This window comes from Bidens hawaiensis, unplaced genomic scaffold (assembly GCF_021521415.1).
Source record: "Bidens hawaiensis isolate Kalapana, Puna unplaced genomic scaffold, B.hawaiensis_p1.1 tig00044207_1, whole genome shotgun sequence".
Classification (NCBI taxonomy): Eukaryota; Viridiplantae; Streptophyta; class Magnoliopsida; order Asterales; family Asteraceae; genus Bidens; species Bidens hawaiensis.
The window spans coordinates 10,863-82,951 of NW_027505884.1; the positions used below are offsets into that span (position 1 = coordinate 10,863).

The window sequence follows — 72,089 nt, forward strand, 5'->3', positions numbered from 1 at the left end:
TCAAAAATCTATTAACTTTGAAACAAGATGCACTTGTTCCACGCCATACTGGATCATTACTTCCGAGTCTATAAATAACCACATTTCCACAGCATTAAGTCCTTCCACCACTCTATCTAACTTACGCACCTAGCTTACTTTAGCAGCCATGCTACCCTACGCAGGTGCCCATTTTCTTGAAGCTTGTAGTTTGTGTTCAAAACCACTTGGTCACAACACTGATATATACATGTACAGGTATTATTAATGTCCTGCATTAATGGGTTGTACCTTATGCTGTCTTAACTATACCTTGTCAAATTTTAGTTTCACATGTGAAAACCAATAAAAAAAAGATTCAAAACCCTTGTGCACATATTGTTGTACAATCATAATTTTGAGATTGATGCATAAAAGACTTGTACCATGTGCATGTTTTGTTGTACCTAACTATTTGTTTTGTTTGCTTGTTTCAGAGGTAACAATCCATTTTGTAGCCAAGAGTGCAGGCAAGAACAGATAGAGATTGATGAGGCAAAAGAGAGGAGATGGAAAGTTGCTAAGAAATCAAATAATAAAACTAATGTACGGACAGGAGCTGTTGTTGTAACATAGTAACGAATTATTAAGAAAAAAGAATATATTATTTATATGTAATTAATTGGAAATACCTTTCTGAAATCAAGAAATATGATGGAGGGGTTTTTATGAAATTTGGGTGGTGGAACTTGAAATGATGAAATCCATTATGAGAGTACAACTTTTAATAAATAACATACAAGTTATAATATTATTTGGAGTTTGGACGTGTCCTTGTCATGTTGGCCGGCATTATATGATCAAGTTCAAATACATCATCATTTATTAACTTTGTATAAGGCATTTTTGAGCCCCATCTCATCTTTTTGCACATTGAAAATATTATATAAGTCTTTCTAGATTTGTTATATATTAATACATGCAATTATCCAAATCGAATTTCAAGATAAAAGTTAAAAACACTAGAGGGCTTGTTCACAAATCTCTATCATACTTGATCATTTCTAATAGAGTGAGAAGTTAGTTGTAAGTTATAACACCTTTCGTGCTAAAGGAGAAATTTTATGATCTATGTTTTAAAAGTTATAATTTATGTCATGTTTTCAATGTTGTAGCATGTTTAAGAACAACTTTTATGTTAACATTTTTAAAGGATAGCTTTTCACTCAGTCACTTCTCCGGTGATCATCACCGGTCATTACTAAGTTAAATACATATTATGGGTACCCAAGACTCTTGATTGATCTTTTAAGCATAAATTAGGTTTACTTTTGTAACAATAGTTGTCAGATGAGAAAAAGCAGATGGGAAGAGCACCATGCTACCATAGTGGTTAAGTTGTTCATAGATGACAGGTGCTTTCACGATATTAGATCCAAGGGCTAATGAGGTTGTGGATAAGAAACCACCACTCCAGCATTGCAAATCGGTTTGACATCTAAATCGTCTAAGATGGCACCTGAATCGCCACTCGATTTGAGGAAGCTGGAAGCCATTGGTTCTCGTAACTATTTACCAAAATGCATTGATGTTGTATAATATGTTGTTTTATCCTTTTTCCTATTTCTTAGGTACTAATATACAATCAACTAAACTGACGCAATTAATGGATATGAGAACTATGATCAAGCAAATTAACAAAAAAATAAAAATAAATAAATGTGCTAAATTTAAATGAATTAAATATGGGTCAATAACTAGTTTGATCATTTTATTTAAATGGGCTTATTTCAGGGCCCAATAAATAACAAGAGGCCCACATGTAGAAAAGTGGGAGTTGCTATGATAGTATGATTTAATAGTATGATAGTGTGGATGGCACCGCGCGGGGGGGGGGGGGGGGGGGCCCTCCTTTAATCACGAATGTTGATACAAACAAGAATAATAATTGTCATAAAAACACTATTAACGTTATTCTTTTGAATAACCATTTAGATCACTGACGGCACTACTAATATTGTCAATAAAACATAAATACAATACATTGTGGAGAAAATGTTAGTTTCAAATATATTATAGTTGTCTAGTTTTTTTAATCATAGTCGTTTTTATGGTTTAAGTTTCTTTTGTATTCAATCTGACTTCTAGGTCTACAATAAACATTAGCTTGCTTAAGTTATAAGAATACTTATAGCGTGTAACTTATGTACATTTATATGTTTAATATATTTGCGTGTTGAAAGACAAAGTATATTGATCATGCCAATACACCGCTTATATTTTCTAATCAGTATTATTAGAGAACAAGGTGTATTGATTGCCAGCGTCGGATAGCAAGTTGATAATTAATAATGACTACATGATAAATCGTTAATTAATCAATTAAATATCGTTAACGGAACCATTGTATGATTGAAGTGTCTGTTAATTGTTGATCATTCATGTTTGTTAATCAAGCTATATCTATGTAGCTTATTAAGTCATATTATAAGTAGAGCTATTAAACTTGAACCTGAACGATATTGCTTCTTATCTCGTATTCTAGTGCGTCACTTGTTCATCTTTTTTTTAATTAATTGCAAGTTAGTTTAACATCACGTGAATTCACATCACTAAAATCTTCGGTTTCAGTTTCACAATTAATCCAATAAATGTAATCTACATGCTAATGCTACTCATGGATACGATCTATATGTTGATTTTAATCAAGTTTAAGACTATTTTTTTTATTACTATTCTACCTTAAATGTATTTATTGTCTCAAAACCCATTATTTAGTGCAACATAGGTTTTGGTGGAACAAAATCTTCTTTGGATTGTCTTTTATGTTTTTGTAGGTGCGGAGTTGTGGCTAGAGGTGCACAAATCGGGTTCACCTTGAAAACCCGAACCGGTTCGGAACCGGTTTTTTTCACACCGGGTAGAAAATGAAACCGGTTCCAGTCAGGAACCGGTTCGGTTCCCGACCCGAACCGATGCCCAGAAATGCAAACTTTTAGGAACCGGGTAGGTTGGAACCGGAACCGGATTTTACGTAAAAACCGGTTCCACCGGTTTTTTTTGAAATTTAAACATTATAGCGGTTATGGTTGACTACCGTAACAACCCTTGGGTCCTCCGTAACAGGAACGGGGGCAACAAAAACACTCTTCTTAGCCTTGTTGTTAGTTTTTTTGATGGTTGCCATAATAATATTTAGTTGGATGGTCGGGTAAAGGAACGGGTTTGCTAAAGGAGTAGTATTGTAGTTTGTTTTTGAGTTTGGTGGTGAAACAAGTAATGGAAACAACTTATATATAGGTTTGGCCCAAAAACCGGTTCCAACGGCTATATTACCGTTGGAACCGGTTCCAACGGATCTATTGTCTTAAAAACCGGTTCCAACGGCTATCTTACCGTTGGAACCGGTTCCAACGGCTAATTGGTGTCTAAAAAAACCGGTTCCAACGGCTATATTACCGTTGGAACCGGTTCCAATACCGTTGGAACCGGTTCCAACGGCTAGTTTGACTTTTGTTTGACCCTTTAAAAAAACCCATCGGAACCGGTTATTCCGGGTACGAACCAAACCGGTTCCAATTAAGAACCGGGTAGGAACCGGTTTGGAACTGGTACTGACATATAAATATGAGAACCGGGTACGATTTTCGGGTACAAAAATACCCAAACCGGGTATTGTTCCAACCGGGTTGGAACTGGAACCGGTTCCGGTTCGGTTCCACCAGTTAGGTTCCGGAACCGGTTTTTTTGTGCACGTCTAGTTGTGGCGAACATTGATGAGCATGGGATAGATTGATTGATTATGAAGGAAACGAGCTTGAACGATTTATCGGTTTTAGACAAGCGTCAAGCTAAACCAATATGGAAGATGGAAAAGCAACTCTTAGTCATTACGAAGTTGGAGTCTTCAATTTAATTCTGGTTGGAGCTAGAAAAATAATTGTTGTATGTAGTAACTTAGCATGGGCCTCACATCTAAAGCCCATATGATTACATATTTATATCAAATCCAAAAGACTAAGAGATGGTTAAAAAACCGGCCCTACAAGTCTTTCGGGGGTGGATTCATATGACAGTTATCGACGGCTGCAACAATAAAGAATTCAAGAAGAAAGCATTGGTGATTTTTGTTTTGAAGTCATTATTGATTGCTTATAAGTTCGTAAGTTTTTGAATTTCAGATTGTTTTTGTTATTGAATCGGTACCGAAAATCTCCAAATATAGGAACAGGTTCCGGAAATACTCCATAAGGTACCAGTACCAAAGGCGAAAATTTTCGGAAAATACTAGTACTGAACCGTAGTGGTACCGGTGTCGTACCGATCCCTAAACATCAAAAAGTCGGTATCGAATTGGCACCGAGGATACCTGATTCAGTACTGGTGCAATGTATAATTTGCTCATCCCTAAGTCTAACTAATTTAGTCATTATTAATTACAACTTTAGTGTTTGTTTCTTTAATTCTAATTTCACACTTATGTGAAACGATTATTTGATCCAATTATTTGAATAATTTTCTTGCATGATTCTTGATCTTTAGCTAGGCCTATTACGGTATATACAAGGCCAGTCCCGAGGATTTGAATGCCTTGGACGAGCCGAAAGAAAAAGGCACTGAGGTCCTAACGAGTAACGAATTACATATCCTAATTTTTCTAAATAACGATCAACATTATAACAATAAACATAACAAATATATAATATTTAAATCAAATACCGCAATAGCCAAGTGATGATTCGTGAAACTCTCGTAACATTCTTGACCGCAAACTGTTTGATCACCTCTTGGTAGCTTATATTTATAATTTTGTTTTCGATAGCCATTATCGCTAATCCACTAAATCTTTCTTGAAACAATGTAGATCGTAAGTAATATGCCAAATACTTTATTTTTTAAAAACTTTTTTTTACAGATGTCACCATGACTAGAATAATCAAGAATATTCTTTATGGAGAATATTCTTGGGTCTCATTCAAATACTTCAAAAAGTCTATAGGGTTACTAAATTCGCTAGCATATAATGTGTCAATAAGCTCAACTTCATATAATTTACTCTAAAGTTCTTTTCACTGGGTAAATGAAACTTCCTGACCACTTAAACTCTCACCGTTTTTTTTCCTTTGAATCAAACGTTTTTTTTTTTTTTTTTTTGAAAATATCGGATCTATACTCATTTCAATAGCAATCTACTAAGCTTCATCAATCGCTTTTGAAAAACCAGTTTCTCTAAAATCCTTAAAGTACTTAATCAATCTCTTTGTTTCTTTAATAGCAGTCTCGAGATGCATAGCTTTTGATTGTAACTCTCACTATATTCACCTCGTTTAATACTTTATGCTAGATGACAATTGATATCAAAAGGTCAAATTCACCTATTTATCTTTCTTCTATTTAATTTGTTTCACTTGGAATTGTAGCATCATTATCTTTTTCTCCAACTGTAAGTAAAGGCTCTTATACACCGAAAAGTTGCATTTTAATAGCCTTAACCCACTCAACACGACTTTCCTAACCCACTCAACACGACTTTCCTAATGAGCTTGAGACAATGACTAGAATAGAAGCTTTAAAATTATCTTTCAAAATTTGTCACCAATTAATAGAATTTCCAAAGATAGTATAAAACGCGTTGGATTTGTCCAAAAATGCTCTCACCTTCCGTACAACTGTTAACCATATAACATAGTGTAAGATTAATAGAATGACAACAATAAGGAGATTAAAAATCTCTAAAATTCTACTCTAAAAATCTCGTTTACACTCCTTGGTGTTTTTCTTTCGTGTTTGCTCCATTGTCATAACCTTAACCACACATATCACCAAGTTCAAGACCAAGAGACTTTAATTCCTCAACTGTAATATCAAATAGTCCTTTTCAGGTATTATCATTAGCATTCGAAAACCCTAAAAAAGACTCATCGTTAGTATCGAATTAGATGAGAACTTTAAATACCTCACAATTACAGTCATATGTTCTTGGTGACTTGAATCGGAAATACAATCAAGTATGATTGAGTAATACTTTGCTTCTTTATATCCTTTATGATTTTTTTTTTAATTTCTTGAGCTAGCATTAAAATTATCTCGTTTTGGATCTTGTGACCAAGATAATGCACATGAAGCTCATTATTTGGGATCCGCCGCACAAATGAAATGTGAATTTTATTAAAATCATATAGCCCTTTGATTTGTTATATACACACACGTATAATTATTTAATATATTAAGTATGTGCACCAGATCACAAATGAAGAGCTTCATGTGCATTATCTTGGACACAAGATCCAAAACGAAATCATTTTAATGTTATCTCAATAAATAAAAAAAGAAATCATAAAGGAGAAAAAGGACTTGAAGTACTATTCAATCATATTTGAGTGTAATTATGATTCAAGTACCAAGAAAAAGCTACTATAATGGAAAGGTATTGAAAGTTATCATCAAATTATGTTACTATCAGGAGGTCCTTTTTAGGCTTTTAAATGTTGAGTATTAAACAAGGTGTATAGTCCGGTGTTATCGTTAACATGAAATGGACTGCTACAAAATTATATGATAACTTTAAATAACTCACAATTGTTGTCGTATGTTTTTGGTCACTTGAATTGAGCGTACAATCAAGTATGATTGAGTAGTACTTTGCTTCCTTTATCTCCTTTATGATGTTTTTTAATATCTGATATCTTGAGCTAGCATTAAAATTATCCCATTTTGAATATTGTGACCAAGATAATGCACATGAAACTCATTATTTGTGACCAATACAATAAAAATGAAGCTCGATAAATTAAAAAAGAAAATCATAAAGGTGAAAAAGGAAGCAAGGTACTACTCAATCATATTTGATTGTACTCTCGGTTCAAGTCACCAAGAATAGATGCCTATAATTATGAGGTAATTAAAGTTCTCATCTAATTTGTTACCGTCGAGGAGTCTTTTTTAGGGTTTTTGAATGCTATATATACAATTGGGAAAGGACTATTCGGTATTACAGTCGAAGAGTTAAAGTCTCTCGGTCTTAAACTTGATATGTATGGTCAAAGTTATGCCTATGGAACAAACATGAAAGGAAAACACCAAGGAGTGCGCACGAGATTTTTAAAGGAGAATCCTAGAGCGTTTTGCACTACTTGTGGTGGTCATTCTCTTAGTATTACGTTAATTCAAAATTAAATTAAATAATTATTTTTATAAATAACATGTATTCTTATAATTTCTTGTTAATAAAATAATTTAAAATTAAATTCAACTTCTAGAATTTCTTCTTAATATAATAAATCAAAATTAAATTAAAATAATCACTCTCATTGGTTCGATCGATTTCACATATGCCTCACACCAATTTCAGACCACCTAATTTTCACAAAAAACACCATCTCAGCCTTCTTTAATCTTCTGTTCCCTCTATCAACAATCATAGTCGGTTCTTTCTTTGCAACATGTATTGTCAATTGTCATAAATTCGTCCTCTAATTCGATTAGTAGAACCTTCAATTGATAAGGTAACTTTCCAATTCGATGATTTTGGATTAAAAGTTAATCTAAAATTGATTAATTGTTACAATCACTATTGCTTATAGGGAATCAAACATTTGGAATATCTAGGGTTAGAGGGCGAAAAGTGTTCTACGTTCTACGTGATCGATGTAAGTTTAAAATTTTAATTCAATTCAATGAAATTTTGATTACATCCATGGTTTATCTTTCTGAATCTCAAATTTGCTAATATTGATGTCAAGATTTAAATATAGACTTAATCGTTCTTTTTATTGTATTTTTTTAACCACCCGTGTATCACACAGGTTCTAAGCTAATACTATATAAAATTGAAAGTTTTACAAGTATGTTGCAATGTTAGTTAATTTAAATAATAAATGAATGTATGGTTTCCAAAAATAAAAATTAAATTAAATCTAAAAGAAATTAGAAGAATTTGGAGTAGTATTTAGTTTATAGAAATGACAAAATCAACATTTGTTGCTATAAGGTAAGCGAAGTCCATTTATGAGGCTCAAGAGAGCATTCACGTCAGATGGCGGTGAACCTATAACCTACTAACAATGGAAAATCGTGAGCCTCGGATATTTTTAGGTTGAAGGGTCGTTTGGTCTGCCTTCCCTTTGGGGTGGTCTGTTCGCCTTGGACACGAGTTAACTGTAACATTCGTTTTTTTTTTTCGTTGTACCCGACCCATGCTATAATTCAGGTCTTGATTTATTAATAAAAGTGTTCTTTTTAGTTTGTGTATTGATAAATAATTGTCGCAGCAGCTGCGCATCAGCTCGTTTAACTCGATTTTAATATTTTATGTTTATAATTAAGTTTTGGACGTGTTGGATCCGAATTCGACCTCATAACGACATTCGGACCGACTACGAACCAAACACTCGTTTAAAGTTCGTTTTTTTTTTATTTTAAGTTTAAACTCAGATTTTATTATTAATTTTGGTTCGTTTTGGTTTTATTTTAACTTTGGAATATTTACCTAATTGTTAGGAAATCATCAAGTTCGGTTTGGTCAGCTCGCTTAAGTCAGTTTCTTCCATATTCTTATCTTCCACTTTTTAAGGTGAATAAATCACTTACCCTATTTTAATTTTTATGTTTTTGAGACAATATGTATCTTATAAACCGCAAGTTATTATTTTCACATCCTCAATTTATTACAATTCTAATGTATGTGTTTACGTGTATTGCTCAATTATTTGTTAACATCTAAAGTGCTTAATTGTTTAAATGCTTATTTGTTGGTGGCCTCATCCTCATGAGTAAGATTTTACGCCATCTCAGTAGCTTGACCTAGTGTGATGATGAACAGATTTTTATATGTTATTGTTACGAATTAATTGTTGTGATTACGCATCCGCATGAGAATTGGTTTTTATTATTATATATTAAATAGAGTTTTTGCTCACCAATCTTGTGTTGATAAAATTATTTTAATACATGTTGCAGGTTATCATCTTGGATAGTGGAAGATAAGCAAGTATATCTTTAGGCTATCAAGAAAATGAACATTTATTTGAATTTGTTTTATTTTGGATGATGTTTTGTTTTGAATTTTTGTGATGTACTTTGATTATTTAAATTTAAATAAATAGATATTGTCACATTAATGTTGATAGTGTCTTACGAGCTACTGTGCAATCAGTTGCGCCCTGGCATTTCCGCCGTAGGTTGAAGTGCGACATTAACTCCTCAAAAGTGGTGTTACTATCTATGTTGGTGAAACAATTCGACTTTCCCCTCTGGATTCCTACAACTTTCCTAATGCTACTGCTTGTCTTATAACATGTTTGCTTCGGTAACTGAGTTCCTTGTTTGTATGTCGCGTATAATCTATCCTCAAATGAGGAGAGATTCGTTTATGTTATTTGATCGTATCCTTTCCTTTAGTGAGGCTCCATATGCTCAAATATGGCTCCTTCAGGTTAGATATGTTTGTTCTAGATGGAAAGGCTATATTGGCCCTCACTGGCCACTAGTGCGTATTTGGAACTACCAGCGTCAATATTATATTTTCAGTAGAGCTGGCGAATTCTCCCTCATTTATATAAGTTGTCTTGGGCTTAAATTCTACTAGACAAAAAGACCTTTTAGAAAAGATATAAAGTCAGTCAAATCCCATTAACCAAATTGACAGCAGGTTTGAGTCGGCCATTCATGCGGCAGCTTCGGTTTGGCAATTCGCTTAAAATAAGGGAAACTCGTATGCAATCAACGAGTAGTGATTTATGGGCTGTTTGTTCATTATAAAACTATATTACCATTTTTTTTTCTACTTAAATGTTAATAGTATAAAAAAGAGAATCCAGATTAAAAGATCGTCAAGAAGGAACCGAGATGAAAAAATCACCAGGAAATCCAAGAATAAAAATTTAACAATGTATTCAATCACCAGACATCATGACGTTGTAAAAGTTTCACATGAAATGTAAGGAAGTTACTATGAGAGAAAGATCATCATCATCTTCAAATCCATCGTTATGTCATGTTGTCTCCTATGGTTTCTACCACTTTATCGATCTTTTGTATTCTCATACGTCATGAAACTCAAAATAAAAATTGGTTAAGCTCTGTCACTATTTTACGTATTATTTATATTATTTGGTTATGTGATGACTATTATATACATATGTTGTATGTGATGCAAGATAAAACATAGATTTCATTAACAGGTTTCCAATAAACCGATAAGTATATTAGGATTTTAGAATTGATATAGAATAAATTTCATAATAAAATCAAACAAATAAGTCTACATTTGAATCCGTCACAACCACTAAATTTGAGTATGTTATGTCATTAAGATATAAACAAACACAAACCACCGCAGAATCCACCAAATTTGAATCCTAAAAGCTACATATAATTTTAAAAACTCCAAATCCAAACAAAAGAAAAAACATAGAAAAAGAATCCATACCTATATCTCTTAACAATTAAAGTTGAAAATTAAAATCACCAAGATTGAAATACTAAGTAGTAATTATCTTAACCTTAAAAGAACCAAAGAGAGAACGTTTGTATAATGAATATCTAGGGAAATAAAAACCGACGTAGAAAAACATAAAATCGAAAAAAACAATGAAGAGAATGAATGGGTAATTGAGGTAGGGATTTTAAGGGACGGTTCATATACAAAGTATTTTAACATGAGAATGTAGGAAACAAGACCAATATATCAAACATGAGAACGTATAAAACAATATAAAACAATATGAATCTACAATACTGTAACACCCCGACCGATGGCGGATTATACATCGGGGCGCCACGTATTGTTTCATTACTCGCGACACTATTTGGGTGTCAATATTTAATAAATACATTTCATTGCGCACGCGCAGAACATGACATAAAGTAACATAAATCATATCATAACTTAAAATATTCAAATAACATAATATATCTTGTTACATTTTAATCTAGGTCCAAACAAAAGAAAACATCCTACGCGTCCAAGTGATTCCCAAAAGCAGCTACAGCAAACCTGAACATGTGTTAAAATAAAACGTCAACACTTGCGTGTCGGTGAGAAATCAAGTTTAATAGATATAAATAGATAATAATAAACACTGCGCGCAACATGTGCATAACTGGGGTTTAACATAGGGTGTATCAGATTGTGATCAAGCCTTAGATCATAGCTCATAGTTCAATCCGTGCTCCCAATTGAGCACAAAAACAAGAAAACATTTGTGCATGTGTAATAAAACAAGAAAACCGTAAACGATAGGTCTCCCGTGTTCATCTAATGGATCCATGAAAACTTCGGAATAGGCCGAACAAAGCGGTTAATGATTCACACATACAAATAAACAGCCAAGTAAACGTCCATAACACATGGGGTTTTGCGCACATAAAGTTCACAAACAAGTTTAAGACTCAAGTTGTACGAACACATGAACATCCCAAAACGTTAAAAATAAAAGGGGATTAAGTACGAGATTACTCACCTGAACAATGTGTGTTGAAAGATAATGCAAGAAACAAGCACAAGTTAACCTATAAATAAAAGTTTATTGGTTTAATGATTTGTTTTATGCCTTGAATATATGTTAGCATAGTAATATGTATCTTTAACAAATTATTATATATTATATATTACCGGAAATCTGGGCAGGACAAGGGAAAAGACGAAGGCAGAGAAAGGAGGCGGCTGAGGAACAACGGCAGAGGGCAAGGAGAAGAGAGCAGAGGAGAGTTTAAGTGTTTGTGTGTGTAGTGTTAAATAACAAGAAAATAGTATTATATATAGGGAAACCCTAGGGAACACAATCCCTTAAAAAGAAGAAAAAGATCTTCTCAAATCAGACAAAAGATATTAAAAAGTACAAGAAGCCAAAAGCAAAAGATATCACAAGATATGCCGGCAGCTGCAGGGGATGGGGAAAAGCTGACAGATTACAGGTCAAAGCATGGGAGATGTCAGATAAAACACTGTTCAAGGCATGCAAAAGAAGATTTCAAAAGATAATGTCAGTCACTTTTTCTGTCAACCAATAGGATTGGTGCGCATGCTGCGCCGAAAGTGGCTTTTCGGACAGATGTCGGAGCTGACATACAGAGCTCAAACAAAAGATAAGATAAGATCTCAAAAGAATACAGGCTGACCTAAACAGAAGAAAAGACTTAAGGTCTAGCGCGAGAAGATACGAGCGCACGCGCGAGGGCGAAGGCAGACAGAGAACAATCCACAGCGCGCCGCGGGAAGAACTAAGATCCTTAGCGCGCCGCGGGAAGAACTACCATTCTTGGCGCGCCGCGGGAAGAACTACAAATCCTTAGCGCGTCGCGGGAAGAACTACCATTCTTGGCGCGCTGCGAGAAGAACTACAACTCTTAGAGCGTCGCGGGAAGAACTACCGTTCTTAGCGCGCTGCGAGAAGAACTACAATTCTTAGCGCGCTGCGAGAACAGTTCGCCTCGCGTATCGCAGGAACAACTGGTCTTCACGCAGGCTTCCTTGTAAGGAGTCTGGCGCGTGGAGCTGCGCAGACATCCTTAGGCGGGAAGAACCAAAGGACAAGCAAAGAGTCAAGAGAAAAGGGTTCAAGGCTTAAGGGTTAAGCAGAGGGGCGGGACGGCGACAAGAAAGAGAAAGAGGCGGGACGGCGACAAGAGAGAGAAAAGAGGCGGGACGGCGACAAGAGAGAGAAAAGAGGCGAGACGGCGACAAGAGAGAGAAAGAGGCGAGATGGCGGAAAGGAAAATTATTATTATTAGTAAGTAATATAAGAATATATATATATATAATTTATTTAATGTTAAATTTTACAAGATTAAATAATCAAATTTTAAATCATAAAAAGAAAGAATCGGATTCGAAAACGGGTACCTGGGTCGGGTCGGATTGGGCAGTTGTCACAGTCTCCCCTACTTTAAGAAATTTCGTCCCGAAATTTATCTCGAAGTAGGTTGCGCAGAGAAAAGGTGCGGGTACTTGATCTTCATTTGATCTTCCCTTTCCCAAGTGAACTCGGCTCCGCGCTTGGACTGCCAACGAACTTTAACAATAGGGATGCGACTGCGCTTGGTTTGCTTTACCTCGCGATCCATAATCTCAACAGGCTTCTCAACGAAATGCATAGACTCATCAACTTGAACTTCATCAAGTGGTATGTGGAGGTTCTCGTCAGCTAAACATTTCTTGAGATTGGATACATGGAAAGTTGGATGCACATTGCTGAGCGCGGGCGGCAGGTCCAGTTTGTAGGCAACTTTTCCCACCCTCGCAAGAATCTTGAATGGACCAACATAACGAGGTGCAAGCTTACATTTCTTCCCAAAGCGGACAACACCCTTCCAGGGCGACACTTTGAGGAGAACAAGATCACCAACTAGAAATTCGAGAGGCTTCCGCCTGCGATCTGCGTAACTCTTCTGTCGGCTTCTGGCAGTCAGCAGATGATCACGGATCTTAGCGATTTTATCGGTTGTCTCTTGAACTAGTTCGGGTCCTGTGATTTGAACTTCACCCACTTCGCTCCAACAAATCGGTGAGCGGCACTTTCGACCGTAAAGTGCTTCAAATGGGGCCATACCGATGCTGGAATGATAGCTGTTATTATAAGAGAACTCGACCAGAGGTAGGTGTGAATCCCAATTACCTCCAAAATCAAGAACACAAGATCGAAGCATATCCTCAAGGGTTTGGATGGTTCGCTCAGACTGTCCGTCAGTCTGAGGATGATATGCAGTACTCATGTCCAAACGAGTTCCTAACGCAGATTGGAGAGATTTCCAAAAGCGAGATATAAAACGGCCATCGCGATCGGATATGATGCTCAAAGGAGTACCATGACGGCAGACAATTTCCTTGACATAAAGATGCGCAAGTTGTTCAACACGGTAGGTTTCACGAATGGGCAGAAAGTGAGCAGACTTGGTCAATCGATCCACTATTACCCAAATGCTATCATGTTTGCTTGCGGTCAAGGGTAACTTGGTGATAAAGTCCATTGCTATACTTTCCCACTTCCACGTAGGAATTTCAGGTTGTTCGAGCAAACCAGATGGGCGTTGATGTTCAGCTTTTATCTTAGAACAAGTTAGGCATTTAGCTACGAACACAGCAATATCCTTTTTCATACCAGGCCACCAATAAGAAAGGCGCAAATCTTTGTACATTTTGTCAGCACCAGGATGAACGGAATACCGGGTTTTGTGCGCTTCACTCAGTATGACAGAGCGAAGATTCTTATCATTGGGGATCCAGATGCGATTGAGATAACAGAGAATTCCACTCAGGTTAGGGACTAGATGTACTTCTGCACCACACGCTAACTCGGCGCGTAGGTTACCTTTGCTGATCGATGCGCGCTGCGCGTCGCGAATGCGCGATTCAAGATTGCTTTGGATCGGCGCAAAGCGAAGCTGCGTGCGCGGCAAGATACAGTTAAGTTGGCTGGGTTTACGGCTGAGCGCATCGGCTACCACATTAGCCTTTCCAGGGTGATAACGGATCTCACAATCGTAATCGCTGATGAGTTCGTTCCATCGGCGTTGTCTCATGTTAAGTTCATTTTGATCAAAAATGTGCTGAAGGCTTTTATGGTCGGTGTAGATGATGCACTTAGTCCCATAGAGGTAGTGTCTCCAGATCTTCAAGGCAAATACAACTGCACCAAGTTCGAGGTCGTGAGTCGTATAATTCTTTTCATGAATTTTAAGTTGCCTTGACGCGTAAGCGATAACCTTGCCTCGTTGCATAAGTACACAACCGAGACCTTGGTTGGAGGCATCACAATAAACGACAAAATCGTCAGTACCCTCAGGTAATGCTAGAACAGGAGCTTCACACAACAATTGCTTGAGCGTTTGAAAAGCTTCTTCTTGCTTAGAGCCCCAAAGATACGGTTTGCCTTTGTGCGTTAAAGTTGTTAAAGGCAAGGCGATCTTTGAGAAGTTCGAAATAAATCGCCGGTAGTAACCAGCTAAGCCCAAAAAGGAACGGATTTCGGTAGGAGTGGACGGCGTAATCCAGTTCTTGATTGCTTCAATTTTGGATGGGTGGACATGAATACCCATCTTGTTTACAACATGACCAAGAAACTGTACTTCATCCGACCAGAATTCACACTTGGAAAGTTTGGCATAGAGTTGTTCGGTTCGAAGCTTTTGCAACACCAACTGAAGATGTTGTTCATGCTCGGCCTTGGTTTTGGAATACACCAGAACGTCATCGATAAACACGATCACGAATCGGTCCAAGAAAGGCCTACACACCCGGTTCATTAGATCCATGAAGACAGCGGGTGCGTTAGTTAAACCGAAGGGCATGACCAAGAATTCAAAATGACCATAGCGGGTAAGAAAAGCAGTCTTGGGAATATCCTCTTCGCGGATACGCAACTGGTGATAGCCCGAACGGAGATCGATCTTGGAAAAACAAGAGGCACCTTGGAGTTGGTCAAAGAGGTCGTCAATACGCGGTAAGGGATACCGGTTCTTAATGGTGAGCTTGTTCAGCTCGCGGTAATCAATACACATGCGAAACGTACCATCTTTCTTTTTAACGAACAACACCGGAGCACCCCAGGGCGAAGAGCTAGGGCGAATGAATCCTTTAGCGGTCAACTCTTGAAGTTGACTTGCTAATTCTTGCATTTCAGCGGGTGCAAGTCGATAAGGAGATTTGGCTACGGGGGAAGCACCAGGGACAAGATCAATACGAAACTCGACTTCCCGAGCAGGAGGTAAACCAGAAAGATCATCGGGAAAGACATCAGGAAAGTCACGCACGATGGGGATTTCAGAAAGTTTCTTCTTTCCTTCATCGGGTTTGACCACATGGGCTAAGAATGCAACACACTTCTTCCGCAAAAGTCTTCGGGCTTCAGAGCATGACATAAGTTTAAGACCGTTAGATGGTTTCTCGCCGTAGATATGAAGATTTTCACCATTTTCCCGAGGAATGCGAATCAACTTCTTGGCGCAGATTACTTCGGCGCGATTTTGCGAGAGCCAGTCCATACCAATAATCACATCAAAACTTCCAAGCGGCATAGGAATGAGGTCGACTAGAAAATCATGTTCATTAAGGTTAAGCGTGCAATCTTTGATCACGGAGTTTATTAAAATAGTTTCACCATTAGCCAATTCAACTGAAAAGTTTTCGTTTAAGTTTACTCGCGGTCGCGCGAGTTTTTGCTCAAATGCGCGAGAAATAAAACTTCTATCGGCGCCAGTATCAAAAAGTATAGATGCATATTGTCCGTTAAGTAAAAATGTACCATTAACCACGTCATTATTCGCTTGCGCTTGGTGCGCGGTTATATTAAAAGCTCGGCCGCGCGCCACTTGGTTCGAAATTTGGTTAACCGGATTAGCTTGCGTAATTTGTACTTGCAGTCTCGGGCACGCGTTCCGGAAATGACTGGGGTCACCGCAGTTATAGCACGACCTGGGTCGTGGATTAGGGTATGCTGGTTGAGGGTTTTGCGGGTAAGTTGGTGGTGTTTGCGCGATTGGGTTGGCGGGAAGGACTCTACAGTACTCAGTAGTGTGACCATTACGGCCACATCGGTTGCATTGTCGACACGGGGTTTGAGTTGGGTGATGAAGTCTACAGGTTGGGCAAAAAGGTTGGTTTCCCGTGTAAGGTTTCTTAGTTGACGGGGTAGGGAGTGCGGGATTGGTTAGGGCATAGTTATGGACTACAGGGGGTGTTGGGTAAGTTGACAGTGGGTTAGGAGCGTGTACTGGAGGTTGGTAGGCGGGTTGCTGGACAATGGGCGGGTTGGTAAGCGCATAGGCTTTGCGCCTGCGCTTGAGGTTGTTATGGTTTGAGAGTTCTGGCTTGGTTTCTGTTGGTTCTGGGACAGTCTTGGTGGGTTTGGTCTTCTCTGCTCCCCGCAGGAACAGGGTTCCTGCCCTGACATGGTTGTCGCTGAGCACAGCGGCCAACTCGATGGCGTCAGAGAGGGTTGCTGGGTTCCTGGCCCATACTGAATCTTGAATTTCCATGGGGAGACCCCCAAGAAACTTCTCGATGGCTCGGCGGGAAGGGGTAACAAGGTGTGGGACAAGCAAGCTTAGTTCGTGGAAGCGCATAGCGTACTCGCGCGCTTCGCCACTGTACTGCTTCAAGTTCCAAAATTCCTCCTCAAGGCGCTTTATTTCGTTGGGAGGGCAGAATTCTCTAGTCAAAAGTTCTTTGAATTCCTCCCAGAGCATGCTAGAAGCAGCCTCTGCGCCACGCGCATGAGCTACTCCATTCCACCATGTAAGCGCCCTTGATTCTAGGACACTTGAGGCGTATAAGGTTCGTCGGTCTGGAGGGCATTGGGTATGGAGGAAGGTGTTCTCAATTTTCTCGAGCCATTGGAGCATTACGGTGGCTCCTTCAAGTCCTGTGAATTTCGGAGGGTTACCCGCATTAAAGGATTTAATATTGTATCCGGAGGGGTTGGGATTATTTTGGTTTAAGGCTTGGGCTATCGCGGCGGCCATTTCCTGGGAACGTTGCTGCCTACGTCTGCGCGCTGCTTCTCTCCTCTGAAATCGGCGAGATAGCGGAGGCATTCTATAAAAGTTTTAATTTTTGTTAATATCTTGGTATGAGAAATCGTTTTAGCGCAAGTTATATCATCGTAAAGCTTGTTTCGCGGAGTTAAATGCTATCAAATTTTGAAGTAAAATATGAATTTAAATGCAAACTTAACACAGGTAAAGAATTCGAATTGAAAATCGACAATTCATGTATCACCATGACTTTTCGAATTCTCAATTTAAAATATCGAGTAACTGAGCATTGAAGGTTGACAATTCATGTATCACCATGACTTTTCAAATCTTCAATTTAAAATATCGAGCGAATGAATATTGGAGATTGACAATTCATGTATCACCATGACTTTTCAATCTTCAATTTAAAACATAAAGTTAATGGTATTTGAAAATCAACTATTCATGTACCACCATGACTTCTCGGATTTTCAATCCCCACAACAAACGAATATGTAAGTAAAGAAATAAATTGAAATTTATCAATAAAAATCGAAAGATCGCGAAATAAACATGAAATCATGTGCTGCGTAAGCGCAAGCATACTTTATAAATATCGAGTAAATAACAATTAGCGCGCAAACATGAGATATTTCTCATGCGCGAGAAGGGACTCTTAGGTATTCTAGGTCGTTACGTCTAACCACCTATCCTAAAGTCACGGAGCTCTGATACCAATCTCTAACACCCCGACCGATGGCGGATTATACATCGGGGCGCCACGTATTGTTTCATTACTCGCGACACTATTTGGGTGTCAATATTTAATAAATACATTTCATTGCGCACGCGCAGAACATGACATAAAGTAACATAAATCATATCATAACTTAAAATATTCAAATAACATAATATATCTTGTTACATTTTAATCTAGGTCCAAACAAAAGAAAACATCCTACGCGTCCAAGTGATTCCCAAAAGCAGCTACAGCAAACCTGAACATGTGTTAAAATAAAACGTCAACACTTGCGTGTCGGTGAGAAATCAAGTTTAATAGATATAAATAGATAATAATAAACACTGCGCGCAACATGTGCATAACTGGGGTTTAACATAGGGTGTAATCAGATTGTGATCAAGCCTTAGATCATAGCTCATAGTTCAATCCGTGCTCCCAATTGAGCACAAAAACAAGAAAACATTCGTGCATGTGTAATAAAACAAGAAAACCGTAAACGATAGGTCTCCCGTGTTTATCTAATGGATCCATGAAAACTTCGGAATAGGCCGAACAAAGCGGTTAATGATTCACACATACAAATAAACAGCCAAGTAAACGTCCATAACACATGGGGTTTTGCGCACATAAAGTTCACAAACAAGTTTAAGACTCAAGTTGTACGAACACATGAACATCCCAAAACGTTAAAAATAAAAGGGGATTAAGTACGAGATTACTCACCTGAACAAGGTGTGTTGAAAGATAATGCAAGAAACAAGCACAAGTTAACCTATAAATAAAAGTTTATTGGTTTAATGATTTGTTTTATGCCTTGAATATATGTTAGCATAGTAATATGTATCTTTAACAAATTATTATATATTATATATTACCGGAAATCTGGGCAGGACAAGGGAAAAGACGAAGGCAGAGAGAGGAGGCGGCTGAGGAACAACGGCAGAGGGCAAGGAGAAGAGAGCAGAGGAGAGTTTAAGTGTTTGTGTGTGTAGTGTTAAATAACAAGAAAATAGTATTATATATAGGGAAACCCTAGGGAACACAATCCCTTAAAAAGAAGAAAAAGATCTTCTCAAATCAGACAAAAGATATTAAAAAGTACAAGAAGCCAAAAGCAAAAGATATCACAAGATATGCCGGCAGCTGCAGGGGATGGGGAAAAGCTGACATATTACAGGTCAAAGCATGGGAGATGTCAGATAAAACACTGTTCAAGGCATGCAAAAGAAGATTTCAAAAGATAATGTCAGTCACTTTTTCTGTCAACCAATAGGATTGGTGCGCATGCTGCGCCGAAAGTGGCTTTTCGGACAGATGTCGGAGCTGACATACAGAGCTCAAACAAAAGATAAGATAAGATCTCAAAAGAATACAGGCTGACCTAAACAGAAGAAAAGACTTAAGGTCTAGCGCGAGAAGATACGAGCGCACGCGCGAGGGCGAAGGCAGACAGAGAACAATCCACAGCGCGCCGCGGGAAGAACTAAGATCCTTAGCGCGCCGCGGGAAGAACTACCATTCTTGGCGCGCCGCGGGAAGAACTACAAATCCTTAGCGCGTCGCGGGAAGAACTACCATTCTTGGCGCGCTGCGAGAAGAACTACAACTCTTAGCGCGTCGCGGGAAGAACTACCGTTCTTAGCGCGCTGCGAGAAGAACTACAATTCTTAGCGCGCTGCGAGAACAGTTCGCCTCGCGTATCGCAGGAACAACTGGTCTTCACGCAGGCTTCCTTGTAAGGAGTCTGGCGCGTGGAGCTGCGCAGACATCCTTAGGCGGGAAGAACCAAAGGACAAGCAAAGAGTCAAGAGAAAAGGGTTCAAGGCTTAAGGGTTAAGCAGAGGGGCGGGACGGCGACAAGAAAGAGAAAGAGGCGGGACGGCGACAAGAGAGAGAAAAGAGGCGGGACGGCGACAAGAGAGAGAAAAGAGGCGAGACGGCGACAAGAGAGAGAAAGAGGCGAGATGGCGGAAAGGAAAATTATTATTATTAGTAAGTAATATAAGAATATATATATATAATTTATTTAATGTTAAATTTTACAAGATTAAATAATCAAATTTTAAATCATAAAAAGAAAGAATCGGATTCGAAAACGGGTACCTGGGTCGGGTCGGATTGGGCAGTTGTCACAAATACTAACCTATATAAGCAATGTTTTATAATAACAAATAATAACAAGAAAAGAATTAGAATCAACAACAAAATAATAACAACAAAAGAAAGAAAAACCCAACAATAACAAAATACAAAGCAGCAAATACTTATAACGTCTCATAATCGAAAATCAACAAATACGAACAAAAAATAACAACAAATAGTTATAACAATAAACCTAATAATAATAGCAAATTAGTTCTCACCGTTTCTTGTTACAAAGTATTTGAAGCTAAAACGAGTTTTCAATACCATTAAATTTCCTTCGAATGTTTAAGAAAGAAATAGACATGCAGGCAAATGTGTATTTGAATTAAGGATTACCCGAACCCAAAACACATGGGACGTGTATAGGGGTCCTATAATCGGGTATAGAATTGGACATATGATTACTCTTATTTTTCTTTTTTGCAGGTATAAGTCGGGTATGGAACTTGGTGATACCTGACAGGTAATTACTTGATAGATACACATCGGATTATGAGTAGGGCATTAAATACACTTTTATAATCATGTATGAGGTTGAGAATACTTTAACCCATCTCAAATTCAACCTATTGTCATCTCTAATTTACAAAAACAACCAACCAACAACCATATGCAGTAATAATTAATTTCACCAATAGTAGAGCTATTGATAGGGTCTGGAAGGGCGGGATATATACAAACCATGCCTCTATCCAAAAGGATAAGTATTGTTTTTGTTTTAAAATATTACTCAAAATAGTTTTATGTTTAGTGCAACATTTATTCTCCCGATTACCTATTTGCATATGTATTCTATCATTTTTATTGGTTTAACTGAAAAGTGAAAAACGTCACCGTGTCACTGTCAGTTAGGCATAAATAGAAATTGTAAAAAATGGGTATGATGTATTAGACATGAGCATGGCCCCGCACTTCCTGCCCTCACGCCCACCAAGCCAATAGGGCCCCTACAGTTTGATGCTCTCAATTTTGAGAACGTAATTGTGCGTAAAACCCCTTTGAATGAGGTGGCGTTATGAAGTGCCACCCCACTACACAGCAAATCCCCCCCCCCCCCTCTCCCAATTTCATTTCTTTTCCATCAATAAATTAACTCGGAAACACAGTGTTAGGGAAAGAAAGGAAAGGAAAATGTAGGAAAGAAAAGATTGGTTGTATTCTCGAGTTTCATTTAAGGATGGAAAGGGAAGGAAATAGAAAAATGTGTTTTCTCGAGTTTCATTAAAGAAAAGGAAGGGTAAGAATTGAAAGAAAAGGAAAATGAAATGAAAAGAAAATTGTAACATCTCAGATTTTTCGAAACTGTATTCGTTGCGTATAACCCGACCCGGAAATATTTTGGATCACTATTATTAATCAAAAACCAAATAATTATAAATATTTAAGTTTCTAATAATTCACTTGAAGCCCTTGTACTTTAAATAATGTTTAAATCTTATCTATATTATCAAAAGTTCATAAAAATGCTCAAAGACAAAAATACAGAGACTAAATGTGACAACGTGAAACTTATCCCCCATACCCTCCGGAGTGCCGCGCGACAGCTAGCGTACCTGCTGGCTGCGCAGCGTGGTGGCCCCACTGCACCCAATATTGGTTCGTCTTCGTTCGTTAACTCATTTAAGGTATAAAATTGTTTATTTTAGGCATATTAGAGAGAATTTAGGACCAAGTAATCATAATATAACTAAAATACAACTCTTAATTCGTTTTCCCTTGTCCAATATCCGATCTTTATGAATATTTTGGTGATTTTTTCCTTAAAACGTATTTACTTGCTTAAACGGGCCAAAAAACCCATAATTAGTTTGTTTTATGTTTTTCTATATAAACAACCATTAAATATCTGCTGTAAACATTAATCAAACCCTAAAGAACGTCCTCTAGCCATCCCTTACCTCTGTTCATCCTCCAACCCTTCAGTTTTTGCATATTCGTTAATGATTCAAGACTTGTTCGTTGACTTTGCAAACTCAAGGACCTTTGACTTCCGTTTCTCATCAATCCTTTCACTTTCCAGGTAGGTTGTAAACATAGGAAACATTCATATATATATTCCCTAGTCAATAACTTTCAATCAATTTCAGTGGTTGAAGGGTATTGACTGGTCAATTCGTTTAAAACTCGTTAAAAGGTAAAATAGTCAACAAGTTTGACTATCTGTTTTCTCATACTTCTGGTCTGATTCAACGTTGGGTCCAAAAGACTTTTATTCCCTTAATGTAATTTTAAGGCTACTTCCCAAAACCCGACTTCCGAATCGTTGTTCGGATTCTGGTCAGTACTAGCTCGCTTAAACGTTTAATTCAACATAATTAGAGTTCTACTAATCCGTTTGGATTGATTCCAGTGGCATTAAGTTCGTTTTTAATTAAAGTTTCATAACACAAAGTTTCAGGTTCTGATCAGATATCTCGTTTGACGCGTATTGGATGATTAGCTTATCCGTTGACTCGTTTATTCTTAATTATATTCACTTGCCTTTAATCTAATGTGTGTTTTATCATTCCCCTATTTTACTCGATTTTCATAAACGTTTTGGGGACATATGCGTATATAATACTATACATACATATCTATATATGCATATATATCAAAAATAGCGAACGTGTAATTGTGTGTGATTAATCAAATCTACTTGTTATGTGCTTATGTGTTATTATATTGATTCGCTTGACATATACCCTTGGAGAGGATTCTCATTCTATTGACCACCACCCGATTCGCTTGGCAATGGTCTTATTCTATTTATTTGCTCATGGTTGATTTACCGGCGCCCGATTCGCTTGGCAATTGTTTAATCGACAACTTACTTGATTATGGTTTGATTTCATCATCACATTTATTACGTTTTGTTTATTTATTATATTAACATTATTTTTGGTGTCAAAACTTGGTGATATACTCACTCAACATGTTTGTTGACAAAACTCCATTTTCTACGCATATGCAGGTTGCTTGAAGTTGAAGTATGGATACTTAGAAAGACCTTAGGGTTATATTGAAGACAAACTTGAATTTAAATGATTGTATATATTTATCTGAATTGTATTGTTGTATTTGAATACTGTGTGTACATTTGAAATAAAATAATTAAATAGATATTGCCACATTTATATTATGATAGTATCTTCGAGCCGTGAGCAATCAGATCACACCCCGACATTTTCGCCTTAGGTTGGGATGTGACAAAAATGAATGAAGAAAAGGAAATGAAATGAAAAGAAAGAGAAAGGAAAGAGTTCTTTCCGTTTCCTTTTTTTCGTTTAATGATCTCGGGTCGGGAACATAACGTAAGTCTTAAAAACAATTAAAAGTTAAAACGATTAAATTCACATGACAACACAATTCTGAATTCTGACACACGTTTTCTACACACGCAAATAAGTTCAAGGGCATAAAGCGCAACACATTACAACCACAAGGGCCTCACTAAATAATAATAATAATAATAATAATAATAATAATAATCGTCACTCCGCGTTCATCTCTCTCTCTATCATCAATCAACCCATCCCTTGATCATCGTCTCCCAAATTATTAACAACAATCAGCAAAACCCTAACCAACCATGATGATGCTGGTCAACTGCTCCAATTGCCACACGCCATTACAGCTACCACCTGGAGCCACGTCCATCCGATGCGCCATATGCCAAGCCATTACTCACCTCGCCGATCCGCGTCACGCGCCACCGCCTCCGCACACCGCCGGACAATCCTCCTACGGTCCTCCGCAACCGTCGCCGTACAACCATGCGCCGCCGGGACCTGCGCACGGGCGGAAGAAGGCGGTGATCGTTGGCATATCGTATAAGCTCTCGAGGCATGAGCTGAAAGGATGCATTAATGATGCCAAGTGCATGAAGTATCTTTTGATTAATAAGTTTAAGTTTCCGGAAGCTTCGATTATTATGCTCACAGGTTGATTGATTTAATTATTATGACGTGGCAATCTGGTTTATGCTTATTATAAATCTGCTGATGATTGCTTTATGAATTTCATGATTAATTCTCCCTGTACCTATAGAAACCCTAATTTGTTAAAACTGATGCTGAATTATGCTTATAATTTCATTAATTCAACTGTTTATTTGAAGAATCATGTTTAATCGTCCCTTATAAATGGTTTTAACAGATTGCTTGCTGTTTTCTTAAATTTGTTACAAATGGTGTTGGATTATGCTTTTAATTTCATTTATTCTGCTTATTGTTTTAAGAATCTCATGATTAATTTTCACTGTAAATTGTTTTCTCCTGTAGAAAGCCTAATTTGTTAAAATTGCTTGATGTTTTCTTAAATTTGTTAAATTGCTGTTTGGACTATGTTTATAAATCCATTGATTCAGCTGATTATTTGAAGAATCTCATGTTTTCTTAATTTTGTTAATATTGCTGTTGATTGTTAGTTCATTTATGTTGATTTACGCTTGTTTAAGATTGTCGGTTAATGCTCATTAAAATATTAATTTAAATTTTTGTAGGCCCGTTACATATTAGTTCAGTTTTAATAACTTTTTATGTCTGACATATTATTGTTTTTATGTAATTTCAATTGGTTTTAGCCAGCTATATTCGTTCATCTATGTTCAGATATATTTGTTCATTTACGTTCGTGAACTGTTGGTTTATGCTGTTAACAAACACGCGTAAACGAAATACACACACATTCATTTTCTTAACAAGATAACATGAACAAGAAAGCCCCGTTTGTTTAATTGCTCTTTCTTGATTGTTTGCTTGGTTAAAGTTAAATGAACACGAAAATGCTCCGGCCGTGTCTGTTCAGTTTGTTTACAGGCCTTACTGATTGTTAAATTTGATTGCTATTTTTCTAAATTTGTCTAAATATCCGTAGGATTATGCTTATTAGTTCATTAATTCTGCTGATTATATCAACATTTTCATGATCAATCATTCAATCTTTCTTGTGGTTGAATTTTGATTCTGAATATGATTCTTGTAATTGCAGAGGAAGAAAGAGATCCTTACAAGATTCCAACCAAACATAACATGAGAATGGCACTCTTTTGGTTGGTCCAAGGTTGTCAACCTGGAGATTCACTTGTTTTTCACTATTCTGGACATGGTTCACGACAGAGAAACTATAATGGCGACGAGGTTGACGGATATGATGAAACATTATGTCCCTTGGACTTTGAGACACAGGGTATGATTGTTGATGATGAAATCAATGCCACCATTGTTAAACCTCTTCCTCATGGTGTCAAACTTCATGCCATTATTGATGCTTGCCATAGTGGCACTGTACTCGATCTTCCGTTTCTTTGCAGAATGAACCGGTATTGTTTTTAATTTATGCTAATCTTTCATCCAAAGTTTCTTGAAAATTTAGTTTTTCGTATTTTCAAAGTGGGTTTGGTTTTTTATGTTTTGTCGTATGGGTTTGAACTTTTTGGGCCAGAAAACATGGCCCAAAACAATGAGTTTGGGACTATTTTATTTATTTATTTATTTATTTCTTTTTTTGGGGAGGGGGATAATGATTAATTGATTTATTACACATTTGGGCTTACAATTTTTGCGTTACATCATTTAATATGTTGTTATAAATTGCTTAACGTTCAAAAATTAAAATAATAATCCATAATTTTAATAACAAAAGTTGGGTTTTTTATTTTGGTTTTTGATTTTCGGTTTTCACTATGAGTTTGGTTTTTGTTTTAGTTATTTTGGTTTTGCCATACGGGCTTGGACTTTTTAGGCCAAAAAAACTAGCTCTTGGACCTGAAACTCTTTGACTGGCTTTTTTTTGTTAATTTATGATTTATTGATTCTTACACATTTGAGCCTAAAATTTTTGGGCTACATTATTTATTATTTTTTTTGTATAAATTACTTAGCATTCAAAATAAGAAGTTATGATCCATAACTCAATAACAAAAGTCAGTTTTTCGGATTCTGTTTGATTATAAGTAGTCTGTGTTCGTTTTTTCGTTTAAAAGAAAAAAATAAAGCCAAACATCGGTTTTGGGTTGGGTTCGGTTACACGTCGGATATTTCAGTTCGGTGAAAACTGTGCGCTTTACTTGGTCCCATTGGTTACATGTTGGTTATTAATGTGTCCTTGTAAGTTTTTCGGTAATAGGTTCTCACAGCTATTTTTATGCTTTGGTTTGTTATAGGAGTGGGCAATATGTATGGGAGGATCATCGTCCTCGGTCGGGCATATGGAAAGGTAGTAATGGTGGTGAAGTTATTTCCATCAGTGGTTGTGATGATGATCAAACATCGGCTGATACATCTGTAAGTTACATCTTTGGACACCCTTTATAATTATCGTTAACTTATAATTTAAACATAGATGAATGTCGAAGTGACAAATTATTTGTGGGAGTAGGCTCTATCAAAGATCACATCTACAGGGGCCATGACCTTTTGTTTTATTCAAGCTATTGAACATGGAAATGCGTCTACTTATGGTAGCTTATTAGGCTCCATGCGTAATGCCATCCGTAACGCAAGAACTGGTGGCGGCGGTAGTGGCGGCGGTGCAGTGGTTAATTCTCTCCTCACTATGTTACTGACTGGCGGCAGTCTTGCTGGTGGATTAACAGGAGGTGGACTTAGCCAGGTATGAGTGTATGACTTTGTGGATTGACTTTTGACTTGTTGGTCAATGTTGTCATATATAGATTAGAAGACTTATGTTATATGTTTAATTTGTGACAGGAGCCTCAATTGACTGCATGCCAGCCTTTTGATGTGTATGCAAAACCGTTTTCTTTGTGACATGCACACCGTTTGCTCGACTAGTGTACAGTTCACCGGCTTACGAGAAAGTTGGTTAATGACTTTAAAATATATGATTCTTGGGACCCTTTGGATTACATATGTTTTGATGCAATGTTTGTTTTTAGAATGATTTGGTGCAACTTATTTAAATCTGTTGTTTTATGGATGTGATATATGATGAAATAATAATTACAGCCTTAACCGATGTGAACAATTTCTTCCTGAATATCTTAAAGTTGTTGATGGTAAGATTTACTAAATTAAGTATGGTGGTTAATAATATACATTTTCATGATTTTCTAATCAAAATGTCTGTAAGTTTATACTTTTTAAATATGAAAGCCTGTCTTTGTCAACTATTTAAGGTTCGTGGATTCATCATCTGAATTCTCAGAATCAGAATTTGAATCGGATTCGGTTGAATGCTTTTGAGAAGTCAAGGTGAAGAAAATAGTATAGGTATCTTACACTTCTTGTTCATCCCCTTGATTCTGCTTCTCTCATCAATCCCTTGATCGTCTTTCGAATACCCCTTGGATTATTAATGACAATGATGCTGCTGGTGAACTGCTCGAATTGCCACACGCCATTGCAGCTGCCTCCGGGAGCTACATCGATAAGATGCGCCATATGCCAAGCCATCACCTACCTCACTACTCAACCGTCTCTGTATAACCACGTGCAGCCAGCGTCTGCACATGGCCAGAAGAGGGCGGTGATCATAGGCATATCGTATAAATACTCCAAAAATGAACTTAAAGGATGCATCAATGATGCTAAGAATATGAAATACCTTCTCACAAATAAGTTTAAGTTTCCAGAATCTTCTATTCTCATGCTCACCGGTAAAACCTTAATTTGTTAATACTTACTTATATTTCCTTATTATGAATTTGGATTGTTGCAACTGCAGAGGAAGAAACAGATCCTTATAAGATTCCAACCAAATATAACATGAGGCTGGCACTTTATTGGTTAGTCCTGGGTTGTCAACCTGGAGACTCACTTGTCTTTCACTATTCGGGGCATGGTTCACGACAAATAAACTACAGTGGTGACGAGGTTGATGGGTACGATGAAACTTTGTGTCCATTGGACTATAAGACACAAGGAATGATTGTCGATGATGAAATCAATGCAACCATCGTTAGACCTCTTCCTCGTGGCGTTAAACTTCATGCCATTCTTGATTCTTGCTATAGTGGCACTATACTCGATCTGCCGTTTCTTTGCCGAATGAGCCAGTGAGTTGATGTTTCCTTACTCGGCATATCTTTTGTAATTTACTTCAATCTTGTAATTTCATAATTTGGATTTTAAAAATCATTCAGTTTCGGTTTTGCCATGAGGCTTGAAAGTTTGAGTCCGGGAAAATGGCTCAAAATAATGAAATTGTGTATAAAACTTTGCAACTAAATTGATTAATTAACATTCAAAGATAACTAATTGTTGGTTTATTACATATGAGTCTCAAATTCTTTAGGCATACTATTATATATTTTTTTTATAAATTACTAAACATACAAAAAAAGTTATAATCCATAAATTAAATGACAAAAGTTAGTTTTTTTTTCCGGTTTTTACAACTTCAACAGGTTTACAAAAATCTGGTTTGGTTTGGTTTTTTAGTTTTTGCTGCATACAAATTTGAAACCGAACAGCGAGTTCGATTTTTGAAAAAACATATAACAAAAACATCATTTCTGGGTCGAGTTCAGTTATTTACTATGTTTTGGTTTGTGTTAGGAGTGGGCATTATTCATGGGAGGATCATCGACCTAAGTCGGGTGTATGGAAAGGTAGCAATGGTGGTGAAGTTTTTTGCATAAGTGCTTGTGATGATCATCAAAAATCTGATGATACAACTGTAAGTCACAGACCCGTGATCAGTATTAACATTTTCGTTTAATTAAAACGTAGATAAACGTTTAAAGTGAGGCATTATTTGTGGGAACAGGTTCTATCAAAGATTGCATCAACAGGGGTTATGACCTTCTGTTTTATTCAAGCTATAGAGCATGGACACGCGTCTAGTTATGGGAGCTTAATAAGATACATGCGTAACGTCATCCCTACCGTAAGAGGTAGCACTCTTGCTGGTGGCCTGATCCAGGTATAGACGTTGTGGTTGACTTTCGACTTGTTTAACTTAAGCTATTTAGGGGATAAAAGTAAAACTTAAACTAAAATCGACATATTCATAAGTGAAGGGGTCAAAATTCTTATCTATATATTAGAAGACTTATGCTATATGTTCAATATGTGACAGGAGCCTCAACTGACCGCATGCGATCCTTTTGACGTGTATGCAAAACCCTTTTCCTTGTGAAACACGATGCCTTTTGTTCGACTAGTGTACCTTACTTATGAGAAAGTCGGTTAATAGAATTTAGGATTGTGGGGAACCTTTGAATAAGATATGTTTTGACTGCAACTTTCCTTATTTATTTTTCTGGTTTTATGGATGTGATCTATGATGAAATGACAATTGTAGCCTTAACCGATGTGGTTAAGAATGGTTTCGTCCTGAATATCTTAAAGTTGTTGATGATTGACGGGAAATTCATTTATTTTCATATTTATTACCGTCTTCATTTTGTTCATGTGTATTTGTTTTTGTCCGCCAACATCGTTGAGAATATTAATTAATGAGCAAACATAAACCAACACAAACAATAATATCCGTTTGTGGTTCGTTCGTTTGTTATGTTAAAGTTAAACTATGTCTTGTTTGATTCTTATACTTTAATTTTTTGTATAATATATTGGTTTGATGTGGCTTTATATATTAGTATGTGTGCTTCAATGAAAACAAGCTAAAATGGTTAACTTTTTTATATTTTTTCAATGGATTCTTAATAAAAACAAATAAGCAAGGTAGTGATCACATCGAAGCAGAAGGCAAGCGGGCAACAAGCTGCACCTAGAGGTGGCAATATGAGTGGGTTGGGTTGGATCTGGGTAAAGGGTTAGGATGGGTTTGGGTCAGGATAGGTATGGGTCAGGATGGATTTTTAAAATAGAGGATTAGGATGGGTATGGGTCAAGATGGGTAAAGTTAATCCATCTTGACCCAAATAAAGGTTAAAATGCAAAGGGTTTCAAAAACCTCTCAAAAAAATATTCAAAAAATTTAATAAAAAATTAATAACTAAAAATATAAATCAAAAACACAAAATGTAAAATAACTAAAATGTCATCGCCGTTGTCCTTGATTCATAAAAAAAAACAAAAAAAAACTCTGTTTTGTCTCGGTTCAGGCTCGGTTTTATTTCGGTTCATTTTTGCTTTTTTTCGTTTTGGTATCTATTCGGTTTCAATGTTTTCCGTTTTTGTTCGGTTTCGATTTCTCGGTTTCATTTGGTTTAGGATGGATATGGGTCAAGATGGGTAAAACCTATATCTTGAACTAAGTAAAGGTTAAAATACAAAGGGTTCAAAAGCCCCTCAAAAAAAATATTCAAAAAAAATTAATAAAAAAATAATAACTCAAAATATAAATCGAAAAAAAAAACTCGGTTTTGTCTCGGTTCAGGTTCGGTTTTTCAGGTTTTTTTTCGCTTCGGTTTTGCTTTTTTTCATTTCGGTCGGTTTGGTATATGTTCGGTTTCAACGATTTCGGTTTTGATTTCTCGGTTTCTATTCGGTTCCGTGGGTTTTGTTTGAAATAAAATTGGATAAAACTTATTTTAGTCTATTCTAAGTTTCTAACCCATAAACAAACTCATTCTAACCTATAACCAAAAGTCACTAGCATTTTTCCAACCCATCTTGACCTTTTGTAAAATTCTTTTGACCCATCTCAAATTAAAAAGTTATCCAAAACCCAAATAGGATTGTTTTACCACCCTTAGCTGCACGTTACTTTTTGTGAATTGCAAAATCCAATCCTTTTAAAATTCGAAGACCTGTCTTTGTCAACTATTTAAGGTTAGTGGATTCTAGGAATCAGAATTTGAATCGGATTCAGTGGAATGACACTTGGCGTTCATATACTTGATGCTGCTTCTCTTTCATCAACCCCTTGATCGTCTCCCAAATTCACTATGATGTTGATGCTGGTGAACTGCTCGAATTGCCAAACGCAGTTGCAGCTGCCCCCGGGAGCTACATCTGCCATATGCCATGCCATCACCCACCTTGCCCCTCTTCAACCATCTCCATACTACCATCTGCACATGTAGAAACTCGAATTCAGTTTACCTTTACTTATTACCTTTATTGATTAAATTCGTTTATGTTTGTTTAAGTTCGTTAATATATTAATTTTAATTTTTTAGGCATGCTACAATTTAGTCTAGTTTTAATAACATTTTAGGTCCAACACATTATTGTCCACATTTACTTTTAATATGTTTGTTTGACTATGTTCAGTAGCATTCATTCATTTATGTTTGTGAACCATTCATTTATCCTCTTAATGAACGTAAACGAACACAAACACGCTCATTTTCTATACGAACAAACACAAACACGAAAAAGAAAACACCGTTAATTCGTTTAACTGTTCATGCTCAAAAAGCTTGTTCGGTAAACGGGCACAAACATGCTTCGCGCGTCCCATTCTGTTGGTTTACAGGCTTTGCTGATTGTTAATCTTAATCCTAATTTGTTAAACTTGCTTCATGATTAATTCAGTTGCATATAATTTTGGATTCTGAATATAATTGTTGCATTTGCAGAGGAAGAAAGAGATCCTTATAAGATTCCAACCAAACATAACATGAGAATGGCACTTTTTTGGTTAGTCCTAGGTTGTCAACCTGGAGACTCACTTGTCTTTCACTATTCGGGACATGGTTCGCGACAAAGAAACTATAATGGTGACGAGGTGGATGGGTACGATTCAACTTTATGTCCGTTAGATGTTGAGACAGCAGGCATGATTGTTGATGATGAAATTAATGCAATCATTGTTAGACCTCTTCCTCGTGGCGTTAAACTTCATGCCATCGTTGATGCTTGCTATAGTGGAACTATACTCGATCTTCCATATCTTTGCCGCATGAATCGGTAGCTTTAATTTGTTAATTATTTCACATTCTAAAATAGAAATTAAATCCATAAATTCAATAACAAAGGTTGTTTTCTCCGGTTTGGATTTGTTTTCGACACATGCAGAACCAAAACTGAACAGGGATTATGGTTTTTGCAAAAAAAATAAAGTCAAAACGTCGGTTTTGGGTTGAATTTCGTTATTTTGGTTACATGTCGGTTATTTTGATTTCATGCACGTCCCTAAGTTGGATGTGAGTTTTCCAATGACAGGTTCTGACGGTTAAATTTTTATGTTTTGGTTTGTGATAGGAGTGGGCCATATGTATGGGAGGATCATCGTCCTAGGTCGGGTGTATGGAAAGGAAGCAATGGTGGTGAAGTGTTTTGCGTAAGTGGTTGTGATGATCATCAAACATCTGATGACACATCTGTAAGTTACGACTTTATAAATTACAATGTAAACGCAGATAAATGTTTAACTAGCGTGACGAGTTATTTATGTGAGCAGGTTCTATCAAAGGTTGCATCAACAGGGGTCATGACATTCTGTTTTATTCAAGCGATAGAGCGTGGGCACGCGTCAACTTATGGGAGCTTATTAAGCTCCATGCGTAATGTCATCCGTAACCCTACTGGAAGAGGTTATAAGAAGGGCGGTGATGGGGTTGCCACTTCTCTTCTCGCATTACTGACAGGTGGTAGTCTTGATAGTGAACTAAGCCAGGTACGTACACACAATGTGATTTGACTTTTGACTTGTTTGACCTAACCTTGAAGGGATCAAAAGTGTTATTTATAGATTACAAGACTTATGTTATATGCTCAATTTGTGACAGGAACCTCAACTGACTGTATGCGAGCCTTTTGACGTTTATGCAAAACCGTTTTTCTTGTGACACATGACGCCGTTTGATCGACGACTAGTGTGCACTTCACCGACTTATGAGAAAGTTGGTTAATAATTTCATAATTTATGATTGTGGGAAACCTTTGAATTACATATGCTTTGATGCAATATCTTTCTGTTTGTTTTTAGACTAATTTGGTGCAACATAATCATAACAAGCCTTAACATATTGTTACAAATTCCAATTCCTATGTGAATTTCAATTCCAATTGCAAAACATTCCGCAAACTAAACGCACCCTTAACGTCTCGGTGTTTCTCTCTTGTTTTTATCTCTAAAATAATATTGTTTCTAAAAATGTTATTACCAATCTGATGCATATGATTTACAAAGATCTGGAGCTGACGTCTGGATGACCAAAATAGAGGAGTACATATCAAAGTAAAGTGTGAAGTTGTTTATGGTTTGTGGTAGAAATAGAAAACATATCAACTTGTAAAAGCAATCCATTTCATACCCTTGGGACCAAGCTTCATCCAATCTTTAATAGAGGCATTAAAAAACAGTGTCAGAGTGAAGTAATGCTCAGTATCATATCTCAATCCCATTCAATATCAGATTCTGTCTATTCAATATCATACAGAATACAGAACCTGCTTATCTCCAAAATCTAAAAAAAATAAATAAATAATAAGCTATTTTCTGAGTGTTTGTCAAGGCAGACAAAAGTCCAAAATTACTGTCTATAACAATGAGTTACATGACACCTATTAGCTTATACGACTGTCCAAAAAGCTCATGGCTCAGAGTAGAGGTGCACAAACCGGTTTTTTTAAAAAAACCGGTTCGGTTATTAACCGGACCGGTTTTTTTTGGCCCGGAAAAAAACCGGTTCGGTTAATAACTGGACCGGTTAATAACCGGTTTTTTGCTGTCAAAACCCTAACCGGTCTAACCGGTTAGGACCGGTTTAGAAACCGGTTAGAACCGGTTAATAAACCGGTTTTTTTTATTAACCGGTTTTTTTTTTTTTTTTTTTTTTTTAAATTTCGCGGTTTCAAATACGAATATTTGTTTTTTATATTTTGTACTTAATGAAGACCATTATTTTTTCACAGTATAAACAAACCGGTAACTACAAGGCAAAACGGACTGACCGAAGCCATTCTTTGCTTTCGTTGTTAGGGTTCTTTGCTTGGAAGATGAGTATGAGTGTGTGTTGGTGAATGTGTTTTCAACAAACCAAAGATTAAAAACACATAACTTTCATTTATAGTTTTTACATTAAAAATACAAACATTAAATCGTTATCGCATATTCGTAACTCAAAAATACAAACATTAAATCATTAACACTGAAGAAATCTCTGCCAAGAACTGTTGTTCATGATTTAACTCAAAAATACAAACATTAAATCGTGAACTAGCAGATGCTCCTGTTGTTCCCAATCGCAGTTTGTTCATGATTTGCCTCCATGTTTGCTGTTTCTTTAACTAAATTAGAAAAATCCAAATCAACAAGTAAATAAGAGCACATATTAGGAAAAAAGAATGCTTAGACACGATTACATGAACAACTTGCTGTTTCTTACTCATGATTTGCCTCCATGTTTGCTGTTTCTTTAACTAATTTTCTTCGCTACCCGATCCCGAGCTATTTCTTAGGTAATCGTCGTACGCGGCTTCTTCATCGGTCATTGGTTGAGTGTGTCCTTCATTGACCTCGTCTTCATACAAGCCCGCTTCATACTCCATTTCCCCCTCGAGTGAGCGTTGATGTTGTGCCCTATCTAAAGAGTCCAAGTAATCCTTGTAGCAAATCGACATCTCTATAGCTGGTGCAGTGAGTCGAGTCCTCCTAATCGATATAACCCTGCCAGAAACAGAAAAAACAGACTCCGAAGCTACCGTGGAAGCTTGGACAGTTAGTAAATCTTTGGCCATGGCGGCGAGGATCGGAAACTCATCCTCCTTACCTTTCCACCAAGCCAGCAGATCAAGACTTCTAAATTCATCCGGAGTCATGTGTTTCACAAAGTTGGTACCACCATACCTTCCAAGTTCACTGTTTGGGGTGTTTACCTTTTGACGTTTACCGGCGTCTTCCCAAATCATGTAGTACATCCCCATTTCAAGGTCGGTTTGGGATTGGGATTGGGCAACAGCTCTTAACGAGTCATGAATTTGGGAAGACGACCCGTATTTTGTAAGGTAGACATCATACATGTTTGACAAGGTGGTGTTGAAAGCATTCTTTAAAGTTTGGCTATAATAGGGGTTTTGATCGTCGTTTAACCCTAGCTCATCACAAATTTTTTCTATTAAAGCTTCAACACCACCAACATTGATGCAAGGGTTTAACGCAGCAGCACATGTCAAAACAGCGGGTAGTTCTTGAAAATATTTTCTAAATTTTTCTTTCATTTTTACACCCATATCAAAATAAGGTGCACCCCTACAATGAAGTTCACTCAACTTTGTGCACATGACAGCAATTTTTGGTAAAGCAATGGGGCTTGTTGGATAGTAAACCCCGGATAAACTAGTTGTGCAAGATTTAAAAATTTGAAGGACCTCCGTAACGATCTCAATCAATAACCAGTTTCTAGGATCGTACGGTGCACATTTACCCCTACTTGACAAAATTTGATGAAACGCAATTAATGATTCTTTTTGTTGGATGGCTTTCTCAAACATATTACAAGTCGAGTTCCATCTTGTTGGACAATCCCAATTTGGCCCCAACCATTGACAATTAGCTTCTACACAAAATTTTTTGTATCTTGAAAATGTTTTATTGTTGCTAAAAACATCTCGTAACATTCTTTTAAAATTGTTTCTTTGCGTTTCGATCACGTTTAACCCATCTTGCACGGCCAAGTTGATAATATGTGCAATGCATCGGCTATGAAAAAACGCTCCATCACAAATAGGTTTATACTTTAATTTTAAATGGCCAACCGCGGCCGTATTGTTGGACGCGTTATCAAACGAAATTGAAAAGATTTTATGTTCAATCTTGTATTGTCGAATGACTTTATCCAAGATTTGAAAAATATTTCTACCCGCACACGGGTAATCAAACAATTGAAACGCAACGGTTCGTTTCATCATTTGCCACGACTCGGGGTCAACCCAATGAGCCGTCACACAAATGTATGAGTCGGGCGAACCATGAGGTACCGACCACACATCCGTTGTTAAGTTTACACCAGTTTGTAAGTTTGAAAAGTATGAAATTAGTTCGGATTTAGCGTTTTTCCATGCTTTAAGACAATCTCTTCTAGGGGTCGAACGACTTACGTGTTGGTAGCGTGGTTGAACATAGTTTCGCATCATCTCCGTGAATTGAGGGTTGTCGAAGTGGTTGAAAGGAAGTGTTTGTTGAATCACAAAGTTTGAAAACTGTTAACGTACCGCTTCAACGTCGTACGTAAACACTGCTCCTTGATTCGTCATCTCCGGCTGCGAACTACTTCCCGATTCGTCATTCAAGGCCTTGCAAAAGGGCCTTTGTACATGCGCTTTTAAAGTGGAGTTTGCATCTTTGCCATAAAACTTCAAACAATGTTTGCATCGAGCTTTTTGGCTACCGTTAGACATTTCGCATAGGTCGAAATGTTGCCAAACATCATGGTTTCGTTTCGTGGGGATGACTCGAACGACCGTTTCTCCCGTGTTCGAGGCACCCATGTTGACGGATGAAGCAGCACTTTGGGAGGCCATGATAATCGACTACGAAATAAGAGTGGTATACTCGAGTATGAAATAAACGACTACGAAACAAGAGCGTATGGAGTGGTAATGTGGTATAATTGAGCGTGAGATAACAAAATAATCGCGTATGAAATAAACGTTTAGAGCGTTTGGAGTTGTATAATCGAGTGTGATCTAACCAATACCCAACCTAAACTATATATAGATGTTTGTGGGGGTAAAATGGTAAAAAAAAAAAACGGTCCAAAAACAAAAAAAACGGTCATATAGCCGTTATAAACCGGTTTTTTTATAAACCGGTTAACCGGTTTTTCCATAACCGGTTAACCGGTTTTTCCATAACCGGTTAATAAAAAAAACCGGTTTTTCTATTAACCGGTTCGTTAACCGGTTTTGGATCTAGAACTTGTAACCGAAAGACGAACCGGCGGTTTCTAAACCGGTCAAACCGGTTTTTAAAAAACCGGTTTTCGTAAAAACCGGTTTCCGGTTTAAACCGGTAAACCGGTTCCCCAACCGGTTTTTTTGGCCATCTCTAGCTCAGAGCATGCTAAAATATGTTCGGTTTGAAACCGAGCCGAGCTGAGTTGCTCAGTTTGTAAACGAGACGAGCCCGAGCTAAGGGTGGTTTGCTTGTTATCTCAGCTCCGTTTACTCTCGTTAGCTAGCTCAGTCAAACTTTGATTTGGATTTGTTGAGTATTTGGTTGAGCTTTATTTTGATTGTGTTTTGAGCTGTTAAATGGTAACTTTCTATTGAACTTGAAATGTGTTAATTAAAGTACCTTCTTTTAGCCAAGCTCGAGCTCATATTTTAAGCTCTGCTTCAAATCCAAGTTGAGCCGAACCCAAATCGAGTATCAACCTTTTGCTAGCTTTTAAACTTTATGTCCATTAATTCACACACAAACTTTCTGTAAGCCTAAGAACCTTGCTTATATGAACACCAGATTTGGACTATCTTATAACTTCAGTGGTAATTGTTATTAGTTTGTTAATACACATAAAATACCATAATGAGTTTTTTTAACTTCCCATTGGCTCCACAACTCGAATCTAACACTAAACTTTACAAGTAGAAACACAACCAACAAAACCACCTTTCTCTAAAAACCAACACTACTCCCTGTGGAATGAAGTCATACCGGCAACTGACTCGATAGATGATGAAAATTTTGAACCATCGGGGTCGGAAGCCCGTCACTGTTAGATCTATGGTGCATCTGCTTCTGCACCGCCTTTATAGCCGCGACTCTAGCTGCATTAGCCGCCCTATTAGCTGCTGCCACTGCCCGGTTAACCCGTTCATCGACTTTCGCCACATCATACGCTTTCTCTGCAGCTCTTCGCGCTTCCTGATCACCGAACAGCAATCTCAAACGATAAATCACAAATAATAATATACAACGAAAGTGAATAATACAATACATATATAATAACATACCTGAACTGCATTAAGAACTTTTGAATGATAAACAGCAACAGGTGAAACAGGGTACATTGTGGTTTGAGAACTAGGAACATCAAGAACACCATTTTGCCAATGTCCAGATTGAGCCTCTCCACTTTTGAAAGTGTACATACTGAGCCCCTGTCGTTTTCCTTCGTGCCATGACCCTTCGTATCTATGACCATTTGCAAAACTATACACTCCAAAACCATGCATTTTATCGGCAAAATACTCTCCAGCATACGTATCACCATTCCTTAAAAAACATGACAATTTATTAATCTACCGTTCTATACCTGACAAATAAGTAACTGACTCTGACTGCGCCACGTGACACAATTCTATAAATCCAAGATTATTATCGCAATTCTCTTATTTCACCTCTTAAATATAGTAGCTTGTACGTAACTTTAATCATATATCTTATATCAAAATATTGTTTTATAACTCCTAAATCTTCATTTCAAGCAATTTAATTTTTTTTCTTTATTGAACCAGTGTATTACACGAATTTCTAACCTAGTTAATATCATAAAAGCCGATAATATTTAACATTAACGAAGTGAAAAATTACCTAAAATGATAATGACCAAGGCCATGTTTAACACCCCATTTAAACTCGCCAACAAAACGGCTACCATCTTCGCAAGTATGCACTCCACACCCGTGACTTTGACCGTTTGACCACTCACCCGCGTAAACATCACCCGTGTAAAACACATAAACCCCAAACCCATGCCTCAAACCATTCCGATACTGCCCGCGGTACCGACTACCCCGGGCCCACGTCTCGATCCCGTATCCGTCATACTTCCCGTCGACCCAATCACCCTCATACCTCCCACTCATGTAATAATAATAAACCCCGCAGCCTGAACACTTCCCCTTATGAAACTCGCCCTCGTAAACATCCCCGTTGTTGTATGCCTGCACCCAGCACCCCGACCCTGTTCGTTTATCGGATTTAATTCGATTCCAGATCGACCAAAACACGGGAAAGTGTCTTAAATTCAATGAATTGGAAGACGGGTACAGCTTAATTGGGAATGATCTTGAGAAAAACAATCTGATTGATGGTAATTTAGGTAAAGCAAGATTTAGTGACAATAATAAAGCGGTGGAGAAGGCGAAAGCCGATAAGAAATCGAGGAGCAACGAGCGGCTCGGGTTCGAAACCAGGAAGTAAAAGAAGGGTAGTGAGAGTAAGAGGATCAGCCGGAGGTGGGTCCGGCAGCGGTTAAAGAGGGCGGATTTGGCGGCAAAAAGGCGTTTGGAGTAATGGGGGTTAGAGAAAATTGGGGGTTTTGTGATATGAGAGATGAATTGGCGTTTGTGAGGTGTGGGCTTTGGAAATGGGTTGAATTGGGTGTCATTGATTAGGATTTGATGGTGGTGAAGAGTGGAATTGGGGTTAGGGTTTGGTGATGGTGGAAGAAGATGGTTATGATTAGTTGGGTTAGGGTTGAAATCGGAAGAGATGCCGGTGCTATCAGTTCCGATCTGGAGGTTTGATTTCTTCTGATGCATTACATAATAATGATAAGTGGAATCATCAGCATCTGTATCAACTGATATGAGTTATGAAGAAGAAGAAGAAAAATATTATTATTATTATTATTATTATTATTATTATTATTATTATTATTATTATTATTATTATTATTATTATTATTATTATTATATAATAATATTATAGTTTAATATTATAATAATAATATTAAACTATAATAATAATAATAATAATAATATTATAATAATAATAATAATAATAGCTGGAACGGCTATAACTTCTCCTGTTTCAAAAACTTTTTTATTTTTTATTAAAGAGGTTATTTCCTCAATTTTTTCTTGGATAGAACCTAATTGTTCTCCTAATATAATTAAACATAAATTTGTATAATTTATATGTTTAAATAATTTATTTAGGTGGAAAATTGTTACTGGTAAAGTATATCCAGACCGGGTATCTTTCGATCTCTTATTAATAATTCATTTTAAATTAAAAAAAAAAATTTATTTGTCTTGATTTTCTAAAATATATATGAATAGGCCATATGGATGTTTTACCCATACTTAACTGTCATCATTGAATAGTATATGGTCAGTACAGGCCACGCCCTAAAAACGCCTTCAATCAAAACGGCTAAAACGGGCTACCATAATTCGACCACTACACATATTCACATGCCTGTTTAGTATGGAACCAGCCCAGTCTCTCATACATATTTCAAAAATTTCAGACTTTTTTTTTTTTTTTTTTTTTTTTTTTTTGAGACATGGATTACAACTAGGTCATGGTATGAATCAACACTTTAGGAGTTTAGCCTTTCATTAGGCTAAAATTATAAAAATAAAATAGTAAAGAAATTATGAATTGTACCTGGAGTATGAAGGACTTAAAAACTTCAAAGATTTTTATTATCGAATATTTTACAAGTGAAAGAAAGGGTTTTTGATCAGTGGTTTTCTGATCTCTGCCTCTAAACAAAACCCTACTACTCCTTTTATAATGGGAGTTCTAAAAAACAAACAAAAGAACAACAGTAAAAGTAATAATTATACATCAATTATCTGGACAATTGTGTCCAAAAGAGATTCCATTTGTCTGGGCAGCTGGCTTTAATTATTGTACCTCTACCCAACTTTTTGAATTATTGATTCTCCTTTAATCAGACGCATGTGATCTGGGACCCATAATTTCGTCCTCATCGTCAATTGATTCAATTATTTTCTTCTTTAACATTTCCAATTTTGTTTTGGCCTTTATTGTGACCTCATCCATGACATCATCTTCTGGATTTTGAGAATAACCTGCTAACATTGTATCTTCTTCTTCTTCTTGATTAGAAGATGGATTTGAAGAGTATTGCGATGAAGATTGCCCTGGTTGGAAGTTTTTTATTAAATCTTCTTCCATGGCTGCAAAGTATTTTTCCAGTAAATCTTTTCTGGAAAGATCCTTTCCTTCTTTAATTGATATCTTCCTAGCAATTTGTTGAAATGGGCTAGGAGATTCTCTTTGAGATTGAACCTGAATATGTTTTTGATACAGGTCCAGAGTTGATTCGATTTGATCAATGGTCTCTTGACCTTCTATGACTCCTTCTTTATTTTTTGAAGTCAATTTTTTCCAAAATTTTGTATAGAAAATTCTTCTTAAACATGGAATATTTTGAGTGGTATGACCAACTTCTGAAGACCATCTCCATATCCATGGAATTCCAAATTCCATAAAGAAAAATAGAGAAGGCATTCCTTCAATTAACTCATTATTATGAGTAGCTTCGATTATTCTGGGAGATAATTCAACCCATTTATTATAGTATCCTTTAAAGGATTCTGGTAAAATTTTTACAGATGTTCCATAGGAAATCCACCATTTTAAAAACCAATTAGGTATATCCTGGTTATAAACCTGAGGACATATCTTGAAGAACCAAGAATGTTTCTTCATTGGATTTTGATATAGAAAAGCTTTATTGAAAGCTTCAATATAATCCCAATAATTGAATTTGATAAGAGCACCAGATTCTGGATGACTCATCTCTTTTTCTTTTAATTGAGAATTTCCCCAATCTTCTAAGGATATTATCCTTTTAATAATTATTTTGCTATAAGTAAAAACCTTAGCATTTCCAGAATTATGATGGAAAATTTGAGCAGATTCGGTTGCTCTTAAAATTGATTCATAAACGAATCTTGATTTATAAATTCCAGCTGGATATGAACCAGTATCGAAAAACCTTTTCATTAAGGTCCATGGATTATCTTTCCATTTAAGCTGTTTATTATCAAGGAGTAAAATTATCTCCTTATAAGGATTTTGATCATAAGAACTTTCATCAGATTCTTCTGATTGAGTAACAATTGAATAGGAAGTATTGCTTCCTTTTTCCTTAGCTGCTTTGAAAGCTAGGAATTCTTGGTATTCAGGATCATTAAATCGATTTTTTCCAGTATTACTGGATGAATTTGCTATATTAGCAATATTGGAAGCTATTAGCCTCTTTTGGCCAAATTGACCAATAATTATTTCAGAATTATTATGAGAATTTCTGCCTCTTCCTCTATTGGAGGATTGGCTCTTCTTTCCTCCTCGCCATGGAGGATCCATTCCTGCAAATAAAATTAAGCACAAGAGATTATTATCTCTTTTTCTTGAAGAATCTTTATTCGATTCTTAAAAATATAGTATTGATTCCATTCATTTGCTATAAGAAAATTTTTTTCTTGAGGATGTAAAGAATAGTCCATATTATATTCTGCTATTCTTAAAGCATGTCTCATCCTCATCCTATATTCAAAATCAATTTGTCTTCGAATATTTCCCATTGCAATTTTCAATGGTCCTTTAATTCCCATTAATTCTGCAAAATAGAATCGAGAAATTCTCTCGTCAAGAAATCTGGTGAACTATTATCAGATCCTTTTTTATAGATTATTTCAAAATCAAAAGGGGCTAAATGAGCTTGCCACCTTGCAAACATTTGTTTAGAAACATTATGTTTAAAATCTTTGTCAAACATAAATTTAGCTGCCTGACAATCAGTTTTTATTGTAAATTTTTGATTATATAAATCATCTTGAAATTTTAAAACACATTTTACTATTGCTAAAACTTCTTTTGCAATAGTTGCGTAATTTTTTTGACTATTATTCCATTTTCCAGAATGGAATCTAACCAAATATTCTTGTTTATTGTTTGGAGAAACTTGTTTAAGAATTCCTCCATAACCAATGTCACTAGCATCAGTTTCAACTATTTTTTCCCAATTTGGGTTAGCAAGATTCAAACATGGAAGATTTTGAACCTTTTGTTTAATTTTTTGTATTGCCTTAGTATGATCGTCTGACCAATACTTAGGATTCTTTTTTAACCTATCATACAAGATAGCTGTATCCTTTGCAAGATTTTCATAATAAGGAGAAATATAATTTAAACTCCCAAGAAACCTTTGTAATTGAGTTTTATCTAAAATTTCATCAGGAAATTTAGAAGCAAATTCAATACTTCTATGTATTGGAATTATAACTCCTTTGTCAATATTATGACCAAGGAATCTAACATTAGTTTGAAAAAGCATCATTTTAGGTCTAGAAATTACTAAACCATTCTTTATAATAATATTTTTAAAGATTTCTAAATGCTGAAAATGCATTTCTATATTTTTTGAAAATATTAATATATCATCGATATATACAATGATAAAATTTGAATAAGGAATGAATATATCATTCATTATATTTTGAAATTCACTGGGTGCATTTTTTAACCCAAAAGGCATTACATTCCATTCATAATGTCCAAATGGAACTGTAAATGCTGTCTTATATCTGTCAGATTCATTAATTTGAACCTGCCAGTATCCAGATTTTAGATCAAATTTAGAAAATATAACTGCATCATGCAGTCTATCCAATAAATCCTTTTTATTAGGTATTGGATATCTAATCCATTTTAACACTTTATTAAGTGGTTTATAATTTATAACCAATCTAGGAACTCCTCTTTCCTGCTCAGCATGTTTATTAACATAAAACGCTGTACATGACCAAGGAGACTTAGATTTTCTAATTAATCCTTTATTTATTAAGGATTCTATTTCCTTTTTACATAATTCTAAATATTCAGAATTCATTTGGCAAGGTCTAGCCTTGGTAGGAATTTGTCTTTCATTAAAATCTTCCTCATAAGGAAGTGAAACAATATGTTTCTTTCTATCCCAAAAAGCATTTGGGTGATCATTACATATTTGTAAAGAAAACTTATTTTGAATCAATTTTATTTTATCCTTTAATTTAGGATTTTTTAAATTTTCTGAAATAGTTAATTCATTTATTTCTTGTTTTAAAAATTCTATTTGGTTTATTTTTGCTTTAATTAAATCATCAATCATATTATTGATGATTCTAGTGATTGGTTCAGAAACAAATTCAAAGGATATTTCTTCACCTTGAAATGTTCCTTTTATAATTTTTTCATCCACTTTTGTTAAAGGAAATATTTTCCTAAAAAATGGTGATCCAAGTATAACTTGACTTGTTAAATCTTTAACAAGAATAAAACTATTAGGAATACATTTATTATTATTACAGATATAAGCATTGGGAAGCTTATAACTTATCTGTAATGGTTTTCCACCAGCAGACCCTAATTTCTGGGTGGTTTTATGAAAATATCTTGAAGGGATTAATCCTTCTTGAATACAATTTAAATCTGCTCCACTATCTAAAAGAGCAGTAAATTCTTTGGAAAATTGTTTATCAATCATTAATTTGACTTTAATATGCCATTTCTGAGAAGTTATTTCTTCTATTTGTTTTAAATAATTTTCTAATTGAAGTTTTGGAAAATTTACATCATTAATTTCCAATCTTCTTTTTTCTAAATTAATAATTCTTTCTTCTAAATTATTATTGTTATTTCTAAGATTATTAATTTCTATTTTAAGATTATTAATCTCAATTTTTAATTCTTCAATACCAACCTGTTTATTTAGTTGATTTCTTTTATTCAATTGATTCTTAACCTCAGCAAAAGTATAAGGTTGAAAATTTTTATTAGATGAAGATGATTCATCTTTATCATTTCTTATTAAGTCTAAAATCATTTCTTTCTTAATTTTTTCATCTTGAATATTTTTTAATAAATCTAAAAATTCATTTGTTATAACATTTAATTCCATATTTTGGAATTGAGATATAATATCATAAATTGAATCATTATTTATTTCATTATTACAACAATCTTCATGACATTCTCTATTATCATCTGAAGAAGATGAAATAAAGCTTTCATTATCTAAAATATTTATATCTTCATATGAAGATTCTGCTTCTGATTCATCAGAAGTATTATTAGGATTTATGATAATCTTTTCTAAAGTTTCTCTAAGATTATCTCATCTTTTATTTCATTCAATTTTTTCTTTACCCAGCAAGTTGCTGCTTTATGACCTGGACGGCCACATTTTTTACAAATTATAAAAGATTTTTTATAAAATTTTTCAAAGGGTTTAATTTCCCTTTTCTTATCTCTTTCTATTTTTCTTTCTTCTCTTTTCCTTTTTCTTTTAAAATATTTTTTTGGTTTTTGAGAAGAAGAATCTTTTCTTTTATTATTTTGGGGAGTAATTCTCTCCATGCCAAATTGATCACAAAATTGGCCTAACTGTCTTTTTTCTATTAAAGACTGTCTTTTAATTTGCTGATTTAGCTTTATTTCATTACATAAAGCTAATCCTTCATTTTTACATATACCTATTAAACTACCATAGGTGTATTCATCATAATTAATATTAATATTATCTTTTCTCAATTTCTGTTTAACTCTTTCTGAAAAGAAATGAGGTAAACCGTCTATAAATTTAGACTTCCAATGAGTACTATTACTCTCTGGTAATTCCATTACCCTGCATAAAAATGTATCTTTATACCATCTAAATGATGTAAGGGTTTTACATTTTAGATTTTGCAAAAGAGTTCTAATATTTTCAGAATTATCAGACCATCTGCCTGTAAAATGTTCCATTATATTGATAGCAAGAGTATACACACTATTCTCTTGACTGATATCATTTTCTTCTTTTACAGAAGAGTAAATTTGTTCTCTGTCTTGGAGGATTAAATAATTATCCCACCATCCTTTTAATTGACCAGTAAATCCTGCTACTATCATTTTAGCAATAGATTTATCTGTATTTCCATTTGCTTTACATATCGTAGAATACATCATCATTCGATGTATAGTATTAGCTATTTGGGTGTCAGTTTGACCATCTATGTTCCATTCATAGATGTTCTTCCCACTATAAGAATTATTTACTATGTACTCCTGTTCTTCTATTAAGACATCTTGAGGAGTTGGTCTATCATAATAATATTTATTCATGCTAGGTTTATTAGCATATTTATTCTGTAACTTAGCAATTTCTAAGTTTATTTGTTCTTTATAATTTTCTTTATTTGTGGATTTAGAAAATTCTTTTGAAAGAGTATTTATATTTAAACCTTTCATTTTTTCTGAAATAAATTCTAATTTAGTATCTAATAATTTAGATATTTCAGAATTAGATTTTAATTTAAAATCTCTTATTTCAGGAGGGGGTTGAATAGCTGGAACGGCTATAACTTCTCCTGTTTCAAAAACTTTTTTATTTTTTATTAAAGAGGTTATTTCCTCAATTTTTTCTTGGATAGAACCTAATTGTTCTCCTAATATAATTAAACATAAATTTGTATAATTTATATGTTTAAATAATTTATTTAGGTGGAAAATTGTTACTGGTAAAGTATCACCTTCCAGTAATTTTTGAAAAGCTTGGTAATACATTGTTACCTTTTCTTTTTCAATTTTAAAACCTGTTTGGGGAGGGAAAATAGATTTTATTTTCTTTTCTCCTAAATCATATTCTCTGTAAATAGTAGAAATTATACTATTCACATACTTATTAAAGAACCATGGAACAAAATAAATAATACCATTTTGTTCTTCTAATTCTTTATAAAATTCATCTCGAAAATATAGTAATTGTTTTATTTCAAAATTTTTTAAGTACCATTTTCTAAATTCCTCCCATTTAGGATCTTGGAATTCAGAATTTATTTTATCTCTTACCAGGGAACCTGGTCTAAAATCAATTTTTTCTATATTATTCATGATATAGAGAAATCCATTTCTGACTCGGTTAATTCCGGGTCCTGTTGAGGTCTATTAATTCCTCTAACTATATTATCAGAATTAATTCTTAACTCATTAATTCTATTGTTATTTTCAGGATATTTTTCTCTTATTTGAGAAGTTGAAGCTCTAGAAGGACTTCTAACAGTATATCCTAAAGGAGATATATGGAAATTTGATGAAGATAAAGACCTAGTTATTCTAGGTGTAACTTTTTCAAATTGTATTTGAATATTTCCTTCAGTTGTTTGTAAAATTTCTAAAGGATTGTTATCAATATAAGATTGAGATGGGGTATTTTCTTTTAATACCCAATTATCAGGAAAATTTATTTCTTCCCATCTAATTTTTCTTCTAGTGGTAATATTTGACTTACCAAAATTAGTTTCTATAACTATTGTTTCTTTTAATGGTTTATCAACCATTTTGCATCTAGGATTCAAAGTATATAATGGTTTGTAATAAATTCTATAACAAACACATATAACTTCTGATCCTGTAGCATAATTGTAACCATTAGTTTTAACATTTAATGTTAAAGCATCTGTGATATTCACATCAGTTAAAGATAATTGTAAATTTGGATAAACATTAAAATAGACTGGACCATGTGCCAGACTAGATTGAACAATACCTATTAAGGATTGTTTCCAATCTAAATTTCTTCCATCTCTTAGAACAGCTATAAAGCTTTCTGGAAGACCTTCTAATGTTAATGGTTTAAAGGCAATTTGCACTAAACCAATATGAATGAATTTATATTCATTATTCTTATATCTTATTATTTCTCTGTTATTTAAGAGTTTCATTATCATATCCTCTTTATTAAGAGAAATTGTTGATTCAGTAGTTCTAACTACTTGTTTAAAACTTAATTTTTCCATATAACCATATTTATAAATTTGGTTATAATTAATTTTTGGAATTGTCCATTGATTTAATAAATCAAGATTGTGAGGAATATCATATTCTTCCTCAATACTATTTTTAATTGTATCTTTATTTTTAATAATATTCATAAACAAACTTAAAGTGTTGATTCCCCAAAGACACTAATTATTCACCATGGCTCTGATACCATAATTACAGTTTAATATTATTATTAAACTATAATAATATTACAGTTTAATAATAATATTAAACTATAATAATATTATTATAATAATAATAATAATAATAATATTATTATTATTATTAATATTATTATTATTATTAATAATAATAAGTTGGAGAAGAAGAGTGTGAAGAAGAGGGAGTGAAGTGTGGGATTTTTGGTTAATATTGTTTGCAGATAAAAGAAAGAAAAGAGATCAATTTTGAAAGCAGAGACGACCGGCTACTGCTTGCAACCAATCCACATCTTTTTTATTTTTATTATATTTTATTTTTTTATTAATTATTTATTATTATTTTTAAAGATAATGGTGAAATTTAGGTGTTAAAGAAACGCTAATGGTTTGATATTTTGTTAGGAGTTTGGTCGTTTTTTACTACCCTTGACGTTATATTAAAACGAATGTTAAAGTGACTTGAATGAAATGAATAATCAACTCTTTTGTAATAAGAACAAAAGAAAAGCTTATACCGGCCATTTCAATGTATAGGTATGCAAATTCAAGATATGGTTTTATTTCAATATGAGATATATACGAGTTGGCTCAAATGTGAAGTAAGGAAGCTTCGAGCTCATGTTGGTCAAGGGTTGAGAACAGGAATGGAACTCTATGAGAAGACTAGAAGATCCATCCATTTAGCAATAGCTTACGGTGGCGTGAGCCTTAAAATGAAGAGCAAGGTTCAAGCGATGAAAGGCTTAGAGTGGATACCTAGGCACCCAGAGACGAGTAAGGGCAAAAGATTCCCGAATAAGCTAACCTTTTAAGCTGTTGTTGAATCCATGGGCAGGCAAGAGATAACCTAACGAACTGAAACATCTTAGTAGCTAGAGGAAAAGAAAGCATGAATTCGAATGGCATACATCACTCATGAGCATGTTCGTTGTATTCTATGAAAAGGTTTTGATCAGCTTATGAGCACACATCTCCTAGAGAAAACAAATAATCTAAGAAAAGATTAATGCATTAGAAAACTAATCGAAGGCGTATGATGTATCTTGTTTCTTTTGGAAAATGTGAAACTATGATGTAAAAGATTGAAGTTTTTATGTAGGCAACAACCAGTACTAGTGACTATGATGATGGTGAAGATAATCTCAAGGTCAGTGATTTTGAGGGTTTAATCTTATGGTGAATTCATTTAGTTTGATGATAGATTCGTTGGCATTTTGGGTTGTATCTAGCTAAGAAAAATGGAATCTCATTTATGTGGGTCAAATCTCACTGTTTATCCGATTGAATAATCCATATAAATGTTTTGTGTTGGATGCGAGAGGTTTTTTGACGGACAATAAGAAAGTGTGCATAAATGATTTAAGCTGTGTTTGTCTTACGATAATATCGTGTTTTACAGTAGTGATGATAGAACTGTTTTGGGCAACGATGGTTTGAGTGATGTGAAATGTGAAGAAGCATGTCAAGGAGATTGTTGACAAATATAAGAGAGCTTAAACTAATGCAACAGTATTGAAAGCATGAAAGCACATGATGTTCACACATTGAACCACTACTTACATGGAAATGACATGATAAGAATGGGTTATTTATTTATTTATTTATTTATTTATTATTATTATTATTATTATTATTTTTTGTGAAACAATTACGGATGCTTTCAAAGGGTGTTGAGGGTCCTTTTTTTTTGTTAATTTGATGAAAGAATATACAACTTATCATTTCAATTTTTGATTATTTACTTAGATTATTTACATTTGATGTCATTATTAATAATCAAAACTTTAGCAAAATCTAGTGTGGCGGCGTTAAGAACATCAGAGCCTATGATGTTCACGCTCTGTTACTTTTCACTTTTCTAATAAAAGAAATATAAAAACTTCACTTTTTATTTTTATAAGTCGTTACTTTTGAAGTTTAACAAAAATGTTAAATTTTAAAGTAAATATTGTGATACGTAAGCATACAAAATTAGGCCTACCAGATAAACAATTCAAGTAATTTAGATTTTTGTTATTCGTTTATTTGTGCTTTTATTACGAAAATGTATATCTTATCTGTTTGTGTCTTTTATTGATATTATTTTGGTGGTAAATAAAAACATATCAATAATGAAATATTACAAGTGAGGCCGCCATTGTGTCACTTCAAGGAGTTGGTATGTGCGATCGTTTGTCTTTTAACTTTTAAACGAATAATAAATATTTCAAAAGTAAACATTTCCTAAAATCAAAACCAAACTAAAGAGTTAATTATTTGGATGTTTCATGTGATTTATAAAACGTATCTTCCTCGTCTTTTTTAAAGTTATATATTTGCTCCTCAACTATTCATAAAAAGTTATATATTTGCTCCTCAACCATTCATAAAGCGTAACATGGGTGCTCATAGTGGATGAAGGTTAGTTTTTCCAATTAAATGCGTGTGAAATATGGGGAGCAGACGAGCAAATAACGTAAACCACATGGTTCGTCATATAGTACCTTAAATGAGCCAAATCCCGACTATGCAGTGCGAGATTAATATATAGATGTCCAAAAGAGAGTAAACTTAAAGATACATAATGTTCGAGCTTGGACTTGTAACTAAAAGTGCTTGTTTTGAGTTTTTTTTTTATCCGACCTTAAAAAATCTTGACCTGTTTCTGAAACATTATTAGATTCATGAAAATATCGTATCATCACCCAAAAATCTGAAAGGAAAATAAAATTGTATCACAAGAAACATAAAATACTTAAAAAAGAATTAATGATCTTATCAATGACTTAGAAATTTTTTTTCATGAGGGGTGATCGGGATTCTTACATATGTATAACACTAGAAATTTCTCTAAGGTGGACGGCTGCCCCAACAATTTTAACCTTAACCGAATAATTTATCTTTGGTTAGGATTTAATTCCGTCCTAAATTCTCTATTCTCTAACCACCCACCCTCCCATAGTTGTCTTCATCAATCATCATTGTCGTTTTCTTTCTTTAGGTTATTGCTATTAGACAATGCGTAATTGGACGACAAATCCCCAACTTTTGGGCGATCTTCGAGCGGCAAAATATTTAGGTCATATAACATCGGTATTGCATTTTTTCATTATTTAACATTACACAATCATCTCTTCCAACATTTTAAAAATGACATCCACTAGAGGTGACTTCACAAAGATCGTCTTCAAAATTTACACATTCATAAGGTAAAGTATGGCTTACTTTTTAAAGAAAAATCTTAAAGCTAACACGCTATCAGAACAAATTAAAAATAATCCTAATTACACGTTTAATATAAGATAAGAAACATAATGCAAAGCTTTTGAAGAATTACCTGAAGTATTTCTTAATCTACTTTGGAAACAAAAACAACTTAAAAGGCACTTTATGTCAACATCTTAATCCCATTTAACCACTACAAGTTGTACTAAAAGTGACATTGGGAATACTTTGAAAACCCTCAAACCTAAAATGTAGAAACTCACTAAAACGTAATCTTGCATTCTAACCACTTGCACTTTATAGCTTTAGCAAAATTCCAGTAATGAACTTTCTATATTTGTCAACCAACCACTCCACCATCATGCTCGCTATCAACACCTAGGTTTTTTTTTTTTTTTTTTTTTTGTGTGTGATTGATATGTTATTACCATTTATTGTAAAAGGTAATAAAGTACACATGCTAACTTTCATTTTTGCATTAACTTGTTACAAGTACTCGAATGAAGAAGATCCGATACGGATTGGCTTGGTGCTTCCTGTATTTAAGATGTAAAAACTTACCGCTAGGAGTATCATTAGGGATTAATTATACTCAAATGTCAAGCATCTGGCCTTCGGTATTCCAGATATATTTAAGACATCCCTCCTTAGACGGTACATTGAAGGTTCAAGTCTCGTCTCAAACAAATGTATTACTTACATGTGTGTGAATTAGTTGTTAAAATTAGCTACCTACAATTTGTAATAAGATTTGGGATTTTCAAGAATCTAAAATATATTAAAAATATATAGCGTAGAAAATACATCAGTGAAGAGATATAATACTTCAATTTATAGATTTTGTTGTCTAGAAGTAATAAAAGCCCATTCAATAGAGTCGTATTACTCCGTCTGTGGCCATTGGTGATTTTGCTGAGATTTAATGTGATCTTTATCGAACTGGTTTTTAGCTGATTCATTTTTATCTCATTGATGAAATTTCTAGACCCACAACCAATCGTTATAATACAAAGAATAGCATTTATGTATTCTTGATCTGGCATTTTAACCAATAATATTACTATACTTATGATAAATATTGATAAAATCTTAAGTAGACCCTACGGAATATTAGTTGGTATAGATTGTTGTACGTATATGCGTTTGATTTGGACTTTGGAGTATTTGGTATCTTCGAACACAATTTCTTACCGCAAATTAATCAACTTTATTAAAGTATCCATTAAGCAATTGAAGTGAGTTATTTCATGTTTTGTTTTACTCAAATGTAATCCAAACTCAATGACAAGCAAATCCATGATTAGGAAGATAAACTTATGCATAATTGTAATCAAATATGTGAAACTGGACCCTTGAATTACCGATTTGTTATTGCACTACGTAATGGCTTTTCAAATTTCTAGAAATATATGTGTTTGGGAATAATTTCCTACACTTCGAATTGTTTGGAATTAGTTTAAAAGGCTCTTATAACATTATTATACGTTGTGTACTAACAATATCATTTTGTATTGAGGGATCAAGATCAATGAACAGTCGCAGCCGAATCAATTGTGTTCCTCGGCTACAAATTTAGGTTTCCAATAGTAGATTCTTTTTTTTGAACGATCAACAAAATTTCATTAAAAAAACTAGCAAGACGCTAGAACACCAATACACCAAAACACCAAAAAACGAAAAAGAAATTACATTTTAAACCTACACCAATCCTCTCACGTAATTCCTTTCAGATTCCCCCTGTTCTTTACCCATATGAACCCCAACACCTTTATTTCCTCGATCAAGCTCGAGATTGAGACCGGAGACCCGCTATGAACAAGGTCATTTCTCTTCTTCCACAGGCAATAAATCACAATCAAACAAACCACTTGAAACACTTTTGCTTTCAAAGATGAAAGTTTGGAGAATATATGGATTTCCAACAAAACGCGAAAACTAAACAAGATGAAAGAAGGCACCTTACACCATTGAGAGATAATGCTCCACATGGATTGAGCAAGACCGCAAGTTACAAAAACGTGCTCCACCGACTCCTCAACATCTCCAATAGTGGATTCACAGTCAATATATCTTAATTCTTAAATATATATAAACGAAATTTTTAAAACCTCTCCGGTTGCTCCCTACATTCTCTCAAGTCACTAAATTGCTTTATTTGTAAATGAAGGTTTCTCATGCATTTGACCCGAATTCACGGTATAGGTCTCACATAGGGATGAGCAAATTCGGTACCGGTACCGGTTGGTACCGGCACCGAAATCGGTACCGATGGTACCAAATCGGTGCCAAAGTTTTGAGTTTCGGTATCAGGTTCGGTACCGGTATTTCCCAAACTTTTTACCTTTGGTACCGGTACCGGGACCGATACCAAAAATTTGCAATTTTCGGACCGGGACCGGTCGGTACCGGTACGGTACCGATCTCATCCCTAGTCTCACCAAACCTAGATAGCCCTTAAACGGGTTATAACATCTCATTAAATTAAAAATTAATCTTACCAGATATTTGATATGAAAATCTTATAAAACATGAATATACTAAAAATTAATATCCAATTTAAAAAATATATATATGTATTCTTTATATTTAAGAAACAGTTTTATAATAAAAAAAATAAGCGGGTCATGGGTCTCACCAAACCTATATAGCTTTTAAGCGGGTTATAAAATCTCATTTTATTTATTTGTGAAGCCCTTTCATTATCAAACCTTAAGTGTATTACTTACAATAAATAAAATTAGAATTGAAAAAAATATATAAATATTATAAACGAAAATTATAAAGCAACCCCCGTATTACGGGGGTTAAAACCAAGTGCGAATATATAGTTGGACCATAAGTAAGTTTTGTTACTACTAGCTGATACTTTCTCAAAATTTAGGATTTCAATAGCGGATTCATGATTGATATATGATTGGACCATAAACTGATTTGGGCTAATTCGACTCGCATTAACAAAAAAAGTATAATTCTATCTTCCTAAGCGAAATATAATTTGTTTCATACTGTAACATAAATACCATGCACCGGAAGCAAAATAAGACTAAGTAGCACGGGAACGGGTACGGGACCAGGATACGGGGACGTTATGGGTATGGGAAACGGCAAAAATCAAAAATCCAAGATACGGGTACGGCAAAATAAATATAAAAAAAAATACAAATATATTAAACAAAATTCAAAATAGATTTATACTAATATAAAGTGCAAACAAAAAAAAATTATATCAACCATAGGTAATTAATTATCAATAAAAACTAAATAAATGTATAATTTTTTATCTATATATATAGTCAATTTTAAACATTTTATGTATAAAATTACAAGTTGAGGACCACATGTAAACTAGTCTAGATAGAGAGGGTTAAATTTTAAAATGCATAATCTAGTTTTAACATTTTATGTAAAAGTTAACAAGTTTTAGAGGCTAAATGTAAATAAGTGAAAGATCAAGGGTTAATGTTAAAACTAAATTTATTTAACCCTAACAGAAAATAACACAGCGCCTACTTTCTTCTTCTTCTTCATTGGTTTCCGGCGATGGAATTCTTCACCGGAATGTACTATATGGCGGCTCCGCCATGCTATTGGCTATAGAAACGTCTCGGAAACGTTTGTTGACCGTCCCCATTTAACGGGTTCGTTTAGGAAACGTTTCCGTCCCCGGGACCGGTACTCTACCCTCCAAGCCGTCCCCGTGCATCAGAGAAATAAGAATGATTCAATCGATCATGCTCCTTTCTAGTCGGTACATCTGGAAAATTCGCAATGAAGTACAAGTTTCAAAGAAGAAAGCATCAATTCCAAGTATGATCCGAGAGATTAAAAGCATCGGCTTTTTGTGGGTTAAAAGCAAAATGACTATGGAGTTTTCCAATTGGTGTAATTTTAGTTTTCTTGACATGTAATTTCCGGTTCGTGTTTTTGTAATTAGTTTCTAGTTCTTTGCTTATTTTTTTATAACCTTGTCACCATCCAAAAAACAATGAGAAAGCATCCATCTCAAGTATGATCCAAGAGATTAAAAGCTTTGGCTTTTTGCGGGTTAAAATCATATTGAAGTTAAATGCTCAAGAGTGGTCTAATTGGTGTAATTTTAAGTTCCTTAACATGTACTGATTTAGATGTAAATCGCCGAAAAACAAACACAACCTAGTTGGGATAAAATAGAGTTCAAGACTTCAAGGGTAACCACAAAGCAAAACCATAATGTAGCACTGATTTAGATGTAAATCGCCGAAAAACAAACACAACCTAGTTTAGTAAACATTGAGAATGACCTGTAATATGTGTCGCTAACAATTAAATCAAACACTCCTTTTCATACCTTGGATATGAACACCTGCACATCATCAAATACATATAATTAATTAATTAACAATTTAACTCAAGCTTTAATCGAACAAAATACTCACCATGTGAAGAGGAAAGGCTGAGGTTTAGGATAAGTGGATAGCATTGTCATTTGTGACAGCATCAAGCCTAGGACCAGAAAATTGTCCATTGATTAACGTCACCTACAAAAACCAGATTCAAATTTCGATTTTAATAATTCACACATTTATTTTTGTTGTTGATTTAAATTACTGGCTCGATAGCTCAATATTTGGACAGACATGCCAAAAGTTAGAATTCCCTTAAAAAAAGGACATGCTTAACAACTTACCTCTCAAATATATAGCCCGTGTAATACACGAGTGGTTAAAAAAATACAACAAAAACATTAAATTTAATAATATACGTGATAACATATCTTGCCGTCTCAAAAACATATTAATATATATGGATAACTTAATTAAATGTCATGTGGACTTAATATACTAGTTAGATTAAATTAGCAACTAGAAAAGGAAAAAAAAACTATATTGAAGTTAAGAAAATTACAAAAAAAAAGAAAAAGAAAAGAAAAGATCAGAGGAATAGGTGAGCTCAGATAATTTTCATCTTTCAAACTGAAGAAACTAAAATTCAATCAACAACTTCAATAATTAATACAAAGGATTTGACATAAACATAATCACGGTCTTCTTCAACACCAATTCCAGATTTAACCTTCATTCACTAACAATTGCTTAATTTTGGAGCCATAGCAAACTTTTACAGAGAGACCTCCGGTAGCAAATAAACACACTCGACCACAATTCACAAATTTCATAATCGATAAGCTCAAGCACAACTATACCTAAATTCTTCATGAGCCGACACATTACAATGCACAAAAATTATGTTGTCGCTATCTATTGGAACATGAAGAATGTGTAGTTGCAAGAACCACACACATACGGTGGTGAGTAAATCGGAGATATGTGGATATGGACAGTCAATCGGAGCCACAAAAACGCTGCACAACATCACTGTTGTACCTCCGCCACCTCCACAGGCAACCGCCGTTGCCTAGGGTTCGTAAATGGAGCCCGGGGTACAGTCGATCGAAGCCACAAAGACGCCCCACAACATCATACAACAGCAAAAGGTCGGCATCGGAGCCATAGACGGAAGAAGTAGACGATGGTGGCTGTGGCAAGAGGTGGTGACAGAAAGTGCAGTGGCCAGAGAGAATGGGTTGTAACGATGATATACGTGGAACCAGTTGCAAAGCGGTGGGTACAACTTGTAATGCCCACCTACCTTTACAATTGTTATATATATAATTTATAATCAGTTAGTTCCTTTCCTTGCTAGTTTTTTTTCTACAATATCTTCGTCGTTAACAAAAATGTTAAATTACTACAATCCAAACACTAACATAAAAAATACATGTTATAAATTGTTCAAATGTTTAAAAATAGGTGAGGCTATATGCACATATCAGTGTATCACTTTATTAATTAATCCCATATACAAGAGATTTGTTACATTTGTATGGGCTAAACACCCGTTTAAAGGAAAACACCAATTATTAACGCATGTTTGCAATAAAGCTTTTTTAGATAATTTTAAATGAGGTGGCACAATTCAAACATAAGGTAGGACTATCTAGACGTCGTCTGATGTTTATAAGACTCATATGGATATTCTATACGATACTATGATTCATATAAATGACATTGTAATTGTGGCATTGACTAGTTAGGCATATGATTCGTATCACAAGACATACAAATAATACAGAGAGCATATACAATTCGTACTAAAAATTATACGGTTTGTATGTGATTAAACTTTTTTTTAAACTAGATTTTCTAACCGGCTGATGGTCGGGTATAAAGTTTGTATATTATTATAGTAATTGAATAGTTTTTATTAAATTTATTGTAGGAACAATGGTACTTCATATATGTTTTTGTGTTTTAGGTCATTGGATGCTAAAGATATTAATTGAAGACATTTATGATCATGCTTTGGAGACTTGGAAGAACTGAGGTGTTAAGCGAATACGAGCTCAAAAGATACACTTGGTAATAATTATCAAATCAAGATATGAAGAACACCTTAAGATGCAAATGACAACATGGGTTGAATTTGAGTCTGGGACAAATTGATATTATATCTATATTAAAAGTTTAGATATATTAAATATGAAGTCTATGTTATATAAATTAAGAAATATGGTACAGTTCTTTCACGTGGGAATTATGTGGGGCCAGGTGAGAATTTTAAAAGTGGCTTGTGTCAAAAGGCTAAGAATTAATTGTGTTTGTTCGGGAGTGTTCGTAAATACAAAAGTTTGTTGGACCGGTTATTTGGGGGGGTTCAACCAAGTAGGCCCACTCTCCAAGAATTAAAAAGAAGAATAGGGTTAGTAATAGAAAAGACATCGACGGCAGCAGGAAGGGACGCAAGGAATAAAAAAAAGAGAAAAATCAAACCCTATTCATTGGCCCTTTCATCCATGTTCATGGCCTACCAAACAGCGAGTGAAGACCAAATCATCACCATGATTGGCTAGTCTACTCGAGTCATACCCGGGATGTAGAGTATTGTACTTGTTAAGTTTTTCTCATGTTTTAATAACTAAATATTTGTAATTATTGATTGTCGATCTATGAACATTGATGTTTGGTATTATTGTGCACTCAGTCGGTTTAGGTTTATTTCGATCAGAACGATTAGTTTGTCAGTTGCTGTGATACGTGTTCATAGAGTTATATTAATTAGTTTGGATGTGATGAAGCATACAATTGCCCTTAGTTGAGTCACACTGGCAGGGACCGTTTGATAACTAGTGCCGTGTGTTAGCGATTGTTGATGCCTAAGGTTTAACTAGTTGATTAACTAGATTCGATTATCAATATTTAATCTGTTAAATGACATGAGACTACTGTTTGTTACATGCTTGAAACCCGGGTGTGATTTGCTTTTGTGAATTGTTTGAACTTTAAAATAATTGCTTGTTTGACACTAAAACTAAATCATTGCTAGTGTAATCAGCACTCTTAATAGCTACTTCATAATTTTAGAAATTGATTACATGTTACACTGACCACATACTCCTCGTGGATACGATACCTGACTTACCCCAGCTACTTAGGCTAATTAGGTTTTTGCATGACTCGAACGACGGTCATCACCGGCGCAACGCAGTGGCAAAACCCCAGTATTGAAACCTGGGCGTTGGTAAAACCCGAGCAATACAACGATGAGTTGACACGAATTCAGTTATTACCAACTTAAGATATCATAATTAAAACAAAATGGTCGGTAAAACTCGGGCTTTGTGGTAGTGAGTCGGTAAAACCTGAGCGTTGTTGGTCTCGGGATTTGTGATGGTAAATCGACACAAATTTAATTTGTTTCAATTATGCTCGTTACGATATTGGAACTATGAAAAAAAAAGAAACTGTTCAATATCAGACCGTCATTTGGACCAATAAGATGATAGCGTCACCAAACTTTCAAATTATATATATTAGACAATAAGAATTTTGTAAAACACATAATTTCTTAAAACGGAACACTAAAATAATTAAACATATTTAAATGTTAGAATTATATAATAAATTACTATTAAAGAATAATTATTTCTAATGTGTATTGTGTCATTTGGCATTTTGACCAATCGGAATTTGAATTGTACTGCGTTCAAATATAACATCCTAATTTTCAAGATAATATATAGATATTTTAAGTCTTGTATTTTATGGATGATATTCCTTTATTTGATGTGCTGAGTTGTGTTATTAAAAATGTATTGAATTGTAACATTTTAGATGTAAAATTTATCACGATTAATAAGAAGTCTGAAACAACTAAAGACCTTGATGAAACTGTACCCTTAACATAGCATTATCAAATAAGGGACATGTGATGCACTTACTACTTTAAAGATCGAATAATGGACTTGCGATGATATTAGGTTCGATAAAATCAACTACATGAACTCGAAATCTTAAATTGTCTAAAGGAACACAAAATTGACTAGTTGACCTGTCTTCCTGACGTGTAAGCGAGTAAGTGGATAAAACACTCTAAACTGAAGACTTGAAATCGACAAAATGACTTGTGATGATATAAGGATTTTATAATTTGACTAAAAAAAATAAAATCTTGAATCTACTAATGGAAGCCGAAATCTATTTATTGTTCTTTCTAGGTTTGTGAATGAATTGTTTGACTTAGATGCTAAGGTTTTAGCTTGTTAGATGCTTACTTCTTGTTCAAGGTTTTCAATAAACACTCGCTCTCTACTTCTTATTTCTTAGAGCAATTAGGTATATTAAAACTAGTTATCATCGTCTTAGATTTCTTTACTTAAAAACATATATTTTAATTATGTAATTATGTATAAATTAAAGAAAAAAACTATATGAATAATTCGAATGATGTTGTATGGAATCAAAAATCACAAAATCAAATCGAAATTTGATATTTGAATCCAAATCATATGTTTGAAAATTCAATATTCAAACTCAGTTCTTAGGATTTTTGAATCAAATTCAATACAAAACATCCCTAGTCGTAAGAAGAGGGTGGAGTATCCATACCATTTTCATTATAACTATAGTTATAACCACTAGTCGTAGGAAGAGGGTGAAGTATCTATACCATTCACATTATAACGATAGTTATAACCAACAACATTTGAGGAAGGGGTAAAAGTAATTGACCAGTTAACCCTCATTGGTTGGTTTCGTCACATGATGCTAAGTGGTAGACCGAATATTTTAAACTTTTTAATCTTTTTACGTTTCTAACCCCGAATTTTAATAGAGTTACCATACAATCCAAGAACTTAAGTAATTATTTTTCTTCAACAAATTTACGTTTCTTTCTTTAAACTTTAATACAGGTATCATACATCAACAGTTGAAGTTTAATAAAATTATTTTTTCTTGTTCTAAAGTGTATTTGTATCTTTCTAACATTTATTTTATTTAATTCTTTTATATTTAACTTATTATAATAAAAAAATAAACATCCCGGTGGAGTTAGTTACCAATAAAAGTCAGTTTTGTGGCATGGATGCAATGTTGGGTCTGTTACCAACCTTTGGTGCATTGGCAACGAGAAACATCCTTGTGCCCTCGGACGTTTGCTCTTTTGTGAGGAAGTTGAGGAAACGACTGAACATATGTTGGTTTCGTCTGGTATCGCACAATTTACGTAGAATGTGCTCGCTCAATGGTGTAAGATGCTTTCTTTCTTTTTGTTTAGCTTTCTTTACCTGTCAGAGATCCATAAATACTCGACGTTTGAGAATGATAAAGCAAGAGTTTTTTATGCGATCGTTTTATCGGTCGCTTAATTAAAAGAAAAAAAAAACAAAAAGAGAAAAGAAAATGAAAAACAATTCATTCCTCAAAACAAAAATATCAATAGATCTCTCTCCACCCACCCACGCAGCTGGTCTCTCCAACCCTAATCTAATTTTCTCCGTCGTCAATTCAATTTCCTCTAATAATCCTCAATTCATCCAATTAATTAGGTATATACAAACAAACTTACTTTCCCCAATTCATATATCTAATTATTATATATACGTATACAGGTGAGGTGAGTCATTGGATATGGTGGGAAGAGGTGGAGCCGCATCGTTGTTGGATCGGAAACGAATCAACGACGCCTTGGGTAAGACCACGCCTTCGACTTCCAGGGCACTCAATAATAATAACAAGGACAAACACAAGGAGAACCTCTCGTCGTTGCCTTCCACTTCCGCCGGTGGCAAGTCGTTCGACGTTGCCAAAACCAAAGGCTCAGATGGTTTGTTTTTTGTTTATTGTTTTCAAATTCTCTTTTTATGTTTGATATTGGTTGTTGATAGGTATTACTATATTAATATAATGTGGCATTGTGTTTGCTAAGGGCAAGCTAAGCTTTTAATTGGATTCGTGATTCGGTAGACTTGCGCAAGACGTAGGGTAAAGGTTAGGGAATTGGTGTCTTCTGCTTGTTTGTTGGCTTGCTTCTAGGTGTTGATGCTAGCTACTTGTTTAGGTGTTTTGGTAGCCTATATGCGTCACATATGATTTGTATTCCTTTGTAAAAAAACGAGGCTGTTGGTTGGGTTGCGGATTTCATTGGAATGTAGTTTAAGATGGATGTTATGTTCTTATACTTCTTGTCATTGATGAAACTAGGAATAGTGCACAATTATTAGTGATTTGTAGGACGGAGCATAATGATGTTTTGCTATAAATAAGCTTAATCACCCGTTATGTGTGACTGGTTTAAAGTTTACGTTTTCACTTAAAGTTATCGTTTTTTGTTTTCCTCAAAATTTGAGTTTTCATTCACATCCTTGAAGTAACCTAACTGTTAATGTCGCCCATTGGACGACGGCGACAACCACTGCCTGGATATATAGAGGTAATTAGGATATACATGACATGGCTAAACAAGCGTTTGTGTGCTGGGGAATACAAACTTTTTCCATGTGGAGGTGGGTGATTTTTGCAGAGGATATGCTGTTAGTAGCGGAGATTTAATCGAGTCTGAATGAGAGGCTAAAGGAGTGGCGAGCAGCCTTGGAGTTTAAATGTCTAAAGATAAGCCGCTCTAAAACTGAGTGCCTTTATTGTGACTTTAGTGGCGTAAACAAGGAGTACATCTATATCAGTATTGAAGGCCATACAAATATTTAGGCTTGTTTATACAGAGTGACGGGGAAACAGACCATGATGTAGCCCATAGCTTTTAGCCATTTACGCATGTTGGTGCAAGTGGAGAGCACCCACGGAAGCATTGTGTGACAAGATGTTTTCAATAAGCTTAAATGGGAAGTTCTATAGGGTTGCAGTTAGATCGGCGTGTTATACAAAACCAATTGCTTGGCTTATAAGAAGAGACAAGCGTGAAAGGCTAGTGGAGATGAGGATGTTGAGGTGGATGCATGGGGGCACAATGATGAACCCGATAACTAATGAAGTTTTTCGGAAGAATGAATTGGGGGTGACATGCAATTCGAATAAGATGGCAGAGATTGAGATAATTTGTGGCATGTGAAGAGGAGACCAATGACGGTCCTATTGTGAAAACCCTCATAGTGGAGGTAAGGAGGAGTATAGGCAAAACCCCACATTGACATGCGATATTTGGATTGGGCAAGATTTGATCGACTTCACCTCTCTGAAGACATGATCGGGGATAGTTCATGGAGATTTCTGCAGTTATGGACTTTTACAATAGTGTATAGATTTCTGCAGTGGATATCTTTCAGCTTTTTCTACACTTTTAACATAATGACACTGAGCCCTTATTGCAGCCCATGCTACTGAATCGGCTTCTTTATTTTTAGTGCCAACAATTAAGAATTGTTTTCCCCTACTTGCTGCATCAAAAACCAAATCACAAGCTTTTGATAAAAAAACGAGCAGTTTTAGTAAGACTTGTAATATGAATACCTTTACGTTATATAGAGATACAGGGTGCCATTATAGGATTACATTTCCTAGTACCATGACCAAAATGAACGCCTTTGCTTTGTCTTAGTTTAGTCTCAGCGGATAGATTGGTAGCGGAGTTTTTAGGTCTTCTCTGGGGCTCGTGATACTTCTCTTGCTTCTTTGTTCTTTCTCTTAGCTACTACTATTATAGTTTATGTTACATCGTTATCGGTAGGATACTACTACCATTATTAGTATTTATTGTTTTCTTGCTCTTCTGATTCTCCTAGCTACACTTTATGCTATCTGCTTTATCTAGTTTGCTAAAATTTTTTAATTTACATTTTTTTTTGGAGTCGGGGTCTCAGTGGGAGCGGCCTTTCAATATATCGCAAAGGCTTGCCCTTGCCCACCGGCTCAGCCTCCCCATACACCACCATATGAGTGTGGTTTTAGTGTGTACATTTGTTTGTTTTGGGGGTTACCTGTCAAGGTCTCGCGATATGACATGTGTTTTGTTTTGCAGAGGAATCTGAAACAGACAGCGAGGAATCTGATGTTAGTGGTTCTGATGAGGAGGATACTTCTTGGATCTCATGGTTTTGCAACCTACGTGGAAATGAATTCTTCTGTGAAGTTGACGATGAGTACATTCAAGATGATTTCAATCTATGTGGATTAAGCAGTCAAGTTCCATACTTTGATTATGCACTTGATCTAATTCTAGATGTGGAATCCTCTCATGGTAAGTTATCCACTAGCTAACAATATAATTCTTTAACATTTCATGTTATTATTTTCTTTGTTTTTCCCTCATGCTAATAATTGCTGACTGTGTTTGATATGGAGATATGTTCACTGAAGAGCAGAATGAACTTGTTGAATCAGCAGCAGAGATGTTGTACGGCTTAATACATGTTCGCTACATATTAACCACGAAGGGACTTTCTGCAATGGTATAATATGATAGCTCGTCTGCACTTATGTTTTTTTATTTCATGATTAAATGGTTTGATATGTATATATTTTTTTGAAATTCTTCAGTTGGAGAAATACAATAACTATGACTTTGGACGGTGTCCAAGAGTTTATTGCTGTGGTCAACCTTGCCTTCCTGTTGGTCAAGCCGACATACCGCGTTCAAGTACCGTGAAAATTTACTGTTCCAAGTGTGAAGACATCTATTACCCTCGGTCCAAATACCAAGGCAGTATCCTTACATTAATATGTCTTTTTCATCATCATTAGGCGTGTAAATGAGCTTAGTCGAGCCTGAGCTTGAATAGACTCGAGCTTGGCTCGTTTGACTCATGATAGCTCAAGCTCGGTTTTTTTTATTCACGATGCTTGAGCTCGGCTCGTTTGACTAACAAGAGCTCAAACTCGGCTTGTTTCGATCTTTTTTTTTCTTCTAAAGTTGGAGCTCGGTTCGTCTATTATTTGTTACTTTATTTATTAACATTTTAGTAACTTTTTATTTTTTAATTATAATTTTGTACGTAACATAATTGATATTATTTTAGTTATTTTTGTCATAATCTTAAATATAATACTTATTTTTGTATAAATATATATTTAATATTTTAAATAAGAAGAGTATAAATAATAGGCTCGTTTAGGCTCGCGAGTCAGATCGAGTTTGATAAGTGAAGCTTGGACTCGGGTTTGTTTATATTTGGCTCGATTTGAGCTTTTAACGAGCCAATTTTGAGTAGCTCACGGAGCCAACGTTGTTCGTTCACACCCCTGATTATTATTATTATTATTATTATTATTATGCTGAAAAATGGCTATCATAATAGTTATCATGTGATTAAAATTTTATATTTATACATATTGTATAAATTATTTTACAGTAAGTTGAAGCAAATTTAGAATCAACTTCAAAATTAATAAAATAAGTATCCATGCAGGTTATAATCTTATGTGATACTTTTGTTATTTGTTAGTTTGGTTTGGACATGTTTATAAGAACTTGAGCTCTAATTTAACACGTGACCACAGTTACTGTCTTTTTTGTTACTCTATTTTCTATGCTAATAAATAGTTTAATGTGAACGTGACTGTTATTTTCCTTGACGTGCTATAGATATTGATAGTGCTTATTTTGGCACCACTTTCCCTCACCTGTTCTTGATGACTTATGGCCACTTGAAGCCACAAAAAGCGACACAAAACTACGTACCGAGAGTATTTGGCTTCAAGCTCCATAAACCGTGACTGTTGGTCCCGACTGCCAGACCCCATTGCCTGATCTTTGATTCTTCATGCGGTTCCATCAAGCAAGGTTAGTTAAAAGTTAAAACAAAGATTTGTCTTAAAAGGTGGAACTTTAATTGTTTGGCAAAACAGGGGATGCTTTATGGCCTGTCTATTTTTGAACAAAAAACTTGTGTTGGAAAAGTACTTAAGAACATGTTAACATAGTAGAGTTGCAAGTCAACTTTTCTTGTTCTTTTTTTTTCTTTTTTAATTTTATAATTGGTTTGGAAATTTATATGGAAAATATTTGGTCTTGTAGTAGTCGTACGTTGTTGCCGACATATTAACTTTGGATGTGTTATTCAAATGACATGTTCATTGTCAATCATGATGTTTTTCGGCTCTAAACATGGGGGCTAATTTTGTAACTAGAAGAATTTTTTTCTCAGTTTTGATTATGTTTTATACGTGGTTCGTTCACCAACTGCAAAAAAAAAAAAAAAAAAGAAAAAAAAAAGAGAAAGAAATTGGTTTGTTTACTTTTGAGCTATAGATTTACATAGTATATATGTTTTTTGACATGGGATTATCACATCTTGATGATGTATTGCTTGTGTTATTGGTTCCTGGTTTCAATAATCAGTTGATGTTGTTGGCCTTTTGTTTGATTGCTGGTTAAGATTGGGGATGGGATGGAACCCATCAATAGTCAAAGAACTAAACATGATCAACTCTTTCTGAATTTGGACTTTTTGCCTCACATTGTGTATGTTTGACTTTGGTATGTATTGATTTTAATTCTTTAGATTGGTTCATTTTCTTTGTTGCTAATGTTGACCTTTAGTATGGACCTTAGCTAGGATCCGCATGCATCTAAGAAAGAACACTGAAAACAGTATTCTTTAATTCAACACATGTTCAGCACTTAAAGACAGAAGCTTAAGAAATGGTCTTTTGGTGAATACGTACTAATTAAAGCAATTACAGCTTTTATAGATTTTATCGATAACAGTTAAAGAACAAATTAAAGACAAACTAATTAGCAAACAAACTTGGGGTGAATGGATTATTTTGAATTATTATGAGTATTTTTTAAGTGTGTTTTTTCTAATGTAAAATGTATCTGGTTAAATACTTGTAGGTTGAAAACAATAGGTAAACCAATTTATATAATATAGATACATGAGAACAAGATTTAAAGTGGTTTGAGCTAGTATTAATATATCCACAAAGAGTTGTTTTCACCGGGACTTATTAATTATTGAACAAGGTGGTGATCACTTTTATAAGTTTCTCATTGATGAGGTAGTGATTACATTTACAAGCTTCACTCTAAGAATGGTAGAGATCCTTGCTACAATCCTTCTCTTTAATGCCATAGAGATTACCATTTCGGGTGTTGAAAAGAACGATACATGAAGAATGTTCAACACCTATGCTCCTGTGAGTCCATAATCTTTTTATTTATATGGAAGATGTTTAATGAGTTAAAGACCACTTAGATGCGATTTAGAATTCTACGGTTTTAGTGTGCAAGAGAGTGATTCATATGTGTTGTATGCTTGCTCAAGTAGTGATATAAACAACTTTTAAAATGATACAAAACACAACAAAAACCATCTAAACATAAATACTATTGGAATCTATTATTATTTAGGATTTATTAGAATGAGCTCATGACCCCGGTTTAGGTTTCTAGGGTTTCTTATGATGTAAATATTATAAGACAACATTCACTAATGAATCAGTTGAGCGCATCTCTACGTTGACGTCCAATTGTCATAGTGTAATAGTTTATGCTGATAGTATAAGTTTGGCCAACCCAGCAAAGGTATAGAGAGGCTGCTTTTTCTTTTATGAATTTAATGTTGAACTCCTCCTAGCTATAACAAGATAATTAGAGAGATGAAGTAAGTTTTGATATCATCGGTGTAGAGAGAGTACATGTTGGGCGGCTGTTGCTACATAACCTATAAAACCTCATGGATATATACATGTTTTAACTATGTGATAAGTAACTAAACACACATCAACTAAGGGTCCATAGAATTTTGGTAACCAAAGAGAGCAAGGGTAGATTGTTAAAGTTGGGATGTCAAACAAATCAGCCACTCATTTAATGCATTCAACTAAAATTAGGTAACACCTCTAGTTCTCTAAATGCAGTTATGTCTAGCCTTTATTTCGGTACCTTCGCATTATCATGTGCTTATAGTTTGCATAACAAGCTCCTCAATGGACATGTTTCCCTCTTGGCAACTTGTAGATATGCCAGTTTTATTTAAAACAAAAACAACTTTTGTACACTTAGCGCTCGACATTAATTGATGAAGCGTGCATAGAAACGGTAATGCTAATCCCATACACGCTCCCATATCTGCCAGGTTCTAGTTACTCCTGTAACACCGTGAAAATACCCCATCTAATTTTGAGCTAAAAGTGCAAATTCTGAAAGTTAAAGGATTAAAAATGAAGATTTTGAATATTAAGACTCATCGCGCTACGCGATGGTCTCTGGGTTTAAACCATCGCGCTACACGACTATCCAAATCACACAGTTCAAGAAAAAGTGGGGCGCCGCGCTACGCGACGGTCAACCCACTATGGTTATCGCGCTACGCGATACCCATTAAGTAATCCAAATCCACGTGTCCAACTACGTGTAGACACGTGGCGCTTCCTGGTCAATTGCGGCGTCGCGCTACGTGACGGCCTTGGGGAAAAGGCCATCGTGCTACGCGATGGTCTGCAAAACTCAACTATAAAAGGGCAGCTACGGGTTCAGCCCCATTCATCCCATTTTCACCTTCATTTCACACACATAACCTAGGGAATTGTGCCAATGACGTTTCGAGGTGCCGAGGGCTGTTTTCGCAAAGAAACGAGATGCCGTTACGCTGTTTAACGAGCTGCTGGTTCCATAAACGAAGCACAAGCTGAAGTGCTGCTGTTTTCTTAGTCTTTGAATTCGACTAGCCAATTAAGGTAGGATTAAGGTTAAGTTACTTTACTAGTTACTTTGAATACATATAGTCGTTAAACTGTTAATATTTTCCAAGTAATGTTTTACAAAGTAAAGACGTTGATTCCATGTGAAGTAATGTTATCAAAACTATATTTTGACGGGCACGTAGTAACTGGAAGGGGGATATCATTAGTAGACTCTTCTTGCCTAAGGAAAACAATTCGTACACATCCCAATCAACCGCGGGACCTGTTTGCTTACCTGGAGAAGTTTGCCAACGTGATATCCTTTATTAGGCCAAAGCGTGCTATTCCAAACGTCATATGTAAATCCAAAAGTATTTTCATATAACGACTATAACTATACTAAGGTTAGGTCAGACCTAAGAGTCTGCTGATCAGACCTCGAGTCTGCTAAACTGAATCAGACTTCAAGTCTGCTGATCAAACCTCGAGTCTGCTGAAACTGAAACAGACTTAAAGTCTGCTGAATAATACCAACTAGGTACTTATACATACCTATTATGAATATAGGTTAATAGTATACTGAAAACTGATATATATATATATATATATATAAATAGGCCAGGTATAAAATGAAAACCCACTTGAGTTGTGAAAACTTTAGAAACTCATTCTCAATCACATGTTTTTAATTAATGTTTAAATCTTGTGGTCCACAATTAAAGTGAATAAAAAATGTAAATATAAATATAACTTTTTCTCTCTCCTGAAAACATATATAAAAATTAGTAAAAAAATGTTAAAAAATAGCAAAACATTTTTTTTTGTTGTTTCGATGTTTTGTATTAAATGTTACAACATATATTACATGTAACAAAAAAAACGATGTTATATAGGGTTTTCGCGGGTTTTCACAACTCAAGTGAGTTTTCATTTTAACCTTACCATATATATATATATATATATATATTCAAATTGCACTTTTTTATTACTTCTCCTTCTATTGAAAAAAATAGCACACAAATGTTTTTTTTACCGGTACTTAATCGAACCTATTAATTAATATTACCAACCTACACATCATGGGATTCGACATCATTTTTATGAAAGAATACTCCTTACCATTCGGATATCCAACAAATGGATAGTCAATAAATCATTGGGTCTTTTGATCTTAATTATTTTTATTTTCTGAACATAAATGTTTCACCTATATCACTTAACTTTGCATCTATAAGAATTTAAAATCATCATCTCACTTTTAGAAAAGAAAACACCATACCACTATACCATTAAATTATGAGTAATTTTGACCATTAGATTAAAACGTAAAGTGCTCACACCCATCAACACAAGATGGGGTCGCGGGCTTTAAAAAGGTAAGGCGGAGTGCGACCATTATCACAGTGCACATATATTATTATTAATGCCACTAAATAAATGTGTTAGAAAAAGATATATATCCTCATAGTTGGAAAACGATCATGTGAAAGGATCAAGATAATAATGAATGCCAAACATTAAGTCAAATAAGTTTGGACAAGAAGTCAAACCCACTATTGCTCCATAAATAAGCGCCAGTGTTTGGGAAACCCACAACCATTTTATTTCTCATATATAATAATTCTGCCGATGCCGGAGATTAACGGAGGAGCTGCGGCGGCTGAAGACCACCATGCAGTAACCCTGAATACAGAAGAAGATCAAGCTGATCATCTAACTTGCTGTTTTCCCACTGTTCCTTTCATTCAAAAGGTTTTTATATTCTACTCTTATGTTGTGTTCTACGGTATAACTTTTTTTTTAACAGTAAAATTTTTTTTTTCTATCTATTCACGTCTCCTAGAACTTTGTCACTAGACCAAGCTGTGTTCTAAAATATAACTTAATGAGGGAAATGAAAGAAACTGAAAGAACTCAGAGAAATCACTTTTTGGTGTTTCAAACGAAATACATGAAGAGAAAATGATAAGAAATGGAAATTGATGTTTGCTTTTATCCTTCTAAATCATAGAGATTTGGAGAAAATGCTTATGAAAACATAAAAAATTTATTTTTATTTGTTTTTTTAATTTCATTTACTTCAAACTTTGAAACGGTAGTTATCGCTAACTAGAGCTTTTACTTCTCCTTTCATTTTTCTCTCTCTCTCTCTTTTGTTTTTCTTTCGTTTATTAAATTTGGGAACACAATGTTTGTTGGTGCTAGTTGCTTTACTATCCTTCTTTTCTATTTTCTTTTTCTCAATTGTATTAAGTTTAAAGGTAAAGCCATACTTGATCCTTTTGAGTTTTGAGTCTCCTGATCATGTGAATATGACTTTTTTAAAAGGGACATGTTTTGTTTTTGCCTTTGTTTATTTATTTATTTTTTCAATAAGAATAATAATTTTCTATGAAAACAAATTTTGATTTTTTAATTGGTTTATATATATATATATATAGGGTTTGGATTAAATACAAATGAAATTAACGTGCTAAACGTGAGAATCAAGTAGAATAATTATATATACAAGTAGAGTAATTATGTAATTACATCATAGAGTAACTATGTAATTACTCTATTATGTAATTACATAATTACTCTACTTAATTCTCACGTTTAACATGTTAATTTCATTTGTACGTTAATTTTCTCCTATATATATGTGTGTGTATATATATATATATATATTCTTTGAAATTGACTTATTTGGTACAACATCGTAATCAAGATAGTAAGTTTCATAAATTACAAACAACTATGCTACAAATAGTTTTGTTATAGATCACTTTAAAGGACGGGACTAGAAGTGGGTCAATGTGTTTTAACCTCTGAGCCAAATTTTCTAACAGATAGATTTTGCTGTTTTTTTATAGTTTGATCATAGATTTTTACTGTAAAATAGCTTAAATAAATTTAAATAAAAAGTTTTGTTGATCGAAAATTTCTCAATCTCTCTTCTTTATCTAATATTATTTTATGTCATTAGATGTTTGTTATATCATCAAATAATTATTATTACATTATAATTTTAGTTAGTTGGCAAAGTTTTGGAAACCAAATTTATTTGTATTCATTTTAAAAGATTGATAATATTTTTAATTAAGTAATGAGATTGCGTACGTAGGTTCTTTTTATCTATTCGTAAATTCCTTATTTTACATTTAAACTTAAATATATTAAATTTCGTTGTCTTATGAAAAAGCACATATTTATTATTATGAAATTAATCTATTATAATATTATTGTCATCTTCTTATTTGGGTTGGCAGTCGTCCACACCTAAATTCGTCAATAATCTGATTAACCACATCACCAAACCATTTTAATTTCAAACTTGAAAAAATAATTAAATTTAAACTAATCTTAATGAATAAGTTATTAATGCACAAATAATGACAAAGTTGGTGATGTGGACAGTTGATAGCGGAGGTTCTATGCACATATTTTGTAATATTCGCTGGGTGCGCGGCGGTGGTGGTGAATGCCGACAAGGATAAGGTGATCGGTCTTCCCGGAATATCCATCGTGTGGGGGCTGGTGGTGATGGTCATGGTGTACTCCGTCGGACATATCTCCGGTGCCCATTTCAATCCTGCGGTCACCATTGCTTTTGCCTCTTGCAATAGGTTTCCTATCAAACAGGTAATTTTTAAACTTAATAGGACATAAGTACTTTATACAATCGATATATGTTAAAGTTGACTACTAAAATTTTAAGAATAGGTGCCCATTTTGTTTATGGATACTTGTGTAACCCTTGACCCATGTACATTACTGGACTAAAAAAATGACATACAAGTAAAAGTATACATATAAGTATAGATCATGTATCTCTTACTTGTATGTGTTAAATTATTCTAGCAATCATCACATATGAAATAACCAATTTCGTGCTTTATAAATTATTAAACATCGTTTACATTCTTCGATTAAAGAATAAAGTAAATAGAAATAATTAAATAACAAATTAGAAGATTTGGTCAGAAAATGGATCTCATCACCGTATTTTCAACATTGAAAGGCATATTATTATTATAAGAATAAAAAAATTACATTTCTAGTTTATTCTTGAAGCACATTTCCAGGCAACACTCAACAAACATACCAATTTTTAATTCAAGTTACGTAAGAGACAACTCAAAATAAATAAAACTTATCAAAATGTGTATAAAAAATTGTAGATTTAAACCT

At 34.7% G+C, this 72,089-nt stretch overlaps 5 protein-coding genes across 5 annotated transcripts in view; 4 read left to right on the plus strand and 1 right to left on the minus strand.

Moving 5' to 3' along the window:
- Positions 1-23,869: 23,869 nt before the first annotated feature.
- On the plus strand, positions 23,870-27,228 carry LOC143615771 (metacaspase-1-like). Its single transcript, XM_077088811.1, has 5 exons — positions 23,870-24,222; positions 25,271-25,601; positions 26,445-26,565; positions 26,660-26,893; positions 26,992-27,228. Exons 1-5 carry the CDS (start codon positions 23,871-23,873, stop codon positions 27,049-27,051), a joined length of 1,098 nt encoding a protein of 365 aa, XP_076944926.1. The 5' UTR covers position 23,870; the 3' UTR covers positions 27,052-27,228.
- A 376-nt stretch (positions 27,229-27,604) lies between these two features.
- On the plus strand, positions 27,605-32,948 carry LOC143615768 (metacaspase-1-like). The gene is made up of 5 exons (XM_077088810.1): positions 27,605-27,899; positions 27,968-28,298; positions 28,801-28,921; positions 32,561-32,776; positions 32,889-32,948. Exons 1-5 carry the CDS (start codon positions 27,605-27,607, stop codon positions 32,946-32,948), a joined length of 1,023 nt encoding a protein of 340 aa, XP_076944925.1.
- Positions 32,949-37,663: 4,715 nt separating this feature from the next.
- Positions 37,664-45,955, minus strand: LOC143615765 (uncharacterized). The gene is made up of 6 exons (XM_077088808.1): positions 45,573-45,955; positions 45,325-45,476; positions 41,690-42,180; positions 38,639-39,582; positions 38,059-38,320; positions 37,664-37,969 (listed from the first exon to the last, which is right to left on the minus strand). Exons 1-6 carry the CDS (start codon positions 45,953-45,955, stop codon positions 37,754-37,756), a joined length of 2,448 nt encoding a protein of 815 aa, XP_076944923.1. The 3' UTR covers positions 37,664-37,753.
- A 15,010-nt stretch (positions 45,956-60,965) lies between these two features.
- On the plus strand, positions 60,966-65,352 carry LOC143615764 (casein kinase II subunit beta-1-like). Its single transcript, XM_077088807.1, has 5 exons — positions 60,966-61,161; positions 63,310-63,528; positions 63,633-63,739; positions 63,828-63,993; positions 64,873-65,352. The coding sequence occupies exons 1-5, from the start codon at positions 60,966-60,968 to the stop codon at positions 65,001-65,003; spliced, it is 819 nt and encodes a 272-aa protein (XP_076944922.1). The 3' UTR covers positions 65,004-65,352.
- A 4,193-nt stretch (positions 65,353-69,545) lies between these two features.
- The window catches only part of LOC143615766 (aquaporin NIP1-1-like), a 4,350-nt gene continuing 1,806 nt past the window's right edge, over positions 69,546-72,089 (plus strand). Inside the window, exons 1-2 of the mRNA XM_077088809.1 lie at positions 69,546-69,668; positions 71,316-71,540. Of these exons, the coding sequence (XP_076944924.1) occupies positions 69,546-69,668; positions 71,316-71,540 (348 nt within the window). The remainder of the gene's footprint in view (positions 69,669-71,315; positions 71,541-72,089) is intronic.

Bases quoted from the DNA above. Each gene is read 5' to 3' on its own strand.
- LOC143615764 (XM_077088807.1), top strand. From the start codon at position 60,966: ATGGTGGGAAGAGGTGGAGCCGCATCGTTGTTGGATCGGAAACGAATC. The intron at 61,162-63,309 runs GTTTGTTTTTTG...TTTGTTTTGCAG, and splicing joins CAAAACCAAAGGCTCAGATG to AGGAATCTGAAACAGACAGC. The intron at 63,994-64,872 runs GTATCCTTACAT...GACGTGCTATAG, and splicing joins TCGGTCCAAATACCAAGGCA to ATATTGATAGTGCTTATTTT.
- LOC143615771 (XM_077088811.1), top strand. From the start codon at position 23,871: ATGATGATGCTGGTCAACTGCTCCAATTGCCACACGCCATTACAGCTA. The intron at 24,223-25,270 runs GTTGATTGATTT...TTGTAATTGCAG, and splicing joins TTCGATTATTATGCTCACAG to AGGAAGAAAGAGATCCTTAC. The intron at 26,894-26,991 runs GTATGAGTGTAT...AATTTGTGACAG, and splicing joins CAGGAGGTGGACTTAGCCAG to GAGCCTCAATTGACTGCATG.
- LOC143615765 (XM_077088808.1), bottom strand. From the start codon at position 45,955: ATGAATAAATATTATTATGATAGACCAACTCCTCAAGATGTCTTAATA. The intron at 39,583-41,689 runs GTTTTTACTTAT...GTAATGCATCAG, and splicing joins ATAATTCTGGAAATGCTAAG to AAGAAATCAAACCTCCAGAT. The intron at 37,970-38,058 runs GTATGTTATTAT...TTCGGTGATCAG, and splicing joins AAGTTCTTAATGCAGTTCAG to GAAGCGCGAAGAGCTGCAGA.
- LOC143615768 (XM_077088810.1), top strand. From the start codon at position 27,605: ATGATGCTGCTGGTGAACTGCTCGAATTGCCACACGCCATTGCAGCTG. The intron at 27,900-27,967 runs GTAAAACCTTAA...TTGCAACTGCAG, and splicing joins TTCTATTCTCATGCTCACCG to AGGAAGAAACAGATCCTTAT. The intron at 28,299-28,800 runs GTGAGTTGATGT...GGTTTGTGTTAG, and splicing joins TTTCTTTGCCGAATGAGCCA to GAGTGGGCATTATTCATGGG.